The 70,495-nt window shown below is 44.2% G+C and overlaps 6 protein-coding genes across 14 annotated transcripts; 3 read left to right on the top strand and 3 right to left on the bottom strand.

Annotated features, from left to right (window-relative positions):
• The first annotated feature begins 9,717 nt into the window (after positions 1-9,717).
• On the top strand, positions 9,718-10,324 carry LOC133923686 (uncharacterized). The gene has a single exon (XM_062368974.1). The coding sequence runs from the start codon at positions 9,824-9,826 to the stop codon at positions 10,148-10,150; it is 327 nt and encodes a 108-aa protein (XP_062224958.1). The 5' UTR covers positions 9,718-9,823; the 3' UTR covers positions 10,151-10,324.
• An 8,520-nt stretch (positions 10,325-18,844) lies between these two features.
• On the top strand, positions 18,845-19,936 carry LOC133923685 (WUSCHEL-related homeobox 4-like). Its single transcript, XM_062368973.1, has 3 exons — positions 18,845-19,251; positions 19,345-19,608; positions 19,698-19,936. Exons 1-3 carry the CDS (start codon positions 19,033-19,035, stop codon positions 19,854-19,856), a joined length of 642 nt encoding a protein of 213 aa, XP_062224957.1. The 5' UTR covers positions 18,845-19,032; the 3' UTR covers positions 19,857-19,936.
• A 5,750-nt stretch (positions 19,937-25,686) lies between these two features.
• Positions 25,687-31,880, bottom strand: LOC133925112 (filament-like plant protein 7). 6 transcript variants are annotated; one of them, XM_062370957.1, is made up of 6 exons: positions 31,623-31,880; positions 29,163-29,263; positions 28,942-29,074; positions 26,818-28,774; positions 26,687-26,747; positions 25,687-26,415 (listed from the first exon to the last, which is right to left on the bottom strand). In XM_062370957.1, exons 2-6 carry the CDS (start codon positions 29,214-29,216, stop codon positions 25,888-25,890), a joined length of 2,733 nt encoding a protein of 910 aa, XP_062226941.1. In that variant the 5' UTR covers positions 29,217-29,263; positions 31,623-31,880; the 3' UTR covers positions 25,687-25,887. The 6 variants fall into 6 exon arrangements, with proteins under 6 accessions (XP_062226941.1, XP_062226938.1, XP_062226943.1 ...); XM_062370954.1 differs by lacking the exon at positions 31,623-31,880 and adding an exon at positions 30,717-31,065; XM_062370959.1 differs by lacking the exon at positions 31,623-31,880 and adding an exon at positions 30,717-31,065 and having other exon boundaries at positions 25,687-26,394.
• An 8,517-nt stretch (positions 31,881-40,397) lies between these two features.
• LOC133925636 (protein FAR1-RELATED SEQUENCE 5-like) lies at positions 40,398-42,205 on the top strand. Its single transcript, XM_062371496.1, has 2 exons — positions 40,398-41,945; positions 42,035-42,205. Exons 1-2 carry the CDS (start codon positions 40,398-40,400, stop codon positions 42,203-42,205), a joined length of 1,719 nt encoding a protein of 572 aa, XP_062227480.1.
• Positions 42,206-57,513: 15,308 nt separating this feature from the next.
• LOC133925635 (uncharacterized) lies at positions 57,514-60,044 on the bottom strand. Its single transcript, XM_062371495.1, has 5 exons — positions 59,535-60,044; positions 59,218-59,443; positions 58,752-59,134; positions 58,104-58,436; positions 57,514-58,029 (listed from the first exon to the last, which is right to left on the bottom strand). The coding sequence occupies exons 1-5, from the start codon at positions 60,042-60,044 to the stop codon at positions 57,514-57,516; spliced, it is 1,968 nt and encodes a 655-aa protein (XP_062227479.1).
• Positions 60,045-61,581: 1,537 nt separating this feature from the next.
• On the bottom strand, positions 61,582-64,820 carry LOC133925111 (APETALA2-like protein 5). 4 transcript variants are annotated; one of them, XM_062370949.1, is made up of 10 exons: positions 64,018-64,820; positions 63,740-63,765; positions 63,578-63,608; positions 63,363-63,450; positions 63,147-63,295; positions 62,938-62,982; positions 62,729-62,823; positions 62,468-62,634; positions 62,294-62,380; positions 61,582-62,211 (listed from the first exon to the last, which is right to left on the bottom strand). In XM_062370949.1, exons 1-10 carry the CDS (start codon positions 64,380-64,382, stop codon positions 61,924-61,926), a joined length of 1,341 nt encoding a protein of 446 aa, XP_062226933.1. In that variant the 5' UTR covers positions 64,383-64,820; the 3' UTR covers positions 61,582-61,923. The 4 variants fall into 4 exon arrangements, with proteins under 4 accessions (XP_062226933.1, XP_062226934.1, XP_062226935.1 ...); XM_062370950.1 differs by having other exon boundaries at positions 63,147-63,292; XM_062370951.1 differs by having other exon boundaries at positions 62,294-62,377; positions 64,018-64,819.
• Between the last annotated feature and the right edge of the window lie 5,675 nt (positions 64,821-70,495).

Here is a 70,495-nt window from a genome sequence, read left to right as displayed (position 1 = left end):
CTAATGCGACCAGGGGGTCGCCCTCAAAAGGGGATGTAACCTATAGGTTACTAGGTTATTATTAGTTTCATGATTTTATGTTATTATTGGTGTTATGGTACTATGATAATACTAGTGTAATACTACTTTTTTCATGCTACTATGTTATTGTTAGTATTATAATATCTTTAATATACCGTGTTTTTGTTTTGTAATTTTATTCAGAACATACACTCGTACCACGATCATTTTGTAATAATCATAATAAACACGTCGATCGAACGTATAATGGTATATACGATACCCCTAGTAGTACACTATAGTTTCGCCTAACATGCCTTAGGAAATGTAAAAGCCCAAACACCGATGGGACCATGCACAATTTACAACATCGTCCTAACAGTGCTTCTAGTCGTACTAACTTACAGTGGACTACGAGGAGGCACCTGAGTCTCAATAATCTCTAGTACTGTATTGAGTTGACGGAAAAGGAACTGGAGCATGAGGTGGAGGAGGACCATCCCTATGTGGCACAGGCAGGTGCACCACAAATCGATGCATACAGAAGTGTCCTCTAAGTGTATTACAGGAGGATTTAGCATATTGTCAACCTCCCTCTGCAAGTCAAAAATTTGATCTCGTAGGTGGTATACGTAATCTTTGATATGCTACAGAAAAGGAGGATCGACCCATCTCGTGTACTGGTAGTTGTCGGAGTCATCGTCAAAGGCCAGAAGAAATGTGAGGGTCCATATGTATAATGTTTTAAAAAAATGACATGGACGGTCATGGTGATATAGTTCTCACCATACCAAGAAAGACATCGGAAGAATCGACACCCCCATGAAAGCTCCTATTGTACATCTGAATGACAAAATTGTAGCCATGGAAACACTTCGGCCATGGCTCATTCAGGTGCTCGTAAATTCTTGTGTGACTTGGAGGATGAAAATCACTCATATACTGCAAAGGGAAGTTGTGCAGAGACTCTTCGTACTCAATTAGACCAAACAAACCCCTCCCTTCTCACCGCTAGCCTTCTCACCCCCTTCTTCCTCGTCCCCTCCCACCCCTACCCTCCATTTATCGATATTGCTTCAGTTTCTAGAGACATTAGCCTTTTATAGATGTGTTGAAGTAGCATACATCCTTTTACCGTGACGTAATATTAGTGTTACCCACACACATGTAACCGTGATAATAAAATATGTACTCCATTTTCAGACATAGCCTTTTCAGATCATGATAATAATTATATTGTCTTGCAGCCTCGAAACAGGTTGTCATGGATTCCTGGAGTGTCAGAGTATTGAGTAAGGGGACGTCCAAGCTAACGGGCCCCATAAGGTATGATGACTGACGAGGGATATTTCCTGAACCCAGAACTATCGCGCGACCAGGTTCAAGCTTGTACGATCAACAAAAGGCTTGCACGACCAGCCTCCTTGCAATATTATGAGATCTCGTGACCAACCCTTGCTGGTCGTGAGGTCGGTCCTTACCTGACCCATCTTATCACATTTATTGCTATCTACTCAAGTGTTTTCCTTCCCTAGGTACCACATCCTGTGAACAAAATCATGGCCGATGCGGTTGGGCACTGCCTCATCCCGTAGCATTAAATACTACGGATGGAGCCTTGTGGGCTGACGCAGCACTGCATGACTAACGAGACAAGGTCTGCAGAACGACCAGACAAGTGGATGGTTTTGCAGGTAGACTCGCGAGTCGCAGGGACATGACAACTTGGCAGAAGATCTTACGGCGCACGATGATGGGATGGGCCGGGTGACCAGGAAGGCAGGTGTGGAGGTGTTCCACAGTTGGGACAGGCACTCAAAGCTCTTAGGGCAAGTTGGGCTCACCCGATTCTTCAGGATATGATCAAGGGGTTGAATATCTAGCTAGGCATGGGTCTGCTAGTCGGGACTCAATTGTAAGTTCTCCCTCTCTCTAGTATATAAAGAGAGGAGGACCCGGTTTGCAAAAAACGAATGGTAACTGATTCACAAGCACTCATAACAAAATACATAGGACATAGAGATGTTATCCTTCAGGGGGGCTAAACCTGAATAACCCTGGTGTTCTTGAGTTCAACACACACACCAACGAACGGACACCTTCAGCGCTGTTCATGCACCCTGCGACTGGTACACCCCAGAATAATTGTCAGGGATTAACCCTCGACATTTAGCGCACCAAGTAGGGGTTGCGTTTTTACGTTTCGGTAGGTATTAGAGATCATACTGGGCTACATATGGCAAAATCCACGGCAACTGTTGAGTCCCATTTTGAGGACCCCAATCACCACGACGTATTTGTCATGAGGTATGACCCAGATTAGCCTGGTGTGCTCCAGGAATGGGTCACCAAACCTCCAAAGGCTTCGAGGCTCAATGAGAGGTTTGCATGATAGTTCATGCAATGGAGGGCAGCGGAGGCTCCCGTGTTCCAGGTGCAGGTGATGATCCCCAGGCCACGTGCCTAGAGGGAAACTAGACTGAAGTCGGACGTGAGAACACTACGAGACAGCCCCAACCATCACTGTGTCGCATGGAGGAGCTACCACAGAGGACACGGTCTTTGGGGACATCATCACCAAGGCTGCCATGCCACACAAATGCCGGGGGCTCCTCCCCTCGTGATATGTCACCACTCCGCATCTGATAGCTTGACTATGAGGCCATGATGCCTCCACAGAAACTGCAGACTGTGTGAATGCTTCTTAGCCACCCGCCGGTAGCAGTATCGGAGGATTCGCCAGTGGCTCCATAGTTGCGTGATCTCACCCTCCTGGTTGAGATCACCAGACGCCAAACTATGGCGGCTAACACCACGTTCATCGCTAGGATTAGTGAGGGTTGCGATCGCCAAGAATCATGGCAGGCTCCATGACAGGAAAGACCACGTCCTCCCTTCGCCAAGAATCATGGCAGGCTCCATGACAGGAAAGACCACGTCCTCCCTCGGCAACAGGGAGTGCTCAGAGATCCCTACCACGTCGAGATAGCCAACCCTGACCTGTGCCTATGCGACCTCCGGGACATTATTCAGAGCCAGGTGGCTACCCAAGCACAGGAGGACCACGTCCGACGAGAGGAGAAGAAGGGCAAACAGCCCTATCACTCGCCTCCCCCACGTAGGAAGAAGTTATATTCCTCCATCCTGTCCCCTGGATCGCATGACTGTGCCTCTCTCTATGAGCACGTGTCGTCGCCCACCAGTGGGTGACTCAACGGGTGACTCCCCGTTACGAGATGGGGTGCAACACCCCATTAGCCCGACTACGAGAGGTGCACTGGCCTGACAAGTTTCGGTTGGTCCTATCTAAAAAATATGATGACTCGACCAACACCGAGGAGTTCATGTAAATCTATACCACCATGGTGCTGGCCGCGTGGGGGGGGGGGGCACGAGAAAGTCGTGGCCAACTTCTTCCCGACCGAGATGTTGGGTGGACGAACTACCCATAGTATTCTGATCGTTGCGAACAACTCCAAGTAGGACTATGACCGAGATCCCTTTCTTCCTTGTTTTTGGCACAGAGGCAATGCTTCCCTCCGAGATCGTCCTTCAGTCGCCTCGAGTGGCCAACTACTCGAACGACGATCAGGTGGCGCGACGCGAGGATGTAAACCTAATCAAAGAGTTCTGCGAGCATGCTCTAATTTGAGCTACCCGATATCAGCAAAGCCTTAGACGCTATCACAACCGCAAGGTGAGGGAGCAGAGATCGGTCGTAGGTGACCTCGTCCTTAAGCAAATCTGGAATAAGGCTGATCGGAATAAATTCCACCCGAGGTGGGAAGGGTCCTACAATGTAGTCGATGCCACCGAACCTGGTGCGATCAAGCTAGCCATGGAGGACGACCGTGAATTACATAACTCCTGAAACATGGCCCTGTTGCGCAAGTTCTATGTGTAGGGTTGCTCGGAGACGGGTCTGTTTCTCTATTTTGGAGAACCTTTCGGACAAGCGTGGAAAAAGACTTGCAAGTTTTTAAAAGTTCAAAAAACTAGGCTCTCTGTTTTGCAACATGTCACGACCAACAACGGACCCGTGCCGGATTGAGTCTCCGACCACTACAGGACCTAGCATCCAGGAAGTTAAAATGACCAGTTGGCCATGGGCTCTGGCACGGTGTGGGATCGCTACTCGCGCAATGGCAAAGGTACTAACGGCCCGGGATAACGACCGCGAGGCCAAAAGTCCCCGTTTGGGTCGTGTGCTGGTCACCGCCGAGAGTCTTGTCATGCCAAGGACTATCCCGCGCTTCGAGAGCCAAACTGAAAAGTAGGGCGGAACAATCAAAGCCTACGCGTCACGACAACACAGGGAAAACTCTTTGAACACTCTGAACAGAGGCCCAGAACTGACGATCCAAAAACCGCAGGGCCCTCGTATAATCTTCCAACCATCGACACAGCCATCAGAAGTGGTCGGAATATTTTCATTCATGGAAAGGATTGGTTACAAACAGGACAATTACATCTGGTCAGACTAAATACCATGTTACATGGATGTTCTTCGCTCCTGACTCATGTGGTTCACCCACAGTTGGTAGAAAGGTTTCACACGACTCTTGTTAGGCATGGGGATCCACCAGCTCCAAGGGTTCATAAGTATGTGGACCCCTACTTACCCTTGAACGAGTCAAGGAACCTCTTATACTCTTCCCCGAGGCGGCAGCTGGTCATCCCAGGAATCAGAGAACGGCCTGCGTAAGGGCCAGGCAGGATGGCCGGTGCAGAGACCCTGCTAGAGCTGCTGATCAATGCCGGTGGACCCTTTTTTTGCTCCTCCTCCACCTTCTCCTCTTTGTCAATCTCCTTCTGCAATAGGTTCCAGTCGATCTCCTCGTCGTCAAAGATATCTATAACCTCCCCCAGGGTGACCACTCGGACCGGCCCCAACTGTGCAAGTAGGTCCTTGAGATTGTCTACCCTCTGGGGCACCACTGCTAGTGGAGCCAGCGTCGGAGGAGGCTCAAACCTTGCCAAATCCTCCAAACCCATCGACCTTCCCGACGAAGCATGGGAGGAGGATGGCATGATCTTCCGGGAGAGTTGTCATCTTGCTTTGCAAAAGGCATCGATGGGAGGCTAGCTAGATGAACCCCTGCTTTTATAGCCCAGCCAGCCATTGATTCATGCCTAGGGTGGAAGGAGGAAACATCGTGGAAAACATCCCTACGATCCTACCATTTACTACCTATGGGACTCATGGCCACGCCCCGATCAAACCCGTGCACGCGTGGCGGTACCTGGGCACCAGCACTCTAGTTTTTTATACACATTCCATCACAGACACCTCGCCCCAGGAAATACTAAAGAATCTCAACCGGCGTGGCATCCGAACCGCTCGAAGTCCAAAAGGGCACACATGAGGAACTGAAAGCCCCTCGAGCCCGACAACATTCAATCTCTCTCTCTCTCTCTCTCTCTCTCTCTCTCTCTCTCTCTCTCTCTCTCTCTCTCTCTCTCTCTCTCTCTCTCTTCCTCTCAGAACGCTTTAACCTCCCCACTTGACGTGAAGTTCAGAGTCAAACTCTGAAAGCTAAACTGCGTCGGCGACCACTCTGTGGGTGGACTATGTTCCCTCGGGGTCTTAATGGTATGACCAGACCTGACCACAGCCACAAGGGAGTTTGGGGGCTACTGTCGGAGTATTGAGTAAGAGAGTATCCTAGCTAACGGGCCCCACGAGGGGTATGGCGTCAACGGGAGATAATTCCTGAACCCAGGCCTATCGCGCGACCAGGTCTAAGCTCGCACGACCAGTGCAAGGCTTGCACGACCGTCCTCCTTGCGATATTATGAGATCTCGCAACCAGCCCTTACTAGTCACGGGACTGGTCCTTACCAAACCCATCTAATCGCATTGATTGCTATCTACTCAAGTATTTTTCCTTCCCTAGGCACCCCATCCAGTAAACAAAATCATGACCGGCTCAGTTGGGCACTGCCCCGTCCCGTAGCATAAATGCTACAGATGGGGCCTTAGGGACCACACGGCTGACGAGACAGGGTTTGTAGAATGACCAGGCAAGTGGAAGGTTTTGCAGGTAGACTCGCGAGGTGCATGGACAGGACAGCTTGGTAGATGATTTTACGGTGCACGGCGATGGGACAGGTCAGGCGGCCAAGGAAGGCAGGTGTGGAGGCGTTCCACGATTATGACATACACTTAAAGCTCTCAGGTCAAGTTGGGTTTACCCAGTTCTCCATGATATGATCCAAGAGTTGAATATCTAGCTAGGCATGAGTCTGCTAATCAGAGCCCACTTGTAAGTTCTCTCTCTCTGGTATATAAAGAGAGGAGGACCTAGTTTGTAAAGAAAGAAAGATAACCGATTCACATACACTCATAACAAAATACACAGGACGTAGGGATGTTATCTTTCGGGAGGCCTAAGCCTAGATAGCCCGGGTATTCTTGAGTTCAACACACACACACTGAGGAACGCACACCTTCAGCGTTGTTCATGCACCCTTCGATCAGTACACCCCATAATCATTGTTAGGGATTAACCCTTGACATGGAGGAACCACCCTATGGAGGGTCCATTGTGTAGGTGTGGTGATCGAGGTCGAATATCGACGTCTTTCAAGGTTCAGACTTTAGGTAGGCAGTTCTTTATGTGTCCAGAGCTTGACGACAATTTCGTGGGATGTCTCTCTCTTTGCCTTCATCCACACCTCCTAATTATAACTTCAGTGCATCACTTCTAATTTTGGGTTTGTTATCCTAAGCCTTGTCATTTCAAGGAATGGATCTATCTTGTCACGCCTCCATACTATGGAGGCTACATCAAAGAGGTTGAAACGTGAATACGGGATTATGATGGAGGAAACACGACTGAGGAAAGAGGTACATCACGAGTGGCAACAAGAACATCAACGCTGAGAACAAGAACGCAAGCGATAGACCTAGGAACTTCAAAGGCATGAGGAGGAAGATCGTTTCTGACAGGACATTCTAAGGAGACAGGAGTCCAAACTTCAAAGGAGTGAGGAACACCTACAAAGGCGTGAAGCACTCTTGCGCGACAAGAAGAGGCTGAGTGCGAAGCGGCACGTCAACGAAGGGGGGGCATCCCCGGTCCATCCAGTAGAAGACATCTTCCTATCCGCATCAATATAATATTACCGTCAACTTTGTGTTGATTAGAGGAGTGAGGCTACGCACAAGCGCGTTCAGGAGGAACATCAAAAGATGAGGGAGGAGCGTAACTGCATAATGGCGGAAGACCATGAGGCACAGAGGGAGAGGAAGCACGAGAGGGCATGTTGGACGCGTGAGGCAGGACCGCAAGTGGCGAGGAGGAGAAAGTATCCACGTTGCACTTAGTAGACCAGATATTGTAATCCTATTGTTTACATTCCCTAAGGTTTGTTATGTTTAGATATGGTACTGGTTAGATTGTAATGATCATGTATCGTACATGCCAACATCCTTGTATGTCATAGTTCCCATTAAAATCACCGTGTTCAACTATCTGTTTTCGTCAAATTCGGGTATCCAAAATATTGCACAAACATCTAATAGCACTGGATGAATTGGCAACAAAAAATTGATAATTCTGTCACAAATTAAATTAATTCAGCCAAAGCAACGTGTTACCCGTTCACCGGGCGAGACAAAAATATTGCCCGTTCACCGAGCGACATAAAGGTGTCGGTACCGAAAAAGTATTTTTCGGCACACGGTGTACCAAATACGATACTGTTGCCCGTATTCGGCACACAGTGTACCGAATACAGTCTATTTTCGGCACACGGGCAACAGTTCCGTATTCAGCACACCGTGTGTCGAAAATGGTTTTTTTCGGTACACGGTGTATCGAAAACCCGTGCGTCGAATACGGATGCTAAATTAATAAATACTACTACATGTTATATATTTTAGCAAATACGCTCATATATGTTATCTAATTTTGGATTTTTGCTGGATTTTACAGGATTCTCACAGAAATTGTTTTGTTTCTCACGAAATTCACGAAAAAACTTGAAATTTTGGCGTTCCAAACAGGGCTTAGACATGCCACGTCGAAACGGTACGAGTATACGATTGCTTCCTTCGAGAATGTGGTCGTGTGGCTGGCTGGACTGAAGGCGATGACACCAGAACGACAACAGAACACTAGTCTAGCTCTGGTTTCAGTTACTGACTACGAGCAATGCACGATGCAGCCTCAACCTGAAATTAATCATCATTACCAGCAAAAGAAAAGGAGTCAGCATTCTACGTGTTCCTGTCATTCTTGGCCGTGCTTTTCTCGACGATTGACAAGTACAGTTGTAGCCTATCTTTATAAATCTAATCCACATCGGATTCTTAAAAGGTCATCACACCACATTATAAAAAAAAAACCCTAAGTCGTTAGATCAAGACAGCGAGGGAGCAGCACCATCGGATCGTCGTGCGAGCTCCCCCTCGAGTCTTGACTCTTCCTCTGCATCACCACTGGCTCCCTGACTCCCTTGTCATCTTCGCCTCCTCCCCAAGCGCATCTGATTTGCACCACTGCCTCCATGTGCATCCCTTCCACCGTGGCCTCCCGTCCCCCTCATCGCTCTACGTTGTTCCACCATCCTCATGACTGCTCTGCCCCCCTCCCTGCTAGCCTCGTTGCGCTGCGGCACCCTCTTCTTCTACCCACACCCCCTTCGCCTCCACTCCTCTGTTACCCATTGCCGCCTCCACCTTCCTCACTTGTGTAGTCCTCCACCGTGAGGTAAGGGCGCAAGGATGGTAGCAACGCTGATAGCAGAGAAAAGGAGCGGAGACGAGCGTGACATAAAATAGCACGAGGAAGGTCACACAGGGAAGGCCTACCACATGCTGCTCCCGTGCAAGGAGAGGAGGTGCTGCTTCCTCGTAGGCCATGTGCTCAACGAAAATCCACTACTGACAACGTCAGTAGGCTGGGGCTGAGACACGGGAGAGGAGAGGAGAAATGAAGCGGCGGCAGGCTCCTCCCCTTCCTGATGCCTCCGGCAACCCCTCATGGCCGCTTGCGCCTTGCTGATGTAGACCGTGGCTCTCGTGCCATCCGAGCCCGCTGTTCCCTATACCGGCGTCGTGCCATAGAGCGATGTAGCCTCCCCCAGTTGTGCGCGGGTAGCCACATAAAATCGATAATGTTACAACTTGATCTGAAACTTTCAATAATGTGGACACATTAAAAATAAAATAAAGTTGAAACAAAAGAGAAGGTTTAAGTTCAACCTAAAATCCCAAAAAAAACAACTAAAATAAGTTTAATGGGCTCCTCCTGGCATTGACAGACTGAGGTGATCCATCCTGCGTGACACAACACACAAGGCGACCACCCCTCCGGAGCGCAGTAGTCTGTCCCGCGAGACCGCATTACCAATATTATTTTTCTCCTTAGAAAAAAAAGACATCATTACTCAAGGAATAGTACGTCTAGCATGCAAACTCTATGCCACGATATAGCAATGATGTGGCAATATTTAGGATTACATAAAAATTAATTTGTTCAATGAATTTCCAATATTTTCAAGTAGCAAATGCATGCCAACACATTGGAGCAACGTGGATCGTATGATTTAGGTGGATGGATGACTGAGATGATTAGACCCGTTAAACTCATGCCTTTTATATTAGTACAGATAAAGCCATCTCAGAGCTCACCATCAGCAAGCAAGGTATCTATCTATCTATCTCTCCGTCCATGGCTAATTGTCGTGTCTTTGTTAACCACCAACGCGTCGAGTTCGTCGTGCGTATAGCCATGGCAAACGCAGAGGGATAGACAGGCCACTTACTTGCAGGCGCGCTGGTGGTGGCCATGGTTCTGCTAGAGTTTAGAGATCGATGGCGGTTCACGTGGTGCTTCTCGCCGTGCCGGCAGTGGCGGGCGTGTTCCTGCAGGCGTTCCAGTTCGCGTTCCTGCTGTGGCCGTTCAACCTCGCACTGCCGCTCGCGCGCCACCTGCCGCGGGCATGCATCACGCTCCGGAGGGTCACGTCCTTCTACGCCGCCGAGCTGCGACGCTACGTCAGCGGCGGCGCCCGGCGCGGGGTGCAGCTACTGCCACCACGGCGGAGCCACCAGTACGCCTCGCTCCGCGGCGTGCAGCAGAGGACACACGAGGAGGTCCTCGCGCACGCCATGATTGCCCTCGTCGACATTTCCTACTGAGATATGGACACCAATCCGCATTGCCGAGTGTTGAGTGATCCATTGCATCCTCGGGCTAATTGCTCAGTTTTTTCCCCGAAGTGACTGTCTTGGAATGGTTAGCTTGTCATTTTCTTTTGATATTGTACATAGTTTTTCCTCCTACATTTACCAGCTGAGGTGCCTAGCAAAGTCCTTCATCGTGAATTTTCTGTGAGTTTGAATGAATTACACGAAACTGGAATCGAAGTCTTTCGAGTTTACCATTTCAACAAGACCTTATGTGATTTAATTGTCGTTGAGTGTTTTCCCTAGAGTAATTACTGTTAAGGCTCATATATCATCTAGGCCTATATTGATCCATCTCTTGGATATATACACATGCATCCTAATATCGTGATTAAAGTCTCTAATCCCTAAGGTTAGTAATATGGTGTTAGAGCAAGGTTTAGGGTTAGGATTAGACTAATTAAATCCCACCCATGACCCCGTCACCTTCGTCCGCCGTCGCGGATCATCACTGTTTGGCCACCGTCGCGGCCTGTCATCGTTTTTTTTTCAGCCGCCGTCACAGTCATGCTCTCCTGTCTCGAGCCGTTGCCACGACCTCCCGTCTCTAGCCTCCATCAGGGTTGTTTCTGCCTCACCGCCCATCACAACTATCTCCGTCCTGCCGCCCATTGCGATCGGATCTAGCTGTTGTTGCAGCTTCCGCCCGCCAGACGGATCCAGCTATCACGGATCTCGTCTATCGTGGACCTTCCGCCGTTGCGGTCGGGCCTGTCTCGCGCCCAGTTGTGTGCATCTCTGCCACTGTTACCCGATGTCGCGGTAATGCTCGTCCGGTGTGTCCGCCCGTCGCGGATCTACGTCGTGCTGACGCGGATTCGTTTTTCTGTCGCTGATTGGAGCCCGCCATTTGTGGTTTTCTTCCGTTGTCGCCTGTCATAGCCTAGCCTTCTGTTTGCCATGTGCCTCTTGTGGAGCCGTTCACCGTCTGCTACACGTCGTGGACATATCTTCCTCACAATTCTTCGTTGCCATCACGTTCGCATGGGGAGCCGACGTTGCCTTTGGTCTTCGTTGGCCAACGTGTGTTGGCTGCTAGTGGTGATGGTGGTGTTTGGCCTCTCGTCTATCGTTGCTCTGCGGAGACTAGTGAAGGGCCATCTATTTCTGCTCTGCGGAGGGAGATATTTTGGTGTGCTACTGTACAACTACTGTGTGTTACTGTTCACCTACGACTATTGTACCTCATGCTATTGCTAGGCTATGTGGTCTTGCTAGGTGGTAACTCTTATTTTGTCCTCTCTATACTTTAATCATGTCGTAACTTCATGATATTGCTATCGATATCACTCTTGATGGTTGCAATTACCGGGAGTGGACTTTTTTTAGACTATATTAAGGGACTATGGTCTAGTTTTTCACTTAATTGACGATCCACCTGCCAGTAAGTCTGATGTTACTAATGTTGTTGATATCAAAACATGGCAAATTAATGATGGAAAAGTGATGGCCGCCATTGTCAATAGCACCAAGCAATATATGATTATGAGTTTTTCTATGTTTAAGACAACCAAGGCTATGTGGTCTTCTTTGCAGCGGCGCTATGTTTAGGAAAGTGGTGCTCTTTTGCATACTCTCATGCAACAAATACATGTAATTGAACAAAATGATATGTCTATTGATGAGTACTACTCTGCTTTTGATCGTTTGATGGGCCCTTTGACCTCTATGGTACCTTAGTACACAGTAGAGGAATGTACAACACACTCATTTATCGAAAAGTTTCTCACATATCGCTTTGTCATGGGGGTAAGGGCAGAATTTGAGTCCATTTGTACAAGGTTGTCTCACAATTCTTCTACTCTAACCATGGCACAGGCACTGTCTGATTTGATTGCTGAAGAGACTCATCTCAAGTCTATGTCTGTTGCTCCTGCATCAGTGCCTCATAGTGTGCTGGCAGCTTCCCAGAGGATCATAGAACCTCGAGGTAACTCTTCAGAGCCTTGTGAGCATTGCAAGAAGGATGGTTATCGTTTAGAAAATTGTTTTGCTCGGCAGCCAGAGAAATTGGCTTTGTATCGTGCATGTCGTGCTCATGGGCATGGTACAACTTACACTTTTAGAGGCTCTGTGTCTATTGCTGCTGCCTCACCCATCGGTGCTCCTCAGTCGTCTTGGGTTCTTGATTCAGGGGCTTCTTTTCATGTGACATTTGATCAATCCCAGTTGGTTGCTTGCAAACTGATCACTAATGGTGCTTCTGTTTAGACACCTGATGATACATCTTGTCATATAACTCATCAATGTTTACTTTGCAATTCCATTTTTCTGTACAGGATGTTTCTTTTGTACCTCAGTTGTCCATGAATCTTCTTTCAGTAGGTCAAGTTACCGACCATAACTATTTTGTTGGATTTGATGACTCATCTTGTTTTATTCAGGATTATCAAAGCGGGATTATGATTGGGACTGACCATCGCCATAGAGGTGCTCCTAGCCTCTACGTTTTGGACACCTTGCGTCTTCCTTCTCCCGCTGCTTCTACCGCTCATGTCTCATCCGTTGCATCGTCATCCGCTTCCTTCACCAAATGTCATCATCATCTAGGTCATCTATGTGAGCCTCGCTTGTCTAAATTAATAAATAAATGTTATTTAGGTCATACATCTATCTAGTCTAGCTTTTATTGTAAGGGTTGCAAGCTTGGCAAACATATATAACTTCCATATTCCTCTAATGCTTCTCATTCTGCTAGATCTTTTGATCTTATTCATTTAGATATATGGGGTCCTGCACCTTTTGCTACAAATAGAAGTCATAAATATTATGTCATTTTTATTGATGATCATTCTCTATATATTTTGATTTATTTCATGAAATATTGTTCCTAGTTGCGTTCCATTTACCAGTCTTTTACTCGCATGGTTCACACTTAGTTTTCTACTCCCATTAAAGTTTTTCATTTTGACTCTAGTGGTGAGTATTTATCTAATATTTTTCACCAATTCTTGACCTCTAAGGGCATTCTTGCTCAGCTCTCATGTCCTGGTGCTCATGCTCAGACTGGTGTTACTGAACGCAAATATTGTCATCTCATCGAGACTACTCGAACACTTCTGATTGCATCTTTTGTTCCTTCTCATTTCTGGGGTGAAGCTATTTCCACTTCTATTTATCTCATCAATAGACAACCATCATCCAAACTGTCTGGCAAGTGCTCTGGTGAAGTACCTTTTGGTACTCCTCCTAGCTATGATCATCTTTAAGTGTTTGGGTGTACGAGCTATGTTCTGCTTGCACCTCGTGAGCGAACTAGTTGATTACCCAATATGTTTTTCTGGGGTATAGTTCTAAGCATAAGGGTTATCATTGTTATGATACTTCCTCTCATCGCATACGTATCTCTCATGATGTGACCTTTGTTGAGGACCGTCCTTTTTTTATAACTATTGTACTTAGCCATCCTATTCTCCCATAGAGTCCATATTATTTATGTGCCTCCCTCCTATTTTATCTAGTGATGATGTCTCCACACTATCCCCATCTGTTCCACTCATTCCTAATGAGCCTCCTCCACCCACTCCTACTCCACCTCCACAATTTAAACCACCCATCATACATGTGTACACTCATCATCCCACAGATCCCACATAGCTTCCGCCTAGTCCTACCTCCTCAACCAATTCTGATGCTCCTGTTTTTGATGAATCTAACAATTTGGATGAGTCACATGAGTCACATATTGGTCCGAGATATAATCTACGGGATCATAGTACAATTGAGCCTCATGACATGTTGGGTTTTCCATGTGTGAGTGTTATTATTGATGAGTAATCCACTTATCAGGAAGCTTCTAGTATTCCGGAATGGAAGCTCTCCATGTCTGAGGAGCTTGTTGCTCTTGATCGTACTGGCACTTGGGATATTGTTCCACTACCGTCCCATGTAGTATCTATTACATGTAAATGGGTGTTCAAGATTAAGACCAAGTCAGATGGTTATGTTGAGAGATATAAAGCTTGTCGTGTTGCCAAAGGTTTTTAGCAGACTCAGGGACAAGATTATGATGAGATATTTGCTCCTGTTGGTCACATGACTATTGTCTGTACTTTGATTGCCATCGCTGCTACTTGTTCTTGGACTATCTCTTAGATGGATGTTAAGAATGCTTTTCTTCATGGTGATTTGCATGAGAAAGTTTATATACAGCCACCCCCAGGTGTTGATGCTCCTTCTAGACATGTTTGTCATCTTTGTTGTGCTTTATATAGTCTTAACCAGCTCCTCGTGTTTAGTTTGAGCACTTTGTCTCTATGATACGAGCTGTTGGTTTTTTTGCCTAGTAATCATGATCCTGCTTTATTTATTCATCTCTCTTCATATGGACATACTTTGCTTCTTCTGTATGTTGAAGATATGTTGATCACGGGTGATGATGTAGAACATATTGCTCATGTGAAGAAGCAACTTAGTGAGAAATTTTTTATGTCTGATTTGGGTCCTCTCAGTTATTTCTTAGGGATTGAGGTTTTACATTCTAACAAGGGCTACTATCTTTCTCAATAAAAATACATTCAAGATCCTATTTCTCATTCTGGCATTACTAATAACCATACAGCTGCAACACATATGGATCTTCACCTACAGCTTCCTCCTACTGATGGTACACTTCTTGAGGATCCCTCTTGAAATAAGCATATTGTGAGCAACCTTGTTTATTTCACTGTTACTAGACCTGACATTGCTCATGTTGTCCATATTTTGAGTCAGTTTGTCAGTGCTCCTACTTTGGTTTATTTTGGATATTTACTTCGTGCGCTGAGATACTTAAGGGGGACATCATCTCAGTGTTTGTTTTATGCGTGTGATGGTCTGCTTCAGCTTCGTGCTTACTCGGACTCCACTTGGGCGAGTGATCTGACAGATCATCATTCTGTCACTGGTTATTGCATTGTTCTTGGTTCTTCTCCTCTTGCATGGAAGTCCGAGAAACAGGTAGCGGTATCTCCATCCAGTACAAAGGTGGAACTTCGAGCTCTTGCCACTACCACTTCTGAGATTGTATGGCTTCAATGGTTGTTGGTTGATTTTGGTATTTCTTGTGATAATCCCACACATCTTATTTGTGATAATATTGGAGCCATACAGATTGCCAGTCATCCTGTGAAACATGAACTTACAAAGCATATTGGTGTTGATGCCCAGTCATCCTGTGAAACATGAACTTACAAAGCATATTGGTGTTGATGCCTCCTTTACCTAGTCTTATTGTCATCATAAAACTACTAATCTTTAGTATGTGCCATCCGAACAGCAAGTTGCAGATTTCTTTACTAAAGATCAGACTCGAGAGCAACATTGGCTTCATTTGCTCAAACTCAATGCTTCAGATCCGCCTTGAGTCTGAGGAGGGTGTTGCCACTGTCACCCATGATCTTCACTTGCACAGGCGGTGGCCACAGTTGCCACTTGATACACTTCATTGATAGTGTCCATAGAACCACTACACCATCAGACTCACTCTCTGATAGTGACACCCAGGACCAATCTTCTACCTCCATATTATAGATGCACATGCCCTCAGCTTCACCAAGTAAGTCATTGTCAGGGAATATGGTGATGCTGGTTGTGACCAAGCATTGGGTCGAGCAGTTGGTGGACACGTTAATGATAATCATCAGGGGAAATGTTGATAGCCACCAATGTTGTAGCAGCAAGGCCGGGGTCAGTGATGGTCACCTTCGCCATGGTGGACGCAGCAGAGGCTAGGAGCAAAGTTGACATCGAGCTTGTCGTGGTGTTGCGGTGGCTCACGTCCATGTTCCTGAGCTAAGCCATACTTGATATCCAGCTAACAGCAATCATCATAGATGTTCCTACCATGCAAGTCCCCGAAAGCTTCAAAAACATCATGCCTTAATTGGAATACAATTCGAGCCGACACATGAGTCGACCCTTTGAACACGTACACCTCCTCTACCAGTCTAAATGGATCAAAAACTTGACGAAGCAACTTCTCACTGATGGGATAGCTAACCTGGTGAATGGTGACCTCAAGGATACGATTAGGTGACCTCTAGTTCTCAAATTTGCTTGTCGTCATTTCATCAAACAGGTTGTGGGAACCACTCTTGTGGTCATCACTCGTGCACCGCTCTAGCCTCGGATTAAACCTATTGCTCTTGTGTGTCTCCCGCACCATCTTTGTGCGAAAAACTCAAGGGATTTGAATGGCTATGATTACCAATTTGTTAACAACCCACTCAATCAAATATCATATCACTCCAACATTACCAATCCACTCCACGATACATATAATTGAGGATACAATTTAGTAAAAATTGGAGAGGGATGAGAGGATTTAGAGGGTCTTAGATACAGCACAGGGCAGAGATAGGAGGAGCACAGAACTAGGGAGGAAAGAGACTAGCGTAGAAGAACAGAGGCACAATAAGAGTTTGGTTCTGGACTTCTGGTTCATATGTTCGATGCCCTCTCGTGGTGATGCTTCTTGGTATTTATATACCTTTTCTCTATATGACTTGCGACTTGGGTCAGACCCATTTACAGTGAAGGTCCGCCACTAATTACAGGCGCACGTGTACATTTTGCGAGTATATTCCAGGCACGTCGCAGCATGAGCCTGCAGGCTATGATCAGGCCTAGTGCAGAGGCAGAGCATTGGCGCCGGCTCCTCACTCATCAAGCGACCAGCCGGGCCGGCCTGCGCACCTTCAGTCATTCAGTGCTGGTACACACTGTGTTCGCCATGCAATGCGAGTAGGCAGCTTTTCGCCTACCGCTTTGCTCTCGTCTTCCCCACCACTACCACCACAGTGCGGCACGCCATCTCGCTCGTCCGTCAGGCTTGCCGGCCGGCTTGACGTTGCTCCTTTCTGGGTTTTTGGCGTTTCACCACTTCATTGGGATTGGTACCATCTTTTTCACTAATCCCACCACGCATACACATACTCATGCGTTAATCCCCATGTCTGGCCCACTCCATCCTCCATGACCTAATTTCACCGAGAAGTCAGGGGGAGGAGATGGGGGCCTCCTTCGCCCTCCCTCTTGTTAGATCATTACTGCAGAGTAAAAGACCGACCGATTTGACGCTCGCTGTGACACCGCTGCAGACATTGCTGGCTAGCTCAGCGAGACTCCGAGGCTTAGCCTACTGATCAGGCCAGGACCAATCCATGGCTCGATGCATGCATGCATGCATATGTAAGATCGACCGGTTGTAATATACTTATGATATTTCAGATGGAAGCATGCACCTCGTTTTCCCGACTGTACCCAACAACTTTTGCACAAGAATGATGCATGTGTGTGCCAGCATGTCATCAGACTCATCACTCATTAGCTAGGAATGGGCTTACGTACCTGTTGCTTTTGCTGGCCGCCTGCCCGGGGCCTCTTTTAGCAGGAAAGTCGATCAGGAGGGAGGCCGGCAGGGGAATATTTTTCAGTGGAGCTATACGCATGGCTGTTGCAGCATCCTGTTCCAGGTTCAACGGTAGATTGAGGCGCTAACTCCGAGGTCAACATCAGCATCCATCATTCTGGTTCTCGCTTTCGTCTGCATGCATGCCTTTCCAATCATATATTAGCATGTTGCCGCTTCATTGATGGCTGATATGGGAATTTTTAGGATGGCCTCCTCAACAGGCCTGAACGTCTAGCTGCATATAGGTATGGCGAACCAATCTTACAGATTGTGGCGAGGGATATGTTTCTCTTTGCCTTTACCTGGTTTATGATGTGCAATCATGCAGATGGAGTGTAGGTTTACAGACTAGAGATAGCTAAGGCAGGACATCATGCATGCAGATAGAGTAGACAGTAAGTAAGCTAGAGGGGTTAACTGCCAGATGAAGATTAACTTGTACAAAGTTGCGACATATAACTCGGTTATTTTGGTGGTTTCTTGAAACAATGATGCAATAATGAATCAGGCAGTGTGCACTACATAATGCAGAGGTGGAAAACTATTTTCCATTATCTAAAAATATAGCTCGGTTGGTATAGAGATCATAAACATACAAAATATATGTGTACTAGCTTGATCAATTCATACATGATAGGATCATCTTAAGATCAGTATATACAAGCATAAATGTTACTGAAATTTATTTTTTATTTTTTTAAAAGTTTAATTCTTTACTACTGTCTCGGCTTTCATTGGATATCATAATTTAGTAAATTTCACCTTAGAACACAAACTGCGAAAATCCAACGCCTTACTTGACCGCATGCGAGAGCCGAGGTTCGAACCGCAGGCATGCACTCACAATGCGTACCGCCTGAGCGTGACCTCGTTCGCTACTGAAGTTTACTTCTCCAATGCGCCTATCTCGTACAGAAAACTTCGTAGCCGTGCTTTAACTAGATGAAAAATGCAGTCGCGTTTAATAACACAGCAAATACACTAGGTGAAGATTAACTGATGTAGCTAGGCTGGCCTCAAACTTTGCTTTACCAGCATGCAAACGTACAGAGAGAAAATCAGTTTTCTTTCCTTATATTGCTTGTCAATCGTCATGAATTTCGACAAGAAAGGTGAAAAGAGAGAGAGCTCCATGCATGCGAGAATTTACCTTTATTACTGCGCCTGCTTTTCGTATCTCTGATGATTACGATTCACCAATATATGCTGACGCCTTCCATCACCAATCTCCACATTCCCTGTCGCCCCCCATGAGAGCACCACTTTCGACTGTTACCTCGATCTCGCACAACACTCAAAACCTCACCGGCCTTTATCGATCGATCGTCTCCGGTCTCCCCATATATAAACACGCAAGGACAGACGTCCTCTTCTCACCTAGCCCCCAGCCTTTCATTTGCATGTACTCTACATTTACCTGCTTGAAACTACAAAGTTAAACATGAGGCTTCACCATTTGCATGTGGCTTACTTGGACAAAGCGGCCTCGTCTTCGTCACCATCATCGACCTCCCCGTCTCTCCCCTCCTCTGCCATCCCGTCGGCCCTTCAATGTTTGCGCCCACTTGCGCCGAAGATCTCGTTCCCTCAGGCGAGGAAGATGGTCGTCGTACCTGAGTTTGCTCGCGTCAGAAATGCTTCGAGGCCGCTGAACTGCACGGTTAGAAACCAATCAAACACTCATTACTTATCGTGCGCCAAATATATATGATGACTTGATCTAACATATTATCTTTGTGCATGCAAGCTGCAGGTGCAAATGCCAACGGCTGGCACGACACGATGGAACCCGTCGCCGGAGCAGATAAAGGTGCTGGAGATGCTGTACCGCGGCGGGATGCGCACGCCGAACTCGTTCCAGATCGAGCGCGTCACGGAGGAGCTCAGCAAGTACGGTCGGATCGAGGGCAAGAACGTCTTCTACTGGTTCCAGAACCACAAGGCCCGCGAGCGGCAGAAGCAGAAGCGTGCCGCCCTCCTCACTCTCAGCACCACTTCGTCGCTGCCGGAAATCAAAGTAACAAATCCATGCATGCATATGGGCATTGTTGAAGTATCTGTGTATGCATGTATCTGAGATACTTATTAACTCCGGTGAATATACAGGATGGAGCTGCAGACAAGAAGGAAGCGTGTGAGGATGCTACGAGGTGCAAGATCTGGCGGGGTGGTACCCATGGCCATGCAACTACGGAGGTAGCCGACTTCACCGACGATGTGACGCTGGAGCTCTTCCCGTTGCGTCCTCAGGGAAAAGCTAATTGATAGGCTCTGCGTATAATCGTATATGAATGCATGCTCCGTCGTCTTGCATGGGTGGTCCCGATCCTGGGTCGAGTTGTTCATTGTGAAAACTTAGTCCCACTCACGTGTGCTTTGTGTATTACGGTCTAGACTCTAGACATGTTCGGATTGCCTAAAGGTATACTTTGTTGTGACTGGTCTAATGCTATCAGTTACCATACTTGTAAAGTAATTCATCAGACTACTGCATGCATGAGACAAAATGGTACGTATACACGGTAGGCAGCTACTTTTAGCATTCATCATTCAGTAATACTATATTTCAATTAAGTCATAAAATTAATCACTAACTTAGGTTGCCATCGTAGTACAGAAGAGACATAGGGAGAAGAGAACCTGTTAAGTCCAATAATACATTAGGTTGTCACTGTGATTGTTAAGCTGTATCCAGTATCAACACGTGGAAGAAAGTGCGTGTAATCCGGGCGCGTGTTACATGAACAGCGGAACTATGACATAGAACACACTTCACATTAGCAGGGTCGTTTGTACCTTGTAGATCATGCACGGTAGCTTTCACATGATAAGTATGTCGGGTTAGGTCAGAGTGTTGAGCTGATAAGCGTCAACATGACAACAAACATAACTTTTGTCAAGACGACAATTTAAAAATGTTGTCCTAAGATAAAATAAGTGGTGAAATTAACCTGCAACCATACAAAAAACATGAACAGATTAATTAAGTGTCTTGCAAATGCATTGCTTACACAGACATTTCGAGATCATACTGGAGCTTAAGAAAATCACCCAAGCACGTAGTATCCTAAGGCAAGAAGTTTAAGGCCTGATATAGAACTTTTCCGCATTCCAAATCATTTATGTATATGCTTGTAGCCCACACCAGTTCAGGCTTTATGAGCCAATTATACCACGGCCTGAACAAGCTAACATTCTGCTCCAGCTTTATACATTCCTCTCTTCGCTTAATCATGTATATGTGACATCATAGTCATGATTGCATAAAACATGCTCTGACGCCAATGATACTGACTTGTTCAGAGCTTGTGCGGTCGGTGTGTCTGAAAGATGGAATGTACAGGAGTACTAGAGTACTCACTACTGTAAAATCAATGAAAACAGAGGATATGCCATATACAATTTCTTAAGAGCTATCACATATTAAATATCTTTATATCAATCAAACAGATATGTCTATAATAAATTAGACGTCTAGGTGCAAATAAAATCACAGATAACTTTTATAAATTCATCTGTTTCTATCATACATACATAGGCGACTTCTAAAAAATTCCATTTGTAATATTGTCACGGACAGTTTCTTGTGAGATCCGTCAATATCTAGTTGATAGACACAGACGAATTTAATAAACACTCATCTGTATTTAAAGTCCTGCGAATGTTTTCAAATTTGATCGTCTATCTCCCGTGGCTCTTTTGGCTTTCAACACACACAAACTGCTTGTCTCTCAAGACTCTTTTGGCTTCATATGCACACAACCCCTCGTCTCTCCGTAATATAAAGCGATGAGGGGTGTTTTTCTTCCTCACTCGTCATATCCAAGCGATCCACTCCATTGAGAAATGAGGAGTATTCTGCGTCCTCACTCGTCATTCGCATCAGAGAAGCTATATCCTGCTAGGGCCCGAATCCCTTTCACTTCACAAGGGTGAGTATCATGTGGTTCCTTTCACTGCACCGAGGTTTTCATTACTTCAATCTATGTAGCTGATGGCACAACCTTGTTTCCATCGTAGATCTTCAATGGTGCAATTTACGGAAATTAGGAGGTGGCAGAATGGGGTTGTCCCTATAGTTGCTTTGATGACGCGGATGCTTGGCATCGACTTTGGACGGATGGAGTTCGTCTTCTTCGCTGCTATGAAGGTTCTCTGTCAACCATGTGTACGCTGTCAATCGTGTTCTCTATTCGGTTATACCGGATGAAAGTTTCTCTATTGTTGTTCATCAAAATGGAGATATTTTCATCAACTACAAGACATGCTTGAATGCTCATTTTTTGTTGAACCTGATTGACTGTTTGACAGTAACGCAGTCTGGTTCTAGCTAATGTGTGAGATTATCAAGGTGCAACTAGATTCAGATGACTATGAGATGCTAATTGAAGATGATTCTTGGGTTGATATTGTGCTGAAACGCAAGAGGCTGAGATGATGTCTATCATCTCATCTTTTTGAAAGAAAATGTCGATCGATCCAAGTTTGTCAATCACTTTTTGTCTTTTTGAAAGACGGTGTCATCATGATATCAATCATTTCATCCTTTTAGAATACGGCATTGATCGATCAGTAATGATATATAACTAATTAGGTTTATGTGTTCTGAATAATATATGATGTTCTTAACCTTTGTGATATATAAATATATGTGTTTAGTTTTCTAAATAATATGTAATTGATGGTGTGAACAATGTGTTTAATTTGTGAATCATAAAATGTGTATCTCTATGACCCTTCCCCCTAGAAGCAAATTTGTTTCCAGGGGAACGGGAGACACATGTTTTTTAATAAAAAATATGTCTGTCATAATCAACATAAATGAATTTAAACAAAATTGTATGTGACTCTTACTATGTATAGATAGTTATATAGAAACTTCATCTATATGTCGGTGTATTGTGGACGGTTTTGAAAACATTTGTAACAAAATCGATATCATAGATACTGTTGCAGAGACGAAACCTATAACCATATGTAATATGGTTTAAAATTCGTCTGTAATGATCTATTATAACGTAGTGACTAGTGGCAGTGTGGAATTTTCAGATGAACATACGCCCTACGTACGCGCTTCAAATGTGTTCAGCCAAGAGGGCACTGCGTGCATGTATACCGTACACTGCATATTAGCTCCGTCGTGCACGTGAAGAACAAAATACCCGGGAAAGGGGATGCTAGAAATAAAGGAGTTCAGGTATCGGTTTTGGAAGCACCCTCATGAGTAGAGTTTCTTTCGGAAATGCTATCGCTCGGACGTCCGGACGGACTAAAGAAAATCGGATGCTTGAAACTCATGTCACACAATTTTGTTCTGTTTGCAGTATCACCGAATTTGTCTTTCGGTTGTTGCATTTTTTTTAATATAAGAATGTTGCTATAACTATTTTTAATATTGCAGTCCTTGTTTTTAAATGTTGCAATGTTGTTTCGAGACGGAGGTTTGGATATTTATTGCATTGAGATGGGAGATTCGTGGGGAACCTAAATTATAGGATATGAGACATGGTTGTGTTAATTTGTTCTACTATTTTCCCCCCACTTGAATCAAATGAAGTTTTCTATGAGCAAAGGGTCATTTTATTCTTGCGAGCTGTAGGAGGTCAGTTTGCTACGTGATTAATTAACGGTGGACCAATGCATTGCACGCTGAAACCGTGGAAAGACAACAACGTACGCCGACCAACAAGGGTGGGAAACCGTTGAAAGATAGGGGTCCAATGAATTGCACGCTGAAAGAAAGACGAACGAACGAAGTGAAGTCTCAGGCGCGGCACCATTGGCCGGGGCCGTCCGATCGTTGGGGGCCGCGGGCGGAGCCCACTCTCCGGCCATGCCGTCAGCCAGCCGCGGTGCAGCGGCCGGGGAGAGACGGACACGAGAAGAGGAGCGAGCCTCGCCCCGACATGTGCAAAGGCACGGACTGGACGTGCGCCTGGAAAACGACGCGCAGGCCAGCCAGTCCCAGGCGGCCCGACTCCCGAGCGGTGATGAGATGACCGGCCGCGGTGCCCGTCACGTGGCGTGGGGTACTGCCCCTAGGGCCACCTCGCAGGCGGCAGGTCCCATCGTGTCCTATACCGCTGGTCGGTCAGGCTCCCCTCGGCCACCGGTGTTCACTTTTTACTGCATGGAATGTAGGTAGCCTCTATTTATTTTTTAAAATGCATGTATGTAGCCTCCCGTGTCGGAGAAACGCTGGTCCGTCCATAATTCTGTACTTTTGAACTGTCGCCTGATCGCCTCCTTGTTACAGTGGACGCCCCTGCCTGCCGCCTTACAGTTTTGGTAACAAAAATCTGGCATGCTAAGTATTCTGAGTTGGATTACCAAATCTTCTAAGGCTGGTTTTTTTTTTTATGATTATGCTGATCTGAATTTCGATTCTCACCATCTATATTCTGAATTGTACCATTTAAAACAAATAGTATCAGGTTATTAGAATCTCTCCACCCTCCCCTCGACATGTACAGCGCTAGAGTCTCTCCCGCCGATGAGGTGTGTTGTTGGCTCCCGATGGTCACCGACGACAACGGCGCTAAGCGCCTGAGGTCATCCACCGCCCGAAGGAACCGCTCTGCCTTCGCCACCGCCCTGTTGCCACCGTCATCGAACAACATATGCTCCTCCCTACCCCCCCCCCACGGGCATCAAGGGCCCCAACGCCCATGGAGTCCCACCGCATCACCACCCTCTCTGTGGCCCCAGGTCCATCGTGGTGGATTCGTCCATGTTGCCTCACCCACCCCACCCCTCCTCCCTGCCGAAGGGGTGGGCACGGCGAGGAGGCGCAGGTCGACAGCGAGCTGGGAGAGCGAGACGGTAGAGGAGGAGAGGAGTGAGACGGTGTGGAGGTGCTCGAGACGAGGCACATCACCAGGACAGAGAACAACGTCGAGAGTGCAAGCACGAGTGGCATGAGCAATGGCAGAAGGCCATGGAGGACGTAGGGCCGAAGAGCGACGCGAACAACGAGGAGAGTGATGCGGTGATGGACAGCCAGTGGCGGCAGAAGGCCGAGGAGGATGCGGTGGCTGTTGGCACATCCTCGAGAAGGCGGAGGCACTCCTCGACGTCAAGATCGTCGGACTTAGACGACGGCATGGCGTGGTGTGCGTGCGGCGAGAGAAAGGGAGGGAGGGGGATGGGAAATGGGTTGGTGCGAGGAGCGTAGAATGTTATGTTTGTAATAGTAATGGTAGGTAAATATGTGTCATAATCTGATAGAAGGATCATTTCTCTAAATTATGGATTGTGACACAATCTAACCTTTTATCGTGGATTCTGAATTGTAATCTGTATGCTTATTTTCAATTTTGATTTTTAAAATTAGAATCCAAAATCAAAATGAAAAACAAACAAACCCTAAAGTCAACCTACGCATAGATTCCACTTTTCACTATTGGCACAGTTCGTAGCCCACGAAAAACGCTCCAGCCTCCGGTGCCATGCCAACTACCAAATCATGTGCAAGGCAGCCGGTGCAAAGCAGAGGAAAATCAGCCCAGATGCACCGCTTCCCAATCCCAGCCCGCGTGCTCTCCTTCTCACCCACCCCCAATTGCCCAGCCGAAACCAACCCCTCGCGCGTGGCCGTGGCGCCATGCGCGTTCACCTTCGAAGCCGGCCGCGTACGCAAGGTCGAATGCACCTGAACGAGTGGACATGGCAGTGTGTCTCCCCCAGGCCCCAGCCATCGGCGCAGAAGGCCCGGAGCCCCGCGTGCCGCGCGCGCGCATCCCAGGTCCCAGCATAAGCGAAACGAGGTCGCCTGAGTCCCACAACCTCAATGCAAAATCTGAGCATGCTCTGGATTATGGGACCGGCAGGGTCCTGTCTCTCTTCCCCCGGTAGATTCACACTCACGTTATATGCTACGCAATCTGCTCCATGCACCTGATGTGACTCCGTCATCATATTCGAGCCAACGAGTCTTAGGAGATTTATGGAATGTAGTCGATTTCAGAAACAAAAATCTCGCAGGAGACATCAGGGGTCTTTCAGAGCAAAAATCCTTTATCAGAGAGGAAGCACATTACACATGCGAATACATCGGCCACTATCAAAGATCAACAGAGGTGGAAGAACATCCTCAGAAACAGAAGTAGATAGTCTTTAAGAAAACAGGATCACGACGAGCACCACGTTACGTACCGCACACATACAACATATACACAGTACATTGCATTTTTATTACTAATCTGACATGAACGCTGCTCCACACACAAATGCACGACACTGAATTTACACGTGAAAGGAGGACTTGCCATGTCCAGAGTTCCCATTCTCTGTCAGCTTAAGAACTTAGCACAACCTTTGGTTTGGCGATGGCCTCCTTTCTCCTTCCTGTCAGAATCCTCTTGAGCAAGCTGTTGTTCCCCTTCTGCTTACTCGGGGCAACAGCAAGTGCTAATAGCTTGACATCAGCTTCACTTCTGCAGGTTCCATTCACACCACGAGGCTTTACGGGCGACACCACTGGAATTGAGTGAGAACTACATGCTGCTGAACCATAATATCCCTCGTCGGCAGAATGATTTCTTTCACCCGGCGCCCTCAGCTCAGTACAAATTATCTCCTTAGTTTTTGGGGAGCTTGGGTAATAAAATCCTCCATCATCCATGGATAGCATCTCGCTTAGTGACTGAGATCGAGGTTTCCGCTCAGGCCGAGCTGCAGTATGAAGCACCTTGTCAAAAAGGACTGCGTCCTTTGGAGATGCAAGCGCTTTCAGTTGTTTCCCCAGGTTTAGGATTGTCTCCCGGCACTCAATGAGCTTCTCTGATGCTGTTGATATCTCCAGCTGCTGTGATAAAAGGGGTAGCTGAAATTTAGAAAACATGAGTGGTAGGCTCATGAAAATGAACAATGATAAATCAGGTGACAGGTGCATGGGACTAAAAAGCTGAGATGCTCTATTCTGCTGGACAAAGTAAAGGCAGATTTGACTGCTTAGTTGTAAGGTTCGGTTAGTAATTTGGACATCTACAATGTGCGTTGTCACAGTACAGCAAATTACTTGGAAAATATACAACTTGAAGTGCCAATTGCTTTCTGGAAAATGGTAAGGATAAGAAAGATTATAAGGATCTCACCATCTGCAGATGTTTCTCTTCATTATCAGCGGCATCTTTTGAACCTTCATTAGCAGAGCAACTGCTAGCAAATAACCTTTGTTAGACAGAATATTATGAACCATGGAAGGGCAAGACTGAAAAAGAATTACCATTCAAGATGAAGCTTGGATTCAAGACAAGTAATCCCTTCTTGCTTGCCTTTATTTAGTCCAGATATGAAAATGGATTCATGTGTACCACATTCATTCATAGTAGACTCACCATCAACAACATGTGCCTTTATTTTTCCTGACTCCAACTTATTAAGTTCTGCCCGCAAATTTGAAGCATTTTCTTCTATCCCCTGAAATTTAGAGACTGCTATTTCATTACTTGTGTTTTGTGGACCAACATCGGCTTTAGATCCAATATCCATACAGCTTGAGTCAGATACTAACGACATCTGAACATTGTCTGGCGTCCTAGGTTCATCTATGCCATCCGCTGTATGGATTCCTGTGTGCTTGGTTACTGCAACAACTTCAAGTCCATCTGTGTTTAATTCCAAATGCTTTATGATAGCTTCCTTCATGTCGGATACATCTCGTAGTGAAAAGCAATGGCTGATTATCCATTCTAATGTGAGGTGGAGTTCATGAACAAAGCATTCAACATCAGAATTCCCATACAGAAGCTCACTGCATGCAAAGACAAGATTTTGCAGAACAGAAGTAAGTTCTGATGTTTTCCACAAGAATGCACGAGCAACATAGCCTGATAATGTTTCATGGTCATTATCCTCGTCGCCACCAGATAGCACAAGCGTGCTACTATAATCCTTTGATGATCTCTGGATGACTCCCTCGATAAGTTCAATTAACTTTAGGACAGCCTTCTCAATCTTACACTGGCGAATTTGGTCAGTTGTTCCAGTGGGGCCATCAACTGGAACTAGCTCTTTTCCTGATGATTCTACTGCCTCTCTCTTTGAATCATATGGTTCCTTAAGTTTATCATTACATAAAAACTTTTCTAACTCTGCAAAGTCATCCATGAAACTCATGTCTGATACTCTTGTGCTCTTACTAGAATGTGCTGTGAGTTTCTCCTTCTTGAAGTGTTCCAGCTCAGATAATAAAGCTGATGCCCAAGAGCCTGAACAGCTGACATTATCTTCATTGCAACCATCCTCAGAGATAGATGAAAGAGGGTTTTCAACCACTGCAGGACTACTTTTTACCAATTCTGCAGCAGTCCGGTCTCTTGATAGCTCTTCAAACTGGGCTTCAACTTGGGAAAGTTTAGTAGTTGTGCGAGCAAGCATAGTCCGAGAAAACTGAAGTTCACCATCTTTTCTAGAAAGAGATTCCTTTATGGCTTTATTTTCATCTTCTATTGCATGTAGCCTTGCGAGCAACGGAGAATTTCCATGCGATGCATCCTGAGAGTTCTGTACCGGATCACTTGAGTTGAATGATGTCATAGAATTAAACCTTCTTGTCCTTGTGGTTGCTGTATTGCTACCCAATGTTTCAACTTCACTTCTCATTTTGGCAATGGCAGCAGGACCCGGTAGCCTTTTACGTACCATTGAACGCAATCTCTGGGATTCTGATTCGAGCTTAGTTATCTTCCTTACGTTCTCAAGATGCTGTTTATGTGCAGCATCAGCAGATTTGAGACTAAATTTCCTTTCTTCACTTCGAATCTCAAGTTGCTTCTGCAGCATGCAAACCTCGTACCTAAGTGAAGAATTAGATCTTTCAGCTGACTCTAACTTTACTGCAAGGTCCTTGAAGTTTGACTCTGTTACTCTCTTTGACTCAATTAGCTCTGAGATGATGTCCTCTTTCACTGACAGAATTTCAGAAAGTTTGTCATTCTCGGCATCTAAGCTAGCAATTATGTTTACTTTCTCCGCTAAATTTGCTTCCAGCTTCTGAACTTTGACTTTTTCACAAGAAATAATTTGAGTTGTGTCCTTTATTAATGAGTCCCTCTCTACCATGGCAACATGTAGAGCCTCGTCAAGCTGCCAAATCCTTTGCTCAATTGCATTTTTTTCATCTAGTGTATCATCAAGTTGTGTCTTGAGAGCTATTGCTTCAGCCTCAGCTTTCTCCCAACCTAGTATTCATAAGTGACACACGCTGTGAAAAATGATTTCCAGTGTATATGAATACATGCGTGTGGACATTTTACTTTTAGGATAGACAGACCATATGTAGAAGTTTAGAACTAGTTATGATCCAGGAAAATGTGAGGCCATAATACTGAAGTGACTACAGTAATACCTAGTATGGCTTCTTCAGCTACTTTTGCTTGTTTGGCTAAGATAGCATCCTTCTCAATGCACTCAGCATGGGCCAATGAAAGTTGTTCATTTAAGTCTTGAAGAGATTGCTCTAATCGTGCAAACTTCTCCTTCTGCATGAAAAAAGAAGTTGAAGATCTAGATATAAGAATCTGACAATTTTATATAAGCCTATTAATTTTAAAAGTGTCGATGATGTACCTCCAGCTCCCTCTCTGATGATTTCTTTCTCCAAAGCCATGCCTTATGATCCATTAATGGATGCTCAATTTCTATCAGTATTCAACAATGTGAAAAGTTCCCTGGAGATAAAAGAATATATGCAAATATTAGTAATATAGGTTTACACCAAATCATGTTCTAAGGTGGACCTGAGTAGAATATTTGCTAGGGATGATATTTAGCAGGAGACTGCTTATCCGATGCTGTTCTTTTAGTGAACATTATATCTTTTATCCATATCAGCTTCAACTATCATGTCCTCTTTGCACATTCAATCGTAGGAAGTAGAAACTGTACATCTTCCAGAGTAAAAGGAGACTGCGTATCTGATGCTGTTTCTTTTAGTGAACATTATATGTTGTATCCATATGAATTAATTGACTCCACAGGACCACTGTTTTGCACTTTATTAAGAAACGATCCTTGGACAATAATTATCCATCACCTTTTCTAATTAGACAGTTGTCATTATCACTACCCAAACCACTCACCACAGGTAACTGTTTCTTGGCAACTGGAGTATGATTTCTCAATACAGAAAGTGACGCTCAACTAAAAGGGAAACAAAATAATATATTGAGGTTAGCTCAGTTCCATCCCTAGTACAGCCACCACTCAATGCAAAGTTAGTTGTCGAAGAAATATGGCATAGTTTCCTCAAATAGAGTTTGTTACTATTACAAAATCGGTTAACAACATTCGCTTCTGCATGAACTTTGGTAGCGGTCGGTTACTGACATTTTGCTTATCAAGTTGAGACCAACCCGACCAATGAAGTTTTTAACACCGGTAGGTACACAAAACATTTATGTGACTCAAGTACAACGTCCCGAAAGTCAAAAGAGTTAAAAGTATATAAAGATATGATTCTCCTAAAGTCACAACAAAATTAGTTCTACACACAATTGCTGTAATGCAGCACCGAACACAGGTGCTCTTTCCAACAACCCAATGCAAAGCTTAATGGCCTATGAAGTATGAACAAAGCAATTAAGTTAGCTGAGCGTTTGGGCCAACATGGCACTATCTCTACTCTACCTCTTTCTGCGAATTGGCTGCGCCAAATTTCCAGGCAAAGAACTACACTACCACGCAAGGAGAAGGAAGAGCAAGGAGAGGAAGGAAAGGAAGGAAGAAACCCCAAGCAAGCAGTAAAACTTTCTACCCACTGGACACTGGACATATCCCTAAAGAGCACCCTCTGCTTCTAAGCAAAAGAAGAACAATGGTAGAACACAAGCTCAAGAGGGCCCAAAATCCTCAAGAATACAAATCCTTAGGGTCTCAATTACTAAGTATCTGTACCATGTAAGGGCAATTAAGCAATTAAGCCAAAAACATCACCATGTCAAACCCCCATTACCCTGAGTTCTCCATCAAGTACAAGATTTCCCCATCATTTTCACAACCACCAACAAGGATGATGGAGTGCATGCTTACCACACTCCACACACCGACAAGATCCAAAGGAAAAGAGTAACATAGACGAAAGAAGGATTTCAAGAAGGTAGTAGAGAGGTGAGCCGAACTGACCTTCAGTGACAACGAGTAGTGGTTCAAGTGAAGCTCACCAACACGGAGCCGCTGCCGAGTCACTGTGTGCCTGTGACAGCATCCTATGGAGTTTGGACCGGAGGACAAGGGGAGATGAGGACAAGGACACAAAAGGTGGATGGTAGGGAGAAAAAGTGACGCGGGTATAAGAACACAACAAAGTGATCATTAAGCTTTCTCTGTGGGAGGTACCTGGCAAATAAAGGTATCCTTGCTAGGCCCTTGAAACGACACAAGTACAGCAATACAGCAAACAGAGAGCATGTAGATGGCCAGAGCTGCGACGGTGGCTCACTGCAGCAAGGGGCCGGGCCCAAAGGTAGCCTCCATCGCAGCTTCATTACAGTGTGCAGAGCCAGTGAGCCAAGTGGATAAATTTATTGGTATTAGCATGACTGGGTTTAGGTTCACATAAGTGAGGAGCTTTAAAGTGTCGGCGGTGCTACCGGTGGACAAGAGATCTGCGTGTAACAGCAATTGGTTCTCCATTAAATTGGATGTCTTGTTCGTTCCTCTTAAAGTCCGTATGCTTATCTGATTGTTCTCCTGATTATGGCGACACTATTTTTTCACGAGATAATTCATGACAGATAGATTACTAACAATTCAACAATCTAGAATCAGATGCATTTCTTGATATGTGAAACACAAACAGGCATCAGGAGATGATGCAAACATGTCAGTTGGCCGAGCCATATTGCAGGGCATGCTATGCTGGTAAATCAGCAAAGCCATACCCGATATCCAAATCCATTCAAACATAGATTACCCAGCAGTATCGTTCCCATCTATTCTAAGGAGTAAATCAGTCCGATGTAGCAGCATGTGAACACTAAAACTGGATTCGAACACCAATCAAACAACCCAGAACCAATCGTCACTAACCTGTGATCGAATTTGTATGCCAACTAGCAAACCCATCGTAATCATTATGGGAACGGAAGCGCCGAGCTGTCGCCGCTGGATACGGCGGCCGAGAAGGCGTCCCCGCATAGGCGTTGAAACAGTCGATGAAGACGGGGACGAGGGGTACGCATCAGCGACGGCCGGAGTGCAGCGCAGAGCCGCTGCGGAGTCATGGACGCCGCGGCCGCCCGGATGCTTTGGAATCTCCGCCGTACAGGTGCTGCGACAGCGGTCGGCGCCGGCGGGGCTTGTTCGTAAAGTTACAGGGTGTTTTTTGCAAAATATTGGATCGCGATTTAATAATAATAATTGCGATCCAAATTAGGGGCTATTTTGCAAAGTAGCGGATCGCAGTTAATAATCGCGAAAACATACATGGCGGCCGACGATGCCGCGCTGCCACCGGCGACCGCCGCGAACCCCATCGCCACACATCCCGCACCACCATCCATCAACCGAACGCACCCAACCGCGGCTCCGCGCCAACACCGTCGGGCACCACACGCGCCTCTGCATCCGGCACCGCGCAAGTCGGCCGAGCCTGGCGCCACCCTCGCCGCCACACCACCATGGACAAGAAAGCAGTGGGCCTGCCTTCCTGGGTGCTGCTCTCATCACTATGGCCTGTTCTCCCTCCTCTGCTCCACCTCCATTGCCGGCCCTCATCACCTGGAGGCCGGAGGCATAGTTCCCCCTGCTCGTGGGCTAGACCCATGTGCGCGGAATGCGGGAACAGCCCAGCCCAACTTGGAAGGTCTGTGCTGTCCACGCATGTGATGTGGTAGCGTGATCTTTTCCTGTTTATTCCTGCCGCGATCACGGGCTCACGGGCTCGCGCGGCGCGGCCTTCATTCGTCACAGCGGTGCCCTCCCTGAATCCCGCGATCGATGGACGGCGGCCGGGTGCTTTCGTGAGCAGAAGTCCGGAACCCCACGAGGCCGAATACCGAGCGGCAGCACCATCGCTGCCCATATGTGCCGCGACCGCGAGAGTAGTTCACGTTCAACGGTGCAGGGCATCGCGCGTCGCGTGCGTCCATCGATTACACGGCATGCCGGCCGCCGCGCCCTAGCTTTGCCCCAGCCCGGCGGCTTCATCTTCCGTGTGCGGCTTCGGCCTCGCAAAAGTCGGGTCAAACTTTCGAGTAACCGGAATGGATCGGCGAACCGAGGCGCGGACACGGGTTACCCGAGTTGTGCCGACCCGACGACCGTTTGCCCAATATTGCTTGCCTGGCCGCATTACTCAGGGCTAAAGGTGTCCAAATAGACTGGCACGGGTCTGTTACGTATGGTCTGAGAGTTCGATGGGTCCTGCCCTACTGTCCTACCTGGGCCGCTGCCGCGCCATACCGCCCACCATGGCACAGTGTGTTGTAAATGTGTCTGGGCCAGTCTGGCACGGCACGGCACGGTCACTCACAGATCGTGTTGTAGCATTTAGACTACATGTAAGTGATAAGTGTTACGATAATTAATTATAATCGTATTATTGTAACTAATATATGTGTTTTGAAGGGTATGAAAATTTTAGTTCACAATAATAAATAAGTTTTTTAGTCCTTAAGTGATATAATGGATGATCAAATAACATATATATTAAGATTAAAGATCTTCTAGTTCTAAGTGTCATAAGAAGATGAAGAATATTTAAAGTAGTTTAGGTATTTTTTCTTAGTCTTTTGAGCATACTATAAAGGAGGCTAAGAGTTGTAGTTTGATCTCACTTTGATCTCTTACAACATAGATAAGCATATATATTGTGTGTATCATCAAGAAGCAAGTGAGAACACTTAAGTAATTTGCAAAGTCTCTAATTGGGCTTGTCATTATCCCGTTGAGCTTGTCTATCTTGAGTTATAGCTTGAAAGTTATGGTGACCTTGATGCTAAACTGAGGTCTTTATCTAGGGCTCAGGGTTGATCCGGTTCCGGTTAGGATACTTGTTAGGACAATATCTCACAACATGTCCTTCTCCGCAATGGTAACATCCTCGCTATCGCTGGTACTAGAACAGTTGAGCTTGACTATCTTGAATTTTAGCAGGATACTTCCTAGGGCATTGTTTGACCTGGTGCATTGGGTCTCGACAGTAAAAACACACTCCTCTTTTTGTAGTAGAACCATGAGTTTATTTTCACCCAGATTTGTAGGATTGGGAATATAAACGTTAGGGCATGGGAGGGGAGCTTTTTCTTCATATCATTCTTTTCTTGACTGGCATGATTGTTGTGTTGCACTTATCCAACTTTAATTTTGCTCTTCCTGAAACGTCTGGCCTTGTTTGGTTGAAATTCACCGCAGGTAATCACTCAATCACTGATGTCGAAATCCTGATGACTTCCTTGCATTCAGGTGTTCTATTGGTCATTGGAGTTCGGTCCTTGATCATTAATGTATTGTGGTTGAACTTGATGTTGCTGGGGTGTTATAGTCTGAAGATAAGAATTGCTTTCTGATTGCTAATATGTGAAGGACATGTCCATCTTTTTGTTATCCTTCATCCTATAATGCTTTTGCTCCACATTTGAAGCTTGGTTAACTTATTGTAGGCTTTTCAAAGACTGAGCCATAATTTGAAGAATATATATATCCAAAAGTTGTTCCATGTTGAATTGAGATGAGCGATCTTCAGGCAGTGGTTGGTGGTCATTATCGTCGTTGCTACCTTTACCAAGCTAACCTTCCTTTGAGTTCACCATATGATCCGGATTGAGGAGGAAGGTTGGGCAAGAAGAGAAAAGACTAGAAGGAGAAAACCCTGCTATATTATTAACTATCGAGATATTAAGATTATAGAAAATGTAGCTGTGTACTAGATGCTAAAGCATCCCACAATGCACACCTACACTCAGACATAAAATACAAATCGCACAACATAAACACACACTATTAACATTGTTCTAATGCTTTTGAAGATTAGGGGAAATCCTCCTATGACTTGAAGAATCAAAACTGATAGAAGCATGGATGTGGATCTTCATGTCTTCAATGTTATGGTAGATGATACTTCTTTGTAGCGAAGGGTCTTAAAATTCACATACGACTTTTGTGTGCAAAGTATGTTTAACACGCATAAGGACATCGCATGTGAAGTAACAAAATCAATACCTTTATAGAATAAATGTTAAACTATTACAGCAATTGACATATATTATTTTCTATGGAAATATCTACAGCGGAATAAAAGCACTGGTGCCCAACAACACCGCAGGCAACCGACTGAGATACACGCACCTAGAACGTCACAAATCTCAACTTAATAGTCTTCAACATCTTCATTTACTGAGCAGCACCATGCATGTCGTATGACAAATAGAAAATAGCAAGTGTGAGTACATGACGCTTAGCAAGCATACAGGAGAATAATGATATGCATGTTTATATCAAGGACAAGCTAACACATGGTATATTTGTGCAAATGGGAGTAAAGAAAGACAATTAAACTCAAAAGCATTAAGCAATTATTATGTGAAAGTAACCTAATTAATCCAACAACTGATATCAAGGTTAACCACCTTGCAAACCATAATCATGTAGTACCACCAGTAATATAACTAAAACTATAATCATAACTAAAACCATCTAATCATGTGAGGATCTAAGTCTCCCACAACCGTGGGCACAACTGCTATAACAATTTTACACTCTGTAGAGGTTGTCCAACTCTACCCATGAGTTTTGATTTCCATATTGCCGTGTTTGTGAAATACTTAACACACTCCTATGTGATACATGTTTGATGTATGTATAATATAATCCATATGGTATATAGGGAAGCTTGCCATATCCGTTGATTCAGATGAGAAATTGCTCTTGTGTTGTTATCATGGGTTTCGATATGGAAACCATTTAGATGGATATCTCTATAACTTAGTAAAGTACAGGTTAAATCGAGATACAATAGAGCATCATCGGTTATGACTTGAGTACCCATAGAGAGAATAATTATGGCACGACTAGAGACATCAATTACTGTATCGCGTCCAACGATTGTCAAAATGTTTAGAAATGTTTTGGTTCCATGTAATATAGAGTTTATGGTGCATATGTCCACTAAGCGCATTTCTTCCTCCATCGGATTGACTCTCGTAAAAATCTATATATAGAATTGAAGAATTTGATAAAAATTCTTTATCGGATATATAAAATACATACAAACTTTATGCAGTATCATAATCCTAATATAATATTGTGATATACAATATTTAATAGGACGTAGATAACATGGTATCTAAGAAATTGAGAGACTAGATAGGGTCTCCAAACATGTCGTGCAAAGCAAATTTGACATTCATATTTTTCGTGCTCATAGAATCTTCTGGCCGCAGAAGAGTCTAGTTGTTACTTAATTCTTATGAAACTTGTTGTGAACAATTAGTCTCCTTAGTGGTGCCAGTTTAAGGATTGAAGCGTGCTTCAAATTTTTGTCCTTGAGCAGGTCGGTTACGTCCCAAGAATTGTAAATGCAAATCGATTAAATGACTTAGAGTGTGGTATTTTTTATTTAGTAGAGTGCTTGTAGTATCCATACTTGCGGTAAATATTAGATTTATCAAGTTTAAAAATGCCTTGACTCTGATTTGATGCATAGGACTTCTGTTTCTTGTTGCGTTTGTGTTTACTATTGAAGTTTTTTGGATGGCGTCTAAAAGAGCCATCGAACTTGTTGTTATTCTGGACATCAGTATGTACTTTAGATAAAGGAACAACACCGATTGCACGCTAATGATAATTCCTTAGAATGAGTTCATCATGCTTTTTGACTGAAGTAATACATGGATTATGTCAGAATAAATTTGGTATTCTCTTGTACGATATTGTTGCTGTAAGATCCTATCAGTGGGAAGCATAGTAGATAAAAATTTCTCTATCTTTTGGTTTATATAGGGTTTTTTTTTTTGCAAAACCGCAACTTATAATAGATTTTATGAATAACATGATTGTAATCTCCGATGGACTTAAAGTCTTGTAGTCGGAGATGTGTCTATTCATGATTAGCATTAGACAGAATGACCGTCTTTTGCTGTTCATATCTTGTTTTGAGAGCTAGCCACAATGTGATCTGATTTTCCTCCACCAAATACTCAGATTTGATATTCGAATGGATATGATGCCTTATTATGTATAAATCTCCATATTTAACTTGATCTGGTAGCGGTGGATCTCCCTATTGGGGACATTTGGAGTGACTCTACTATTCTGTGGGACACAAGACTGACATTGACGTCCATTGCCCATATTGGATAATTGTTACCGTAAAGCGCGAGTTCATTGAACCCTTGGACAGTCATTGTATCCTAAATGAATTTGACTATAGATTTGATTAATTTACTATGTGTAACTTAAATATCATCATGGTATTGTTGTAATAATGATGCAAATTTTTATGAAGTCAAGTTAAAACTTGAATTATATAGTGTAGACCTCAAATTATATACTTAACACGTTGAAGATAATCACCAAATGTGGTGTAGATATCTCAGTAGTATGAGGCATAATCTAGTATTTGTCAGTAGATACATATGTTCCTATTACCTTGTGTTAGGCTAAATAGAATATTTGGAAGAGCACATTGAAGATAGTCATTAAGTCAAGATGACAAAATATAGATCTCATCGTAATTATGGATAATCTGCAAATATGCAGTAGATACATAGTTCCATTACCTTGTGTTTCACAAATATTAAATGGAGCTAATCACTTTATTTGATTTTGCATTTTAATTTTGCTTGAATTAAATATTTATTGGGCATAAAAACACTTTAGGCTTAATTAAGGTGAATTAATGTGTTGCAAAAGTAACAAGGTCATAATCATAATAGCATGTTATAGGGATTGTATGAAGCAAACACATTGAATAGTGTATAATATTTCAGAAAAATAGGGTCTATAATATTAAATTACAATATGAAATAATACATGATGTAATTATAGTAAACATCAAGGGCCTAAACATGATAAGTACTTAATAAATAGTACTAGTAGTTGGACTATTTTGCAATATATTGGAAACACAGGGTGTTTCTTGCAAAATAGCCCGAGCAGGTGCTAAGGGCCGAGACAACCTAGGCCGAAGCCCAGGTGGCCTTTCGGCCCATGCAATCAGGAGCGGGGTAGTGTGCGTGGGTGGACGACAGGCCGTAGCTTGGGCCTGCGCCTTGGCAGCCTTTTGGCTGGCCCAGGTTAAGGCGCACGCGCGATAGCATATAACCGGGGCGAGGCGACGGTTAGGGTAGGGTTTCCCCACCCCGGCCGCCTCACCATGCACACTGCTTGTGCCGATGCGTTGCTCCATCGTTGTCGCCTTCGCGCTGCCACGTCGCCTAGATGCCGTTGTAGGGGAGGCCAAGGGCATCCGGATCCCAAGACTTGTGGCCCGGACGACGATTGGCCACCTCGGTCGCCGTGCACCAGAGCTGGTGAGCCAGAGGCGTGGAGGCAAAGTTCGTCGGTGATGCGAAGGAAGAAGGTGTCGCCATCTTCGACTCGATGAAGAAGGGCAGCGCACCTCAGTGTGATGCCATGTTGCCGAGGACAAAGCTCGGGTGCCCCGGGGTGGCCCCCACCTAGCTAGATTTGCCAACAGTCGCGGTGAAGGAAGTCACCACGCCTCTGTTGTTGTCGGTGGGAAGGCGTGGGCTGGTATCAAGGCCAAAGCCGGCCTCAGTGGAGGGGTCGTAGAGGTCGAGATTGACCACGTCGCGCAGGAGGGTCCGACGTGGAGGGGGTGTGGCTGATGTCGGGGAAGGGGGTTTGGTTGTCACATCGTCGTCGTCTAAAAGTGTCGCCGGGGTCAGAGTGGTGGAGGGGCCACTATTGTTGTGGCCATGTCCTGACGCACGGCGGTAGCCGTGGTAGGGTCGACGTTCTCAGCCATGATAGAATTTTGGGGCTCAGCGGTGGTGATCCAAGTGAAGTTGGTGGCTGAGTAGACGCTGACAGGGACGATTCAGCAGAGGCAAGACGAAGAGCAGAGGCGTCTCCAACGACATGAGCAGAGAGGGTAAGTCTCAATCCTCAATGGTTCTCACCTTTGATGGAGGAAGGCTTTCGCACCTATGTGCTTGAACTCAGTAGGGTGTGGTGGCCGTTGACAAATCCTTGCACCGGGGATCGACATCCTTGACGCTTAGTTGGATGTTTTCTCTATGCAGAGACCTTTGTGCCTCTTTTGTTCTTCAATCGCTCAGTCGAGAGCGTGCTGATAACGTGTTAAAACTAAGATTGCATTGTAAAGTAGATATACAACAATAGATTCAATCATGTTTTTCTCATTAATAGATGTTAGTATTTATATATGGTGAATAGTCGTATCTGTTCGAGAGATATTACTTCCTAACAGATACCTATTACAAACGGGTGTCCGTTCAGTAGTATTGATCATTTTGGTTCGTAACGCAACACACGGCACAGGCTTAGCGACACAAGCTATTCATTGCCTACCGTCGCGCGCGGGGCCCCTGGTCGCGCTACGACGCCGTAAAAAACGGAAGCGGTTCCTCTGACGTTGGGCGATTCACGTCAGAGGGACGTCCAGCACACCAGCGCCGTCCGACGCCAATCGAACGGCTTCAAATCCTCCTACGCGCTCACTGTGGCCCAGCAGTGCTCTGCGCGGCACAGTCCGGCCTGTATTCGGGTGGAGGGAAAAAAGTGAGCGCGAGACGCTGAGATGTAGGGAAAAAAATTGGCCGCTTCCGTTGCAAGTGCTCCTGTGCTGCCGCGGCGTGCACGGACGGCAGCTCCTGCTACTCACATACTCTGGATTGAGGCATTCTGGTGAATAAAATCTCCTCTACCTCTCTTTCCTTATTTCCCTAATCAGTGGCTCTTTGGAACTGATCAAACTCCCCCCGTCTCCCCTCATCAGGTTGCCTTGAAATTGATCAAGCTTCTCTCTTATCCCATGGAAGAAGCAACTGATTGAAGATGTAGGTCTGCCATCAACACGAATTCTGCACTCCTAAGATGGAAGGAGATAGGTGTGTAATACAACTGCATGCTTGTTCTTTCTGAATATGTGCCTTGTTCAGTGATCGATTTCTTTTGATGCAACTCTAGTTTGGTGCAAAGATCAATGTCTATGTTTAGTCACAATTGTTCTCTATGAATATGTATGGTAATATGTAATTGGTGATCGTAGCATGTGTATTCAATTTTTCGGTCAGCATGTGTATGCAATAATCTTATACTCGGTGGCATTTTTTTTATAGAGAGAGCATGGTGCCTAGTTTGGTACCTCACGTTGGTATGGAATTCGTAAATTCAGATGAGGCTTGGATGTTTTGGCTTAGCTATGGAGGTCAAAAGGGTTTTGAGGTCAGAAAAAGATACACGAACAGAAGAAAGCCCGATGGCAAGATTACATCATGTAGATATGTTTGTGGAAATGAGGGTCATCGAGGAAAAGACCAAAGGGATCATCTAACAAAGTGTTCTCGAGCTGAAACAAGAACTGACTGTCAAGTCCGCATGGGTCTTGCAATGGACCGAAAAAAGGGAAATTATAAAGTGACTGAACTGGTTCTGGAACACAATCACACTCTCCACTTGCCACAAACCTTGCACTTGATGGTGTCATAAAGGAAAATTTCAGATTTACAAGCTTTTGAGATTGAAACAGCCGATGATGCCGGAATTGGACCAAAGGCAGTACATGAGTTGGCAAGTCGCCAAGTTGGTGGATCACTTAATCTTACCTACACCCTTTGTGATCACAAGAACTATTTGCGGAGCAAGCGCCAACGAGAGATGACATATGGTCAAGCAGATAGCATGCTTATGTTTTTTCAAGATAAAATTGTCGAGAACCCGTCTTTCCAATATGCATTGCAAATGGACTGTGAAGAACAAATAGCAAATATATTCTGGGCTGATGCTAAAATGATCACTGACTATGCATATTTTGGTGATGTTGTTAGTTTTGACACTACATTTGGAACAAACAAAGAGAGCAGGCCTTTTGGTGTGTTTGTTGGATTCAATAATTTTAGAGAAACAGTAGTTTTTGGTGCGGCTCTTATGTACGATGAAACATTTGAGTCATTCAAGTGGCTCTTTGAGACCTTTCTAAAAGCACATAATGGCCGGCAACCTAAAACAATGTATACAGATCAAGATTTTGCAATGGGAAAAGCAGTTGGAGAAGTATTTCCAGAAGCATGGCATGGACTGTGCACCTTTCACATTATGCAAAATGCTGCCAAACATCTAACTCAAGAGAAGAATGAAGAATCAAGTATTCTCTCATATTTTAGCGCATGCATGTATGAGTACGAGGATGAGGCAAAATTTGAAGAGGAATTTGACATGATGAGGAAAAAGGTGAGCAAGCAAACTTGGTTGCATAGTATATACAAGTTAAAAGAAAAATGGGCTGAATGTTATATGAAGGATGTTTTCACACTAGGAATGAGAAGTACACAATTGAGTGAGAGTTTGAACAATGACCTGAAAATTCATTTCAAATCTGATTTTGATATCATTCGGTTTCTTAAGCATTTTGAAAGGGTGGTGCAAGGGAAAAGAAATAATGAACTGAATTCGGAATTTGATTCAAGGAAAAAATTACCTAGAATCAAAATGAGGACACCTATGCTGTTGCAAGCTAGCAAGCTTTACACACCTGTTATATTCGAAGCTTTTCAAGGTGAATATGAAAGATCGATGGCAGCATGCACCAAGGCATTGGATGGAAATAATGAATATCTTGTAGCAATTGCGAGTCTTGAGGGAGATTTGACCTTTGAGGAGGAGTACAAAGTTATTGGTGATCCTTTGGAGCAAACAGTTGTATGCAGCTGCAGGCAATTCAACAGAATTGGGATATTGTGTGCCCATGCTCTGAAAGTTCTTGATTTGATCAACATCAAGTCACTGCCGACTCAATATATATTAAAGAGATGGACACGAGAAGCGCGGAGTGGAACAATACAAGACAACCAAGGAAGAAACATAATTGAGAATCCAAGGTTGGATGTTATGCTTCGCTATAAATTTCTATCCCACAAATTTCTCAATTTGGCACATCGAGCCGCCAGCTATCCAGAATGCAGCTTGTTAGTAAACAATACACTTGACATGCTTAGCAAGCAAGTTGAAGAACAAATCAATGCATGTACTAGTACTGCTGATCCATGTACAGTCACAGATGTTATGCCCCTAAATGACTTGTTGAGTAATGCACGCCTAAAGAAAAAGGAGGTCCGCATAAGAGTTTCAAAGCGAAAAAGAACTTGGCTTGATAAGAAGCGCAAGACTAGGAAAAAAGGACAAAGTAAACAAGGAAAAAGTTCAATGGTATTATTTCAAAAAAAAAATCTGCATTTCAATGTTATTATTCAGTCATATATTTTTTTCTTCATCCTTTGATATTATTTTCTTGGAAGGAACAAGAGGCTGGGGAAGAAGCACTCCATGTTGGTACAGCAGCACAAGTGGCAAATGATAGTGCTTCTAAGGTCAAGGAGGATTCTGGAGAATACACGGTCCTTAATAACTTTACTCAACTTTTGATGGGACCAGTCAATGATGATCTTTTTACTGGAGAATTATTTTAGCAATGGAGTTGTGTCCTAGACAACAACCAAGATTTGGTGCAAACAGTCCTGGAAAACTTTTGTTGGATATATGGTTCATTTTGTTTTGTTTAGAAGCTGCAACAAACTTTTGTATAGCTTGCTCAGTCCTATGTATAGATGTGGACTATTTTGATACTAGCAGCACTGAAGTTGCTTTTGGTTTGATACTAGCAGCACTGAATTCCCTTTTGGATAGATGTGGACTGAATGTTTTGTATAACCATGCTGTATATATGGTTCATTTTATTCCCATTTTACAAACTGAATAGTTGTTTGCTCTTGTTGATGTCAAGACAGATCATTCTAGTCAATATTCACAAACCAGCAAAATACTTGCAGAACAGAAGAACATGCACCTAAATGGAGTGTCAAATCCTTAATTTGCCCATCAAATACTTGTGAGAATTTTATAGATAATGTTTCCAAAAGCAGTCACTTCATCATGGATAGTTTCTTGTTAGTATGCGTTCCTCACTGTCCCTTTTAACTATTTATTTGCTATTATGATGTAGAGAGAATGCATGGAAAAATTTGGATTGATCAATGATGGAAATCAAGTCAGCTGCTTGCCTTGTATCTCAGATACTCATTGTATTGGAGATAAGGCATCTGGTGGAAAGCAAAATTGGTTGAAGGATGTAATTCTTCAAGAATTCTGCACAATTCAAAATAAGTATGACAGAAACAATCATGCACCTATGCTATTGGAAAATAAGTTCTTGCAAAATGTCACAAAACAAAGTTCTCCTATTACACAATGCAATGTGAGTATATTGTTTTCTCTCCTCCTGTATGAACTTGGTGAAGTGGCAAATTAGTTGCAGCTTTTGCAGTGCAGTATAAACTTGCAATATATGGTTCATTTTATTCTCTGTACATTGGAGATGCAACCATACATGGTGCAATCATCGCATTCTCAAATTGACACAAAACATTCAGTCATCGCATTCAAAATTGACACAAAACATTCAGTCATCGCATTCAAAATTGACACAAAATATTCAGCATCGCAGTCTCAATTCATAATCTCAATCCACATTCTCAATTTACAATCTCAATTCACAATCATATTCAGCTGCAATTCACATTCTCAATTTACAAAGTGTTGGAAAAGTGGAAATGATAAAGCCTTAGAATCTGCTCCCCATCGCCATTGCTGCTCTCTTCGCTCCTCTCTGTTCTTGTTATCAGATTTCGCAACAACCTCTCAGACTCTCATCCATTTCTTCACAAAGAACTAGCATCTTAAGTAGCGTATGACAAACTTCAACTTCGGCGGCGTCGCGGTTGGAGGGAGTGTGTGCGCGATTGGAGAACCGGGAGGGACGAAGACGAGGAGGAGCAGCGGACGGCCGATTTGATGCGTGGCTCTGTGGAGGCCATCGCGGTTGCTCGGGACATCGCGTCGTCGGCCCGTCGAAGCCCGCCTCAGCATTGGACATGATGAGGTACGCGAATCCCGGCTCCAGCGGCTCCACCTCCGCAGCGGACGGCGGCACCGAAGCAGACCCGGCATCCCTCCCACACCTCCTCCGCCGCTGCGCCGTGGAGTCGGCCTCGCCGTCGCCCGTGGCCCAGCTCGGGTCTAGGGTGGAGCCGACGAGGTGGCGCGGGAGCTGGGCCGGGGTGGGCACGAAGATCTCGCCGAGGAGCTCCGGCGAGGGAGAGGCAGAGGCCCGGACATGGGAACCGGATATGACAGAGGCGGGTGTGGGGTTTGGAGGTGGAGGACTGGAGGAGGAAGGGAGGGAGAGGATAAGCCACCGTTCGTGAGCTTCGTGGGCCGAGCAGAGACGGAACGAGCGCAGGAGCAAGGGAACGCGAGCGCATCCGTTAGATTTCTATCGGACGTTCCTCCCGGGTTCGACGTCCCTCTGACGTAAAAACGCCAACGATCAGAGGAACTGGTTCCGTAAAAAACACTGAATCGCGCGCGCGGGGGCGCCCAGCGGCATGCAGAGAGGAAAGCGGAGACGGGAGGCAAGCACGTACGCGCGCCGTGCCCACCGGCGTACAGCGAAGGAAAAATTAGGAGACCGGGTAGGGGACTCGTCGGCCCCTTTTCCGTGCGGCTCCTCGCTCTCACGTCGCCATCCCTGCACTGGCGCTGGATCTGGGCCGAGAGAAGGCAGGGAAATAATGCGCGCGCGGGCCGGGGGCGGCTTTCGCCAGCTTCGGCCGGCTGTGATAGCTGCGCGTCGGTGCCCACTTTCCCTTTCGGGAAGGCCGGGCAGGCTGTGAACAGGACCGACGAGCGGCTCCACGTCCAGACCAGTGACGAATTGCCGATGCAGCGCTAGCTAGCTTAGCTCTCGATCGTCTGCACTCTGCAGGCAAAAGCGACCTAGCTACTACGCTAGGTATACTATACCGCAGGTAGTTAGAGCGTGTGTGGCCTTGCATTGCTCTGCTAGCTGCATCGGTATAGTATATATAGATCGATGAACAGCGCCTGTCTGCTGCCTCGCTGGCTAGCTAGGCCACGCAGCTAGCATGCACGCGTCCACCTTTGTGCTTTCCTTTTCTTTCGTCCATGTAGCTTGTCGTTATGGGTCTCGTCCATGTTATACATGAGGTTCCAGCTGATGCATGGACCGGTCGAGCAACGGGCACGGCCGGGCGATTGATTAATCGCTGTCACGCTGCTGCGTGCTTGTTCCTATCAATCGGACTGCATGCATGCGCGAGCCAGCCGGAAATTTTACGGCCTGGGCCCTGGTTGGCCAGCTATCAAAACAGAGCTAACGACTTAAGTGAGTATGTCTAGCTATATCTCTCCATAAGCTCACAAGCATGAAACCAGTTGCAGGGAAGAATCGTAAGACATTTAGACAAAAATAGGAAAAACCTATAACTTAATGATGTTAGTGGGAGTCACTTGAGTAGGTGCAAAACTCCTCATCCATTCTAGCATGCAGGAGATAGTCTTCTCATCTTTGAGCTTTGGGCCCTTTTTTTAGAAACATCCGCCATTTCTGCAGAAAAGATATCCCAAAGAATATAATGTCATCCGGCTTGTTTGGAAATATATTTTCAGTCACTATTTTGTTGTGCATCTTCCAAATAGCCCAAGCTACGTCTGCAAACATAAACCTGCCCAAATATTGTGAATACCAAATTTGCTAGGTAGCCAATTCACCCATAAATCAACCATGGACAATGAGTGCCCATGTCATCCAAAGGCATTCCTAATGCAGCACCAAATAAAATTCAAAATGTGACATCTAAAGAAAATATGATAACCGGTCTCCTTCTCTCCGCATATACAACGCAACTCATTACCCTTCCAACCTCTTTTCTTTAAACTTGCTAGCTCCTACAGCTTGTCCTAGAACATTTGCCAAAGAAAGATTTCGATCTTGAGAGGTATGCCACACTTCTAGGGTTTAGCTCCCCTGCTAACCATACCCTAAAGGTTATAAGGAGATCTCTTGGATAACATGTTAGATTTGTCAAGAGCCCAATACACCTTATCTTCCAGATCATTTAGCTACACTGTTTCCAATAAGGTCAGCAAGGAATGCCAATGGAGATTGTTTTGTTCAATATGTTCTTCTGAACTCGACATTCCATTCATCTTCATCAAAACACTTCTTCAATAGGATATCAGGATCAACGCACATCTTGAAAAGCTCAAGATATTGGATATGCAAAAGAGTATTACCTAGCCACACATCTTTCCAAAACTTCACTTTTCCTATACTATTTACTTTATAAACAACCCCCCCCCCCCCTTGAAACAAGTGTTTAACTTTATGTAAGCCTTGCTATAGTTGTGAAGCATCCTTGCATTGGGAGGTAAAGAAATCCTCAGATTTTATATATTTTGCTTTCAAAAGCTGACACCAAGTCTCATTAGAGCCAGATTTTTTTTTCCAAATCCATTTAAGTAGAAGATAATCATTCATGATTTTAGTGTTGATCACACCAAGGCCACCATGGTCTTTAGGCCTACAAACTGAATCCCATTTAACCATGTGGTATCTGGCATTATTATGTGCTCCTCTCCAAAAGAAATGAGATTGAATAGTATTCATTTTTCCCTACACCCTTGCAGTGAGAAGATAAAAACCCATTATATATGTAGGAAGACTACTCAAACAGGAATTTTTCAAGATGAGTTTTCCACCAGAGGACATATGCTTGCCTAGGGTCAAGCATTTTGGTCATTTTGCCCATAATACCATTAAAAGCAGAGATCTCTAATAAGTGGTCAGAGACTAGTATTCCCAAATATTTTAGAGGAAGTTCACCCAGTTTGCAGTTGAGCATGTTGGTCATTCTCTCTTTCTCTCCTTGTTCCATACAAAAAGCATACATCTCATTTTTATGGAAGTTGATCTTGAGACTAGACATCCATTCAAAGCAGTATAATGGTAATTTCAGATTTAAAATGGAGTTGTCATCACCATCAATCATGATAACCGTGTCATCTGCATATTGTATGTGTGATATCCCTCCTTGGATCAGGTGGGATAGAATCCAAATAATGTGGCCTCTCTCAACTGCTTTGTTCATTAGTGTACTAAGAGCATCAACCAACAAATTAAAGAGGAGGGGGGATAAAAGATCTCCTTGTCATAGGCCCTGGTAGGTTATGAAGTATGGGCCCCTTTGACCACTAACATTAATACAAACTCTTTCCCCTGTACAGACTGCATCACCCACTAAATCCAATATTTAGGAGAGTTTTTTTCATAGCCTCTCTAAGGAAGCTTCATCTTACTTTGTCATACATTTTTTTCAAAGTCAATCTTTAGAAAAAAGCCATCCTTCCTCGATCTCTTCAGTCCATGTATGGCTTCATGTAGAATAACAACCCCCTGTAATATATTCTACCCTTGACAAAAGTTGTTTGATGGGGGCCAATGACCTCCTTGGCCAAAGGTGTAAATTTGTTGGTCATAAGTTTTGTGAAAACCTTATAATCCATATTCAAAAGGCAAATGGGGCAATATTGTTTAATAGTATTGGCCTCTTTGACCTTAGGAATCAAAGTGATCACACCATAATTGAGCATTTTGAGATCCAGGTGAGCTTTGTGGAAATCTTGCATCATCTCCATTAAATGTATCCTTCATACTACCCCAAAAGTTCTTAGGAAATTAACCCCAAAACTGTTAGGACCGGGAACAGAACTGGTCTTCATTTTAGTGAAAGTTTTTTCCACTTCTTCCATAGTGAAGGGTTTAGTAGTTCAACTTTACTAGGCTATGACAATTTACCATTGTCTTCCCAGAAATTATGAGCTAAGTGTATGTCAGAAGGAGGGTTGGAACCAAAAAGTTTCTTAAAATAGCTATTTATATGGTTCATAATATCCTCTTGATACTTGACCTCCCCCTGGTCAGTATTCAAGGAGACAATTGTACATTTACTTCTCCTCCCATTAGCGACTTGATGGAAGAATCTAGCATCGGAGTCCCCTTTTAGGATCCATGTTTTCCCACACTTGCATTGCCAATATATCTCCTCCATGGAATATAAGTTTTCCAATTCCTCTTCAACCCTATATCTCTCATTCCATTCCTTAGCAGCTAGCTCCCTGCTTTTTGTCGCTTTATCAAGTACTTCTATATCATGTAACAGTTTGACTCTTTGTCTCTTCTGTGCCCTATTAAGTTTTGCACCTCATCTTTGTCTTACCAGTTCCTTCATCCTAGGCTGGAGCAGCCACTGATTCTCAAAAAGAAAGTATTTCTACCAAAAATAACTAGTTTCACTAGAGTCCATAATGACTGGATTGTGATCAGAGCCCACCCTTGTCACACTCTAATCACAACTTAGTGAGAATTTATCCTCCCATTCACTTGAGACCAAGATTCTATTCAAGTTTATCATAACTGGATTAGACTGTTTATCGGTCCAAGTGTATTTGTGTCCACTTCTTTTCAACTCCCTTAGCTGATACTTGCAAATGAAAGAGTTCAACGTCTCAATGAGATGAGGATCCACATTTCAAGAGCTTATGTCTTGTGCTTCTCTAATCAAGTTGAAATCTCCTCCCAATATCACCATATGTAACACCTTGTCACATATTCCAGAGAGCTCTCAAAGGAAATCTCTAGAAAAATATGTTGGGCAGGCCCATATACAATAATCTAATTTGGAGCCATCTATGATACTGATTTTATTACAAACGACTCATAATTAGAGTCATCTGTAATATTAATACATATGGTTCTCAGCAGGAACCGTCTGTACTAAAAGCATCTCACCACTTTCGGAGGGGTCTTGTCATTATCACAGACGGTTCTCGTTTAGAGCCGTCTGTGATAATCTTTGCATAGACGGCTCTACAGACCGTCTGTACAAGGGTGTCCTACTAAATCATTTTTGTAGTAGTGAGGTTGAGTATTTTCCTTTTGAGCTTGAAGAAATGCTTTTAATTAACATCAACAATAGCAGCTCTAGCTATTTCTTCTGCTTTAAAGGTAGATAAATGCAAATCTCTATGTTCAAACATTATATCTAGATCATCTAAAACTTTACCTAGAGATTCATTAGAAGTATTATTGAAGATAGTGAAGGGATTAGAGTGATGTTTGATACCTGTATTCTCGAGGTTTTTAGCCCGAGCCGTGAAGATTGCTTTTTCTTTTGTTGGATCCCATCCCTCGGGATCCTCAAACTGGTCCTGGTAGCAACCATAGGATTTTTCTTCCTCGGTTTCTTATGCTTTTTATTTCTTGAGTGAGACCAGGATTGATCAGCTTCCTCTTCTTGAGTAAACACCTCAAAAGTCCCATAAGACAAATTGTCCAGGATATCATTTTCACATTTGTCTTTCTCTGGCAGCTCCTGGACATCTTGTCCATCCAAATATGTATCATTTGTGTCTTTCAAAGATGGTGTCATCACATGCCACTTGGTTGCTTCCATGCAATAAGAACCTTCCAGACTATGAACTAAAATGTGCCCCTCAGGAACAACAATGTGAGACTCACCATTGAGATCCTCAACACTGTGTGTTTTCTCATGGTGCTTATGAGTAACCATCTCAATAGTATTTAATTAATCATCAGAATGATCATTTGCTTAATCACGTCCACGATGATTAACCAGAATAACATTCCGGTAGTCCCGGCACGTGTTTTGTGCCTAAAATTGAAACACATGTCTTTCCAATATATAGCATCACAGCAAAACTTAAGAAAGAGCGAGTAATTAAATTATATTACAGGTTTTTAAGCATTCAACAATTTACAATAATTTATAACAAAATATTAGAGAAACTACGCAGCAAAAAAGTAACACCTATTAACACCAAAAGTTGGGTGAAGCCATATGGCCTTAGGCTCCACCTAAAAGCATATCACACGAGTAATTTGTACTGTTCATTCCTGTCACCTACATCGGCAGGCATGAAAATAGCCAAACACAAGCTCATCCTCACCGGTACAACATGAAAGAGCAATGTGAGTACGAAGGTACTCGCAAAACTTAATCCATAATAGGTACATATAATAACCCGACTCCAAGGATTATGCATTTAAGTCATTAGCAAGGAGTAAGCCATAAGGTTAAGTAAATTCATAAGCGTAAGCAACCTAGACACCTATATGTGAGCATTTATACTTAACCAAAAGTACCTTTATACGCAACCAACAACTTGAATATAAATATAATTGGAACCATCTCATGTAATCAATAATCATTTCCAACCATCTCCAACACACCATCCCATATCACATATCCCATATAATTCGGAAACTCTACGACCGATGCAAATGGACAGAAGCATGATCATGACTAGGAGCGCGGTAATTTGAATTATTTTTACACCGTGCAAGTGGTACTCCTTTACCTACACAACTCGAGGATCATACGACTCACGTGTCCATACAAGCCTATGTAAGGGGTACTCATGTCAACCTTTCCCAATAACCCCAACCATTTGACTATATGCCAATAGATGTGGGGATCATCCAGAACTATTTTGGGAACAAAATGGATGCTCCTACAGGCCTATTATGTCCACAACACCATTGACTCGCACGCTAAAAGGCCACAAATACAAAGATATTCGGCTTATCGTTCTCTTATGCGGCATGTAGTAAGTACGAAAAGTGCTAAAGTCAACTGCACTGACAAAGGTGCTTAAACGATACAAGCGGTTTATGGCATCCGGGTTCCTCTCCCAAACTACACCTAGGAACTCATCTGGTGTAGAAGATAACCCTAGCACCGTCCATATCTCATCTCATTCTCACATCTCATACAACCCACATCATTATTATTGTGTTTGTAAACAATAAGTAAGTCATAAGCTCGTGAACAATGGCTGAACCATTGCTCATCTTGTACCGAGGACCTATGCATTGTTAAGTATTCTGAATAATTTGTAAGTTAGACATTGATAATGTTACCAATGCTACAAGGATATGGATAATCAAAAATTTAATATAGAGGTAATGCAATTCATCAACATAGGTTATGCCCATCTAAACCTTTGATAATGGACTCACTAGTCATGCAAACATACATAAAGCGTAATTTATCAAGTTATACAATTTGAGATTCAAAGTAGTAAGTTGAGTATGCTTAGATGCTTGTCTTGATGCTCTGACGGTTGCCTAATACTCCTGGCGTAATACTCATAGAACTCTGGTAGATTGGCATCACCTTCACTCTCTTGGACTATCAGCGTAACGCTCTCTAAACGAATCAAGAATGCATTGCAAAAAATAATTAAACAATAAAAAAGTTTGCATATGATGCATGCTTGCAAACTAATAGAGCGCTACGTTTTAAAAACATTTGTAAAAGACCACAAAATGATTAGGGTACCGAAGTTTCAAACCTCAGATAAGACAACCTAATTGCATATAGCTTTATGTGGCTGGCGGTTAGACCGGTGTTGAAGTGGTGGTTAGACTGCCAGCGTGCAGAAGGTTTTAGCCTCTGGCTGTCAGAGCGATGGTATGTCGGTAATCAGACCGCTGTCTGGCGGTCAGACCGGCCCTATGGGATGTCAGACCGCGAGATCCTGCCAGCACCACTTTGCGAAGCCACTGGCGAAGGCTCCGGCGAGGCCTTCGACCATGAAGGGTACCAAAATACTATATGGGACTAGTGTGAAGTGCTTCTAAAGTGATTTGGACAATATTCACCAAGTTAAACTTAAAATACCCTATGGATAAGCCCTAGCTTAGTTTGAACTTGGGTCTGAATGATATAGGGATCGACTCGAGCTTGGGAATGACATAAAAAGGGTAGGGGATGTCTCACCTTAGTGTAGGGAAGCTTTTTATTATAGGGGATCACTCCGAGGAAGTTCCCATTTAGAGATCAGGCTCGGGGTGGTTTGGGGCTTGAGGTGGATGAACTCATGTGGGAACTTCACCGGCGACGAGGGTGAAGGGGATGAGCTCAAGGAAGCCTTCAGGGAGCTTGAGTAAGTCCTCTCTGTCTATCTCCAGTTGTCGTGGATGTCAAGGTGATCTCTCCCTCTCTCTTGGTGTTGGTGAATGAGTGAGTGAGAGTGAGAGCGTGAGGGAGCGTGAGTATGAGAGAGTTGACCGATTTCCTTAAGTTGAACCTCTGCATTGTGACGATCAGATCGCGGGATAGGTCGGTTATACCGCGGGAAGCCCACGTGGCAAGCCTACGTGGTTGCCCCTTGGCGGTTAGGCAGCGGGGAATCCCGGTCAGACCGCGAGGACGGTCTTATGCTGAAAACTTGATTTTATTCCCCTTTTCTATTTTTCTTTACCTCCAAGGTATTTAGGGTTTTTCTAAAGAGCTCTAAACTATCTCCAAGTACTTCTTAAATATTTTTAAACTTAAGTTATCAAACGAATATGTATAAATATAATGTCATGATGATTATAAATACTTAATTACGTGATTAGTGTTTTAGGACGTGACAATGCTTACTGGATTTCTGTAGCATTTTATTTGAAGCTTGCCCGTGATTGTCTCCCTCTTGATGTATTGGCTTGGAAGTTGGCTATTAGACATATTATCCAGTTCTGTATCAGCAGTAATATCTGAGGGAGTAACATTTTCTGAAATTATATCAGCACTATCTAGTATCTATGACCTTATCATGGGCATCTTCCAGTCTACCCATAGATTGAGGGTCTTCCCCAACTTGACATCCATCTGACTGTACTGACTCTGCATGAAGGTGAAAGAACCGTATTTAGGGTTGAAAGAAGCAATAGGTAAAGCTAGAGAGTCACCTTCTTTGGGGCTCCCATCAGTAATCAGGTGATGAGAATCACTGGCTTCTTGAGTTGTTCCTCTAAAACCTTCTGTCACAAATCCGATTTCATGGCCCTCATCATTAAAGAAAATCCTCACAAAACCCCTCATTGTGTTAGGGTATAAGCATTTGACTTTAACCCTCACCGGTCTAGCTCTTAACAAACTGATCTCATCAAGGTTCAGCAGCCAAAGCAGTTATCTATTATATTATTATTTGAGAAAAAGAAGCCACCACGTTTGCTCTAAATATTATAAAATTACCACGTAATAAAAAAAGAAAAAAATTTAAATCACTTATTGTTATGAACATATAACGCTTTAGATTAAACCAAAGAGCCTATATCAAATACGTTAAGAAATAGCTAAATTTGAAAAGCAAATAGTCCATATCAAATACGATTTATAAATACCTAAATTCAGAATTAAAATTCGTGGAAATTTATCAGTTAATTTCTATACGGTTTGAGAACCAAAATATATAAATAAATAGTTTAAATAAAACAAAATTAATAATAATTAAAATTAGGGTTAGAATATCAAAGAGCACATATCAGATACAATTAATAAATAGTTAAATTCGAAAACCAAAGAATCGATATCAAATACGATTAATAAATAACTAAATTTAGAAATCAATTAGTTTGTATCAAATACGATTAATAAATACCTAAATTCAGATCTAAAAATTATGGAAAATTAGCCGCTCGATTTCCATACGGTTTGGCAAGAAAAAATATAAATAAGGAGTCCAAATAAAATAAAATAAAAAATAATTAATTTTTTGTTAGAATAGAAAAAAGGATTTGTATCAAATATAGTCTTATAAAAAATCAAATTATTATAAAATCTAATACCTACATAAAGAGCATAAAAATACAATTTATCAATAGCTAAAATTCATAATAAAAAATCAAAATCCTTACTAAGATAATAGATTAACGAGCATCGTGTAGCTCAAAGTCGTCATATCAAGCAAGCAGCAGGCAAGACATAGCACGCATGCAAGTTAAATATATTCTGATAAAATATTACAGTGAAACTAGTAATATGGACCACTTTATTTAGTTTTTTTTAACAATATCTACATCCCATAAATTAGTATACCAAAAACTTTAATTGGAGTGTCCCATCGAGTTTTAATATATCAATGCTTTGGATCGGAGTGTCCCATCGAGTGGAAGCATCGATCGATGATATCCTAGCGATCGAGTATTATTTGGCATCTTTTTATGCGCGAAAGCTTGCGCACAGTGCGCGCACTTGGCAATCTAATGACCCCGTGGGGTCTCGTCTCGTCCGATGAACGAGACGGGGCGCCGACCGCCGCGCCCACGGGCCTCGGCTGGGGCACGCACGCACGCAAGCACGTACGTACGGCCCGGGGAGCAGCGCGCGTTTGGACCATGGGTACGTACCGAGTGATCCGCCCGAGAAGATTGGACGGACGAACCATCATATAGTTGATTATTTTCAGGCCAGCGTACTTGTAGCTAGTTAATAGTGACATACAGTTGCAACCAATTCTCCATAGCAGAAGAGCAAAGTTGAGCATTTGCTATTACATGCACTGATGATCATCAGTTGTTCAATCTTTGCTGGCGCATGCTATTGCGGACTAGTCGTTCATGCATAGTAAAATTCATGTGCAGCTAGCTAGTCATCACCTCTGTTTCGGTCCGTCCTTACACCAGAAAAGCTAGGTGACTTGTAAGTCTCGAAGTGCGTTGATGATTGCTTCGGTTAGACGTCCCTGCCACAAAATGATGCTGAACGCGACCAATAACTCTGGACTGGACTCATCCATGTCTGGCAGAAATGAATCGCAAAGTTTCCAGGGATTACCTAAAACATACACATGGCACGAAAATTCAGGGAAGACACGGGAGGCGCTGCATAAGCATCTAGAACAAGCATCAAAACGATTGCACCAGATGGTGACGGTTTCCCTGCCCATATAATGCGGCCAGAAACCGGGGCGTTCTCCTCAAGCCGGAAGGAGAAACCAAACAAGAGAGCAAATCAATGAACAGAACGGGAGCTGGTAATAGTGATCAGGGGATGGGCGAGTGGCTGAGTGGAGCCGGGTGCGGCAGTAATTACGGTCGCAGGCAGACCTGACCCTGACGAGGGGCAAGGCGAAGGCGAAGGCAATGCAGCATCCATGAATGATCCTTGAGACAGCGAACTGATTCGAGGGCCGAGGAGAGCGACACGACATTGACTTATGTTCAAAGGCAATTTCTCGAATCAGCTTTACCGCGCCATCCTTTAGGCTCCTGGCTCAGCCCACTTTTGCAAAAACCAGCCCCATACACATGCTTGCCTGATGCTCTCCTTCTACCCTCGCCTCAGTGGCCTATGAATGCTCTCTCTCTCTCTCTCTCTCTCTCTCTCTCTCTCTCTCTCTCTCTCTCCAAGTATCGCAGTGCGTGAATTAGAAACAAGGAATCCCCTTTCTCCAGCAAAATGTTACGTCCACTTGGCCGGGGACTGTTTCTCTTTTGTTCTTTTTCAGGGAGGTGCATAGGTAACGCGTTTTGAAGCACATCAAAGGATATGAAAAGTAAATTGAAGAAGAAGAAATATACATGTACTATTCATTGTACCAGGTTTTCTTCTTATCAGATGAAAATACTTCTCTGCGATCAATACTAGCAGCAACCAGATATTAATTAGAGACAACATAAGTTTCATGTCCAATAACAATATGCAAGTACTACTTCATGGTAAAATCGTACATAATATTATTTTTAAGATTACATGTTGCCACCTAGCAAGTGGTCTGCGCATTTGCACGGCTAGCTTGGTTACGTTGTGTCTTTTTATATTCTCTTCAATTGTAAATTCACATTTTATACGATCAATTAATAAATCCAGTGCCTGACTTCCAAATTATTCAAAACATTTCAGTCTAACATAGTTGTATGTGCATGTCTTGATCATACAAAGACTATATGAATCATGCTCTTCACCCGCTTGTCATCGCGAGCGCAAGTTGTCTGGCCCAAACTCAACTCTTACCGGTTGCATCCTAGCTTGTTGATCCTCGGCTTCATAAGTGACCCTTATCGCCTTCATAGGTCGTGGATCCACCATTTGCAGCCTATGGTTATGTCTTGCCCCGCTGTTTACTTAACACCAATACCTATTGTTGTGCAAAATCAAATATCTTGTCAGATTTTTTTAACTTTTCCAACGAATGAAATCAAATGAGCTCCCCACCCTCCCAAGGCTTCAACGGAGAGATACGCGGCCCAAGCTTGGCTCCGGTGTCCTCGGTGTCTCTTGTTACAACCGTAGGTCGTTGTTCGACACCATGATCTTGTGCTACGTGCGGCAACAAATCTATTGTGTGATTTTTAAATTTCTCAGTGAATTCAGTCAAATAAAGCTCCTCGTCTTCCTACTGTCACGACCATGAGATGAGTAGCCAGCTTACGTGCGTTGCCATGTTGATCCATTACTTTGCCAATGTCCCGTAGCCGTTGTTGGAGATCCTAGATGCACCCCATCTACCGGCCATGGGATGTGCCTTACCTCCTCGAATGCTTGACATCATAACCTTGAGTTGTGCGATCCAAGCCCGATATAACAACGCACATATCTTCTTCTACTGATTCGATCCTATATCACATCCTACTGATCCCTAGATTTTTGTACGTCCCTTTATCACTACTCGAGGTTATGGCTTTTATCATCTGCAATCTATGTGTTGTGTCTTGCATTGTTGCCTATTTGATGCGGAGACCTTGATGCACGGTGCTTCCGAATTCTTATAGAAATCATGTTACTAATTTTATTTATTTATTATTTAAAAAAATTCCAATCTTGTATTTAACATGGACCCATTATTTTCCTATTTTAATCTTAATTTTAGTTATTATAAATTATATTTTACATGGACTTTGTATTTAGATATTTTGCTTCCCAATCCGTATAGAAATCTAATTACTAATCTTTTATTTTGAATTTTAGCTATTGATTAATTGTATTTTACATGGATGCTTCTCAATTTGTATGAAAATTAAACTACTAATTTTTCATAATTTTCAATTCAAATTTAATCTAGACCGTTAGTTGATCATATCAATCAATGGCGTAGATCATTTTTTTCGATTAATGTGGTCCTTCTACTTGGGAGCGAACATGGAGCTTTTTTGTTGGACATTCACTAAGGTTGCGTTTGGTTGGAGAGCGAGGTGGGATAGGATGATCCCATTCATATATTTAAGGATGGGATGATTCAAGATGTTTGTTTGGTTGACGGGATGGAACGAATCTATTTGTTGTTTGGTTTGTAGGACAAGTATAGGATAGGATGATCCAATTTCTTGTTTGGTTGGTGGGATAGGGATGGACAAGCTAGTTATGGTTACCCCTTTCTATTTTGGTGAGCTTACCCTATTATTGGCATGTAGACAATACCAATGACTCCATATGAGTAGCTGTGATGCTAGATTAAATTGGTGGAAGAAGAATACATATACAAATACTTGTGATTGATTGGTGAAAGAAGAATACATATACATACACAGAAAAACCAGAAATTGAATAGATAAACATGTATTTATGCACACCTGCACATTTCGCCATTGCAAGGTCTAATAATTTGCATTCCTGATATTCTACAAGTGCATAGCAAACATTGCAAACAGATTGTGTATATAAAATCAGTAGATTAATATCTCTTCACATGTAATCTTCACATGTCACTAGGTCCGTCATCATTACAAAACAGACCATTAAGGATAAGCCTTATCTGAAACAAATATGAATAAACAGAAAGAAATGATCTAAAAAAGGAAAAAAATAGCAGAACAGAGAAATATCCATTTAAACAGATAACAATGGAAAGCAACTGATCAAGTACATCAACCTAGTCTGATGGTTAACAACAAGTGTTGCTTCAAAATATACAGGTGACAACATTGACCCACAGTGCATTGTTTTATAGGGTACAAGCATCATATATATTTAGCAAAATCTTCACCTTACAAACATAGTCCATAATTAATTCACAGATATGTCAGATCCGCTGGTTGCTAGTAGGGATACTAGCCATCATCAAAGGCAGTTTAGCTTTCAGGAAAGTTGTCACTAACGAACTTGGCAAGCCAAGCTAACTTGTAGTCGAATGGAAGCGTGTTGAAGGCTCTAGCAATATGAGGCTTTTCAATCAAATGAGCATAGTAAAAAGACTTGTGTGTGTCATCAAAACCTGGAAGGCTGTTCACGTTATCAAACAAATCACTTGGCACATCCTTATCCGCAGTAGCAGCCTTCTCTATAGCAGTGGCAAGTCTTTCACCAACAGATTTGAATGCTCGAATCAACCCCTCATCTTCATTTTCGACAATCCTAGCTCTCTTGTTGGGTTTGGTGGCCGAAGATGTTGCCCCATTGTCATCAGCCATTGCTGTAGCACCATTGTCACCCTCATCATGATCTTCATTGTCATCCCCTTCAGTAGCTAGAGGCTCATTTGATCCTTTTGCATACTTTTCCGTAGCCACACTGTTACCAAAGATAGTAACCATCTCACCATAGTACTTAAGAGGTTTGTTTAAAAATTCATCATCAGTTTTGTGATCCTAGCAATGAGTACACCAATTATTAGAGAAAGCATGAGATAGATAAAAAATAATAATTGCTACTGCAATTTTACCTTAACATAGTCTGCATAGTGCTCATGATCAAGAGAAATGATGAAATTATCTTCATCCCAAAGGGCAGCACTCAACTTTCTAAGTTGGTTGATCTTATTATACTTCCTTTTCCATGTCTTAAGATGATTAGCAATCTGATCCGCAGACCTATTCAGCTTGAAATGTTCATTCAAAGCCTTAGCACAAGAGTTGAGATGAACTTTTTTGAAGCCAGATGATGTTCTAGTACCATTAGCCACAATGTTGGCTAGGTAAGTGAGCATGAAAGAGGACATTGTTGGTGTCCATTGACACTGTCCACCGCCCTCAGCTTTTCCCCCTCTTGCATCAGCCTCCATTTCCTAGCAACATGTGTCCATACAAAGTGAGCATGAAAGATGACAAATTGATTTCAGCAAGCAAGATGTCTATACAAAATGATTTCAGCAAGTAAGATATCCATACAAATTGATTTCAGCAAGCAAGATATCCATACAAATTGATTTCAACAAGCAACATGTGTCCATACAAAGTAAATTCAGCAAAGAATACATAGTTCTTGATCACAAATACATAGTTATTGATAAAATTACAAATATATTTTAGTTTCCATAGTGGTTTTGCCGGTCTTCCCACATATGATTGGCAATTTCCTGCCTGAAATTAACCATAAATGTATGTTCCCTTGCTTGCCCACTTGATGATGAAGCGTGGTTATGAGTAGGCATCCAATTGGTCTCCGGTATGATTAGTTCATCACCCCCGTCTTGTATAACCCAATTGTGAATAATACAACATGCAACCACAATGTCCACTTGAGTTGGAAATGGAAAGAAGGGAGTGGCATCATCAAGAATTTTGAACCTCCTCTTAAGTGATCCAAATGCACGCTCTATTGTCACACGAAGAGATGAGTGCCTCAGGTTGAACAACTCCTTCTCATTTTGTACAGGATTGTTTCCCCACTCATTCAAGTGATACCTCACACCACGAAAAGGGGGTAAGAATCCCGGTTTGGCTCCGTATCCAGCATCAACTAGGTAGAACTTGCCTAACATATGAGGGACATGTAGGTGACATTGCTAATAAAAATAAATGGTATAGAGAAATTGAGCTACAAAGTTTATCTATTACCTTGTGGGACACGAAGACCATTTTCACGTTCTAAAGCATCCCGTAAAACTAGAGCATCATGGGCTGTCCCCTCCCAACCAGCCAAAACATATGTGAACCGAAGATCAAAATCTACGGCTGCCATTACATTTTGAGTAGCATGAGACTTCCTACCACGAAAGGAAGGCTCCATATCCTTAGTAACAGAGGCTCGTACATGCGTGCCATCAATAGCCCCAATACAATCCTATTTTATGATGAATAGAAGGCACAAAAGATTAGGGACCATAAGCGTTTATGCTTAAAAACTAAAACGGAGTTAGAGCTGAACCTCACACCTTAAAGTAAGGATCCCACCTTGGGTTCCCTGCAATTTTACTTGGAGTCGTTGATGAAGGTGGCGTAATAAGCTCATTTCGTAGCTCACCAACCGCGTGAAGTACTTTCTTGAAATAACGACTAACTGTTTCACCAGATCTATTATAATTGGTGCCAACTAATCTATTCCTAAGGTTGTGTCCCACTGTGTTCAAAAACATAGCAACTTGCTGCTCAACACACATATGTATAGTATCTTGCAACAAGCCACGATCCCTAAAAAGCTTACAAAAACGAAAAAATGATGCCTTATTAAGCCTAAGCATGTTTACACAAGTTACATCATTCTTCCATATTTTATTGTTTAGATACTCAAATCTCATCCTATCCCTTTCATCTATTGGACCATAGCTAATTCTTTCTCTCGATGCACCCCTATTTCTTTTTCTAGACTCAATAATCATGGCCATCATTGAAAGTAACATATGTGCTGCAGCCCCATAAATTAAAAGCTTGGTCCTCTGATCCATCTAAATTACAACAATCTGAGAAAAATAAAAATATGCCCATATCATAATCAATCACATAAAACATGTAATTACCATAAAGATCAGTACTTGCAATGTGCATAGCAATCATGTATGTCAATACAAGCATTATGCATCAATTTTTACCCTGCAACATACACATTGAAATCAATCATGTATGTCAATACAAGCATTATGCATCAATTTTTACCCTGCAACATACACATTGAAATCAATCATGTATGTCAATACAAGCATTATGCATCAATTTTTACCCTGCAACATACACATTAAAATCAATGATTCTCTGCTTCTGGAGGCATCTCAATGAAGAGCTCCAATCACATGATCCTTCATCATCAACTAAAATCAATCGATCCATCCATGCCAGATCAATTGGTTCAGCACGACGAGCATTAGGGAGGAGGATGGTGGCGCGATCTGTACCTTGTGTGTGGCGTGAGATCTGGAACCGCTGCTTCGAACGAATCTGCGCGAGTTGCTTGGCGTGTGTGCTGCGTGAGGAGGGAGGTGGGAGGAGCCGCTGGGCGGAGGTCGGAGGTCGGAGGTGAGCCGCGGTCCAAGGAGCTGTGTACTGATCTGCTCGCCCCCCACCAGATCCAGTCTTTGTTGCTTCGATGGAGGAGGAGGGAGGAGGTTAACTCGTCTTCTTGCTCTTGGACAGAGGAGGAGGAAGAGGATGGGCCGACGCCCGGCTCCCCGGAGGTGTCGCTGCGCCGCCGCTGTGTGCTTTTTTCTCGAGTAGACGAGCGCAGGAAAGGGGGTGAGATTGGGGGTGCTGTGTCGATCTCCTATCAGCAAGTGGTGACCGCAACACCCGAGGGCCTCACGTGAGCGAGCGAAAGCAAGTCGGACGGCTCCGTCCGGCTAATTTTTTGGGCTCATCTCATCCCGAATATATGCGAATATTCTCCTGCCGGAGTCATTCCGTCCCCCCCAGTTCTTCAACCAAACACTCAAAAAGTTGGACGGGATCATCCCATCCCAGAGCATCCCTCCAACCAAACACTACCTAAGATAATATATACTCTTTTTTTAGTACTTGTTGTTGCACCTCGAAGTAATCTACATAATCTCTTTTTTTTAAAAAAAAAGAAAAACTGAGGCCCCTGAAAAAGTACTGATTATTTGTATCTTGATTCTGGCAGCGCCGCTAAGCAATGTTTCATAAGAAAAACAACCGTGGAGCTTGAAACTTGCAGGAGAGATTATTGTTCACTGATAGTTACAGACTTGCACGCTGTAGTAGTTTTGCAGTAGTAAACCATACTCTTAGATTTGACAGCCGCAATCTCAAGTTTAATTATGTTATTGACTGTCCTCTGACGATGACAGTTAGTACACGATACTAGTTTTAAATTGAACACGAGGTCCACACCACATATATTCTAAGATAGGGAGTAATTTACGAGGGGTAAGTTTTGTCGGCCCGCCGGAGGTGGACGGAGCAAATTTCCCCAACCATGGGCATCATGCAGTGAGTGATGCAACATGAGACCAAACAAAATGAGCTGTGATATTGACACCCAATGCCATCGTTGTTGGCCAATGCCAATGGTGAAAAGTAAAAGACAGCAAAAGATACACTGCTTGAGGCGACGCTTACCAATCACTCGTCTTCTAGGGAACTCTTCATTTACAGGTCCATCCATCCTCGAATCCAGCTCTCACCCAATCAAGAAACAGAGAAGAAAACGGCCAATAACAAAAGATAAAGGGAAAGAATCGCATCCAGTTTTTCTCTGGTAATAATCGTCGTGGGTTGAGGAATCATTTCCTCCGCTTCCCTGGTCAAATGATCGATCTTTGCCATGGAAGACGATCCATGAATGTGCAGTCTTCTTGATCTAGGTGGGTCTGGTCAGGGAGTGGAGTGGAACCCATTCTTCTGAACCCAGCTCGGGGCTTGCACCGTAACGTAGGGTGGGAATCGTGATGATGCTGCAGCTGCCGTAGCGGTTGCGGCGGCGGCGGCGTTGCTCAGTGGCGGCGGGTGCGGCGGCAGGGGCCAGCTCGTGCCCCCGGCGTTGCCCCAGCCGTGCAGCCTCTGCTGCTGCAGCTGAGGAGGCCAGTGCCCGCCTCCGCCGCCCGCGCCACCGATCGTCAGGGACAGGCCTCCCGCTGTCGCCGGATCGCCGTTGCTCAGGAACTGGCACAATTTGCACCAAACAAGTGTTAGTTCGCGCCTACCAAGGAACATGTAACGAGGAAAACAAACTCCAAATACCCACTTGCTGATGCCTGGGGCTAAACGGCAGGTGGTGGGAGACTTGCAAGGCAGGAGGCATCTGGGGTTGCTTCGAGTTCTGGTCGAACTGCTAGCCAATAGAAACATGAGAAAAATTTAGCCTTTTTTTATGTACGGTTGATGCAGAACGCGCGCCGGGCCAAACTGACACAGATACCTTGGCTTTGGTGCTCCTCGCCGCGGCCGTCTGCCAGTCGAGGTTGAACGCCATGGGCACGCGCTGGTCCGAGCTCTCATCGTCGCCGCCGTCAAGGCTGCCCCTTTTGTTCCCGGCCGAGCTCCCCAGCGACAGGTCCAGGTTGTGCTCGTCGGCGCCCGTCGCAGCTGCACGCACAGTGAAAATTAAGATTCTCCACGGTGAACAGAGAGGCCTGTAGCTATCTAACCACAGTGAATCAGTGATCATCGAGGCACGAACCCGCGGTCGGCTCGAACTCCTCGGTGTAAATGCTGGGATCGAAGTTTGTCACCGCGTCCTTGCCGTTGCACTTGATGGCAGCACGGTCGTACGCCCTGTACACCCGACAATCCCATAGACACGAGGCATCAATCAGTTCACCGCCCAAGGCTAAGCTTCGCAAACGCCTCGCGAGCAACGGGGCGCACAGTGCGGTGCAGTAATTTTACCTGGCGGCTTCCTCCTCGGTGTCGAACAGGCCCAAGTAGACGTACCTGCAATGACACAGACAGGAAATGACAGCCATGACATGAGAGGCCGGTCCGATCGAGCGCAACGACAAAGAAAGAACAGCTGAGCTGATACAGGGATGGGGAACACAGGAGGTGGTTGGGGAGTTGGAGAGTTCGGGAGGATTAAGGGCGAGGGCGATCCATACTTCTTGCCGAGGAACTGGCCCATGCGCGCCTCCCATCTCCCGCACTTGTGGAGCGTCACGCCTCTGTACTTGGAGCTGCCGCGCGGGAACCCCGTGCTCTGCCGCCGGAGCACGTGGATGAACTCCTCCTTGCTCAGGTTGCTCATCTGCTGGTAGATGAGAACGTTAATTAGATGAGAACTCGATCCTCTAGTATTTATTCCATCATCTTATCACCTGCTTCATGTCCTCTTCGTAATCCTCCAAGCTGAAATTGATGTCGGCCTCCACGCCGCGGAACTTGATCGCCGCCCGATCGTACGCCCTGAGGTTGGTAGGCAAACCAAACAAAGATTAGAATTTGATGGCGAATCCGATTGCTATTGGCGGAGAACTGGACATGGGATTCAGTGAACAAAGGAAATAAAGATCGAAGAAAGAGAGAGGCTTACCGAGCCGCCGCGTGAGCGGTGTCAAATCCGCCTGCAAGCCGTCACAAGCCATTGTGAGAAATCGAGACCGGGGAACAGAACAGAATACGCCTCCAATTGGGCGATTCATTCGTTACAGTCCCAAGTATGGGTATGGACAAGATGGACATGAATGAAACTTACCCAAATAGACCTGCTTGCCACAATCCCTGCATTGCACAACAGCATGGGGGGGGGGGGAGGAGAGGACAGAGAGAGAAGATGGTGAGAGAGCATGGCAACAGATGGTAAGAATAACTTTGATAAGATGTTTGCTATGAAAGGCAAAAGGAGCAGAAGCAAGAAATGCCCAGAACAAGAGGAATCCAATAGCAAACCCCTCCTTGCGAGCTGCTGCTTCTTTTGCGTTCTCTCTTGTTGAGCTTTTCAGAAAGGAAAAAAACGGCGGCAACGGAACTTACCATATGTGCGACTCCCACCGCCCCGTCCGGCGGTAGAACGTCACGCCGCGGTACTGCGAGCTGCGCGACCGCGGTCCGCGCCTGCTCTTCTTGCCCGCCGCCGCCGCCGCCGCGGCGGGTCCGCCGGCCGCGGCCAGGCGGAGCCCGCCCGCGCGCGCGTTGGCGGAGCCGGGCGCCGCGCCGGCGGCAGCCGGGGCCGGGAAGAACTGGCGCGTGACGACGGCGTCCGCGACGGCAGAGTCGGCGTCGGCATTGTCGGGTATCTCGACGACCGCGGCCGCCGACGAGGAGGACGCGCCGGAGTCGTCGGCCGACGGGGACAGCGTCGTCGCCTCGACGGCCGGCGAGTCATTGAGATCCCACATGGCTTCCTTCTTTCGATGTCTCCGTAGTCCAGTGGCTCTCTTCCTCGATCTCCCTTTCCTAGCAAAGGCAAGGCTTGGCTAGCTCCCGTTCTTGCCTCGCACTGCAACTCCACTGATGAAGAAGAGTCGGAGAGGACCCGAACCAAAAGAGGAGGGGAGAGGGGAGAGAAAAGAAGATAAAAAGCAGGAGCTGTTGCCTTGTTGGGTATGCAAGTACTTTCTCTTTTGCTATCCCCTTGGCAAAGACTCTCCTAACCTAGGAGAGCAGAGGAGGCAAAAGGCAGCAGGCGGGTGGGGTGGGGTGGAGCTAGCGGGAGGTGTAGGAGGATTGTGTGCCAAGGTTGCCGCTGCAAGTTGCGACTAATTTTGGCATGCAACGTAGGGCGATGCTCTCTGCTCGGCGGCCAATGGTCGGGGAAGAGAAGAGGGAGGAGCCGTGGTGGTGCGCGGTTATAAAAGGCGCGCCGAGGCGGAAGCGGGCGGGCTGCTGCCGCCGCGGCATCAGCCACCACTCACTGACCTTACACCACACATCGGATCGGCTCAGCTCAGCTGCCTCCGGTGCGGGTCGTGTCGTGGGGTGCGGGGTGGCATGGCAGCAACAAGTCAGTCACATGTAGTTTACTGGTTACCCAACGTGAGGCTCCTTTCCTCACCGTCTTCAAGCTCAATTCTAGACTTTGGCTGAGATCATAGTTATTTTTTGTACGTCTAAAAAAAGATCTTTTCGTAAGTAACTAGGTTTTTACTGTGTCAAGTAATTCAACCATTGATTGGATTGTAAGTGGTAGCCAGCCATAGGTTGATGGCAAAAATTCATGCTCGTCTGAAAAAGGAATGGTTTTAGTTGTAGGAAATGCCTTTTCCTAGAGGAATTTGTAGGTTTGCAAATAATTAACAGCTCAAAGAAGAGTCATATCATGAAGCAGGAGTACTAAGTACTAACCTGAGATTTGGCGAACTTACCACCGCATGTTTCCTTGATAACTAGATCTTTCTTTTCTTTTTACTGCGTCGTATTTTCGACCACACAAACAGAATCGCCTTGTTGAAAACGGTAGAACGACTATTTACTCTTGTTCATCTAACATCAAGTCAACACGTCTGTGAGCAACAACCAATCGAATCGGAGAAATTCCCAACCTAGTAAAATTACCAATTCGGAGTCCTCGTGGAACTTTCAACAGTGGCAAGTACCTGCACGTTCTTGGTGGCTCCACCAGTATATTATTGGATCTCTCTGCCTCGGAGTTTTGAGTTCGGAATTATACGGCACAACTTGTATCTTCTGAATCTTCTTGTTATAGATAAACCAAAACCGGATGTTCTCTGCTTCAGTTTCGTACCAAAAAGAAAACATCCAGATATTCTCTGGCCCAACAGAAGGATTAAAGATCGAAGAACATCAATTTCAGGATTTCTCTGTGCTGTGAATGGTTTTTAGTTTCTGCTTTCCTTTTTCCGTCTTTGAACTGCTTTCTAAAGACTGCTATGTTTCTTGTGGCTTCTCCAATCGAAGTCGGGGCTCTCCCTATATCTAAAATAAATCATTTTTCTTTTTGCATTTTAAGTGGTACTTTTAACTGATTCTTACCTGTAATTGGAGCAGGACGCTGGTTATCTGTAAACCATCCAACAGTGTTCAATTCGGACTCTAGGTGCTAGCTAGCTGTAGTCGTAGTCTCGCCGTCTGACAGCGATGCATCCGTATGTGCAGCTCGATATCTAGCGCCTACAGGGAAACCAGATCTGTCCAGGTCGGGTCGCTGAACAGTTCCGTTTTTGGAGGGGCTTACATGCCACAACCCCATTGGTAGGCTCCGTAGAAAAATCAAAGGTGATGGCGGCTGTTGTACGTGCGTGTCTCATTCATGCGCATTGAAACGGTGACATGATCGGTATTCGTCAAGTATCAATCTATCTAGTATATATATATCTGTCTAACTGTCTGTCAGCCCTGCAGTTTTTCTTCTCTTTTCTTGAGGATTTGTATGCCAAGTTGTTTTACTCAAAGGGAAATTAAACCGGCGCTGGTACCGAACGGCAAAGTCCGAGCCCACCCAATGGCTGGCCGGGCAATTGCGCGAACGATAAATGGCTAGGCCGGACGCACGGACGGATGAACAGGGCATGCAGCTGCTAGCTAGGTCGCCAAGAAGTGCAGCAGCTAATTAAGCTGTAGCTCCTTGTCATTATCGAAGGGGAAATTAAGCGACGACGCTCGTGGCTTGTTTCTTTCATCCGCCTCGGCCCGATCGATCTCGCACTTCATGGCGAGGAGGGCAGATTTGGCACGCCGCGATGAGCGTCTCGTGCCTTTCAGGGTTGGTCTCTGCACTGCAGCCCAGGACTTGGTGAAAAGAACAGGACGTGCCTCCTCCGCTTGTCACTTCTTCCGCCGTTGGCACCGATTTTTCTCAGCCTCCAACCTGGTTGAGCCGTCACAGCCTAAAACCGTCAACGTCACGCTCCAAAACGCTAAAATGAGGATCTATACTAGTGGCAGATTTTTTGAAAAACTCTGTAGCAATCGTAATTTTCAAAATAAATACACTTTACGATCTGTCTATTTCTCAGTTGCATATATTTTCCAGAAAACGTTGGATGAAGATCCAAGCATATATTTTCAAGTTTCCATCTCAAAACCTAGCTCCTATTGACCCGACCTCACCTTGTCGTGCCACTGGAAGAAGCTACATGCGTTTTGGGTGGTGTTGCGTTGGACCTCTCCACCCTGCCTCCACTTCTCTTTCTACTTTCTACTTTCTTTCCCATCTCAGCACTGGTAGATCCGTCTTATATTTACTAATTAGAGGTTTCTTTCGGTGCCTCCATGTTAATTCTAAAAAAATTCTAAAAATTCCCATAAAAAAGTAAAACATCCAACCGTCGAATTAATTGATTGATTAACTATAACCATAGATCAACAACCAGACAAAATAACATAGAAGATTAAAAAATATATCATAGAGTCAAGTTTCAAAACTACTTCTTGCCTTGCTTTTTCTTCCTTTTTCGTTGTAGATATCATTTATCCAACAAGATTACTTTAGTAAACTCCAACTTAGTTACGTTAGCAATTATAAAATAAAAATTATAAATTAGATCTATTCACAAATAATAAACATGATTCCAATATTACGAACAAAAATTATATTTATATTTTACATTCTAATATTTAAATATAAATAAGTGATGTATCTTAGCATACAATCATTATTAACAAAAATACCTACAATTCAACTATAAACTAAATTTCTAGCATGTGCAGGCGTATAAATTGATGCGTTAGTACTAAGAATTAGAGGGCTTAGGGCCTGTTTTGTTGCCGGCAGATGATGGGGCTAGCCAGGGCCTACGCGTGTAGCCACGCCCGTTTGGATGCCTGAACGCACGCGTGAGCATGTCCCGAGCGATGCAAAATCATTGTTGCAGTTTGGCTCCTGGGAAACCCGAGCAAGACTATACTAAAAATTGTATTAGTACATAATTAGTGAGTATTAACTCAAATTAGTGTATTTTAAATTAGATAAGACTTAATATGATAAATTAGGTACTATAGAGTGTATTTATGCAAAATAAACATCAGGTTAACATTTATTTTTTATTTTAATTTAATGCAACATATACATATGCAAAATAAACATCATGTATTTATACAAAATAAACATCGTGTTAATTTTTTTATTTTAATTTAATACAATATATACCCATACGAGCAAATAAATAAATATCTTCTTAACCAGACTAAACACACGTAGCCAATCAAACAAATAGCACTGCATGTATACAATATGACTTAAATAAGTCTGATTCACTAAATACGAGCCAGACTAGATCATACTAGCAACCAAACATATCCTTAATTTTTTTTCTCCTCTTTTCTCTCCTTTTTTTTGACTTTTTCTTCCTTCTCTTACTTCCTTCTTTTCCTTACCAAAAATTATAAGAGTGAGTTGGGGCTTCTCGAGTGTTCCGGGATAGGATGGCTCAACCCCCCACCCTCCATCCGCCCATGCGTCTCAGCCGGCTAAAACCACCACCAGACCAGTCCAATGCCATGCATCCTGCAATCCCATATACATGGACCAACTTACCACACTTTTGTGTTGACAAAAATTATGATAAATGGCAACAAAATTTCGTTTGCACGTTGACTCTCTAACAAACTTCGAAGGAGAGCCATGCACACGTTGACTCTCTAACAAGGCCCTTTGCATTGCATGCCAAGTTGTGCGAAGTAGCGTGCTGCTATTTCATTTGGGTTGAAGCTGGTGCGTGTTGACGCCGTGCATCCCGTACCAACAAAGATATTTGTGCAGCGCGAATATTCTCTCCTATCCAAGTTTAAAAGTTGTGTTACAATGGTAGTAAGGCTGAGACTAAAAAGATGTGTATAAGCACAGGACTGGACAACAGTGCCCATCACCTTTCTGTTGCTGACCAAAGCCTACTAAGGCTAAATAAAGAATGATCTCCACTGCAAATCTCCATATATGTCCTGTCTCCTATTTCAGCACAAGCCTGCTGTTATTCTAGCCAGAAGCCCTTCTTCCACTTCTAGACCAGGTTCACTTGGTCCAGCTTTGCTCCTTAATGAAGAAATCGACAGACTAATTGCATCTCTCTCAGACAATTAAACTGATGTTAGGTGCCAAAAAGAATTCACGTTAGACAGACAAAACTCACGTTACGAGAGAGATGCCAAGACGAATTCCATCCAAAAAGCAGGCGTGCATGCTGCAAATGCAACAGGAGGCTACTGCAGGCATGCAGTCCTCGCCCAATCGAGCGCGTGCATGTGCACCATGGCAGTAGAAAGAAAAAAAATCCGAACCCAAGTTGTTGAAATGTGATTTAATTTATTTGTGACACGTGATTAATAAGATTGTAATTTGGTTTGATAAGTTTTAAGTTGCTTAAGTATCTCTATATGTTGTAAATATAATGATATCTGACCTAAAGTAAAAAGAAAATGAAGTCTATGTTTTTTTATCTGAGTCAAAAAAGGGTACTCACCGAGTGGTTCGTTGTGTGGAAAATTATACACACCAGATAATCTGGTGATTAGAGGCAATGCACGCTGGAGTTGATGGCAAAATTTGAATGTTGCATAGGATTATCCGTTGTTCAGGGATATAAACACCGAAATATTTTCCAGAAAAGTTTGTTTTTGGTGTCAGAGAGAAGATGCATACCAGATAGTCTGTTGATGAGCAAAGTTAACACCGAAAGCTTCACCGGACCATTTAACAGAGATGCTGCAAAATGATGTCTGATGCAGTTGTACTCATCGGATGATCCAGTGATAGATCTTGTACTCACCGGAGGGTTTTTCAAGAGGTTTTTCAAGAGGTTTCTAAAGAATGAATCATTGTACCCATCGAATGGTCTGGTGTTCAAAGGTTGTATACACCAGAACATCCGATATTCATAATTTTTTATAGTTTTGGTCCTTCGACAAGGATTTTGATGTTGAACTAATTGTAGATATTTTTGGAGGTTTGGAGAAACATGTTTGCTTGTTTAATGCTATGCAAGTGATGGATGCAACTTAGTGATCGACGATGAGATGATTAAGACCAAGTGGAAAGTTTGGTGCTGAATGACCAAGGAGGTCAGACGGAGTCAAGAGTGATCCTAGCTATGTATATAGAGGTCAAGCAAAGTATAGAAGGAATGATGAAGACAATGTGGTGACAAAGTCAAGCGAAAAGGATGCGGATACAAGTGACAAAGTGGTCGAGGATCGGGAGCAGGAGAGATTTGCTGGCGATCAAAATCGCAAGATGGAGTATACATGTCAATATCGGGATGCTTGCTTGGGATCAAAGCAAGCGACAATGAGTCATGCTTTGAGAATCGTGTGAGGCAGTTTCACGATTTGGCTTCAAAATCGTGGAGGGATGAAGTGCACATGATAGCATCGCGAAGCAAGCGTCAAGGCACGAAGCTAAGTCGTGGATGAAAGGATGCCATTGTAAGCAAGGGGTATTTTAGAAATAAGGAAGCTTAAAGGCTAAGCTAGTTCTCTAAGCTTATAAATTAAGGGATATGGCTATAGGAAAGATTTGAGCTAGCCATTTAAGAGCCTTGTGGAAGGTTTTGGAGGA

Source organism: Phragmites australis, chromosome 7 (assembly GCF_958298935.1).
Source record: "Phragmites australis chromosome 7, lpPhrAust1.1, whole genome shotgun sequence".
Classification (NCBI taxonomy): domain Eukaryota; kingdom Viridiplantae; phylum Streptophyta; class Magnoliopsida; order Poales; family Poaceae; genus Phragmites; species Phragmites australis.
Note: the sequence above shows the minus strand (reverse complement) of the source record. Positions and strands in the feature narration are given on the sequence as shown.

What these genes read in the sequence shown, in the direction of transcription:
- LOC133923686 (XM_062368974.1), top strand. Translation starts at nt 9,824, where the DNA reads ATGGCGGTTCACGTGGTGCTTCTCGCCGTGCCGGCAGTGGCGGGCGTG.
- LOC133923685 (XM_062368973.1), top strand. Translation starts at nt 19,033, where the DNA reads ATGAGGCTTCACCATTTGCATGTGGCTTACTTGGACAAAGCGGCCTCG. An exon ending in CGAGGCCGCTGAACTGCACG is followed by an intron (nt 19,252 to 19,344) that starts GTTAGAAACCAA and finishes TGCAAGCTGCAG; the next exon opens with GTGCAAATGCCAACGGCTGG. An exon ending in CGTCGCTGCCGGAAATCAAA is followed by an intron (nt 19,609 to 19,697) that starts GTAACAAATCCA and finishes GTGAATATACAG; the next exon opens with GATGGAGCTGCAGACAAGAA.
- LOC133925112 (XM_062370957.1), bottom strand. Translation starts at nt 29,216, where the DNA reads ATGGATCATAAGGCATGGCTTTGGAGAAAGAAATCATCAGAGAGGGAG. An exon ending in CATCAGAGAGGGAGCTGGAG is followed by an intron (nt 29,075 to 29,162) that starts GTACATCATCGA and finishes TTTTTCATGCAG; the next exon opens with AAGGAGAAGTTTGCACGATT. An exon ending in TCCAAGCTTCATCTTGAATG is followed by an intron (nt 26,748 to 26,817) that starts GTAATTCTTTTT and finishes ATTTGCTAGCAG; the next exon opens with TTGCTCTGCTAATGAAGGTT.
- LOC133925636 (XM_062371496.1), top strand. Translation starts at nt 40,398, where the DNA reads ATGACATATGGTCAAGCAGATAGCATGCTTATGTTTTTTCAAGATAAA. An exon ending in AACAAGGAAAAAGTTCAATG is followed by an intron (nt 41,946 to 42,034) that starts GTATTATTTCAA and finishes TTTTCTTGGAAG; the next exon opens with GAACAAGAGGCTGGGGAAGA.
- LOC133925635 (XM_062371495.1), bottom strand. Translation starts at nt 60,044, where the DNA reads ATGGATCAGAGGACCAAGCTTTTAATTTATGGGGCTGCAGCACATATG. An exon ending in GGTGGGATCCTTACTTTAAG is followed by an intron (nt 59,444 to 59,534) that starts GTGTGAGGTTCA and finishes ATCATAAAATAG; the next exon opens with GATTGTATTGGGGCTATTGA. An exon ending in TGGTCTTCGTGTCCCACAAG is followed by an intron (nt 59,135 to 59,217) that starts GTAATAGATAAA and finishes CTCATATGTTAG; the next exon opens with GCAAGTTCTACCTAGTTGAT.
- LOC133925111 (XM_062370949.1), bottom strand. Translation starts at nt 64,382, where the DNA reads ATGTGGGATCTCAATGACTCGCCGGCCGTCGAGGCGACGACGCTGTCC. An exon ending in GGAGTTCGAGCCGACCGCGG is followed by an intron (nt 62,635 to 62,728) that starts GTTCGTGCCTCG and finishes CTGTGCGTGCAG; the next exon opens with CTGCGACGGGCGCCGACGAG. An exon ending in CGAGGAGCACCAAAGCCAAG is followed by an intron (nt 62,381 to 62,467) that starts GTATCTGTGTCA and finishes TCTATTGGCTAG; the next exon opens with CAGTTCGACCAGAACTCGAA.